General features: G+C 45.6%; 1 protein-coding gene across 1 annotated transcript; it reads right to left on the reverse strand.

The window, feature by feature from the left end:
* Window positions 1-6,168: 6,168 nt before the first annotated feature.
* On the reverse strand, window positions 6,169-38,840 carry LOC144169158 (uncharacterized). Its single transcript, XM_077698189.1, has 5 exons — window positions 38,621-38,840; window positions 23,682-23,851; window positions 20,863-20,957; window positions 13,733-13,831; window positions 6,169-6,350 (listed from the first exon to the last, which is right to left on the reverse strand). Exons 1-5 carry the CDS (start codon window positions 38,720-38,722, stop codon window positions 6,169-6,171), a joined length of 648 nt encoding a protein of 215 aa, XP_077554315.1. The 5' UTR covers window positions 38,723-38,840.
* Between the last annotated feature and the right edge of the window lie 33,249 nt (window positions 38,841-72,089).

The following is a 72,089-nucleotide window of genomic DNA, read 5'->3' on the forward strand; positions in this document are numbered from 1 at the left end:
GCATGCTAATATACCCACACCAGCACATGCGCACACATGTCCCCATATATATTTAGAGAACGCAGTTTAAATTCATATTCATTTTCATACAGATATGGATGGTTCACTTGCACACTGGTCACCATGCTTTAGAATAAAAAAGGCCTCGATTAATTCCCTTGCCACCTGTTCTATGCTTTTGCTCAGCACCTTTGTCTGAGTCAAATCTGGCTCGCATGGCTTTTTGCACAAGCCATGCAATGGTGTAGAAGGTTTGATCCAGTGTTTTTACGCATATTCAGCTGGTGTTCCCTTAAACGGTCGTTAAGACAGCGGCCCGTTTGTCCAATGTATACTCGCCTGCATGTGAGCCCGATCATGTACACTACGCCAATTGCGCACTTCACGTATGGCATCGCATGTCCTTTTAGGCAACGTGGTATCTGTTCTATTCTTTTCAGGATCTTGGGGCACAGGCCAGCCAACTTGTTAGGCGCAGAAAAAACGATCGGCGCTTTGTGCCTGTTAACCACATTTTTGAGGTTGTGTGCAACTCGATGGATGTATGGAACCACCACCAGTTTCTTGCGCCTAAGGCCGTCTGTCCTTTGGGGTAAGTTCCCTTTCAACTTCTGAAGCAAGGACTCGGCCACCGCTGTCACAACCATTAAGGGAAACCCTCAGCAATCAATCGGGCAACCTGTTCCTGAATCTTATGATGGCAAGATTTTTTGAGTGTTCCTTGAAAGCAAGAAGAAGCAACTGCCATTTTTACTGTCTTCGAGTGCGCAGACTGGTAAGGCAACAACCCTTTTCGTACCATGCCTCGATGACCGGAATGCAGAAGTGCCAGAACGTGAGATCGTGCAGAGCTTGTTATGATCACCCGCGATCCGAGTGTGAGACACTCGCGATGAGATGATCCCAGTGAGGCCGCTGTTCACCGGTATGGAGCGAACTCATCTCCGAGGAGTCTTTCCACTGTGCCATCTTGCACTGACTTGAACAGCCTCCGCAGGATGTTGTCTTGGTGCGTTAGACGGGATTTATCTGTAGCAGAAAACGGAGGTTGCGACAGCGCTTCGAACAGCAGCACGTCGCCTGCTGCCCATGGTTTATAGATGCATTCTGGCAGTGGTAGTCAGCTCAACGCGTATATGTTCTGGTGGTTCTTGCCATGCCTCTACACAATACTGTAGTCATATGCTGACAATTTCATGCACCATCTGGTCATGCGTAGCAAGAGGACTTGAGCCGTTGGTTTCCCTGGTCCCAGTATGCCAAGCAGCTGTTCATGATCCGTGACGAAAATTGCCTTTTCCTGCAATACATTTGTGGAACTTGTGAGCTGCAAACACTACAGTTAGGCGTTCTCTGTCCAACTGAGCATAATTTCGTTCTGCCGGCCCTAGTGTCCTTGGTTCAAAAGCGATTGGTGCCTCTCTATTCTGCTCGGCACTTCTTGACAAAACAGCTCCTATGCCGTATGGCGAAGCGACGCATGAGACAAGAAGCTCCTTCTTTTCTTCGTAGTGTGGCAGTACGGTGTGCCTCAGAAGCAATTTTTTATGTTGAACAAATGCTTCTTGGTGCTGTCGCCCATTTACACATAGCGTTCTTGTGAAGGATCTGGATGAGACAGCCGCAACTGTTGCTGGGTTCTTCAAGAATCTGCTGTAGAACGTCAGAATCCCGAGAAATGACTGAAGCACTTGGTTGCAGTCTGGCGCTGGCGGCTCGGTGAGTTCTGGAACTTGGTCTTCGCTGGTGTGAACGCCATTTTCGTCGATTGGGTGTCCCAGAAAAGAAACTTGACTCAGAGCAAAACAGCACTTCTTTTTGCGGAGGCGAAGGTTGTACTTGCGCAGCCTCTTGAGAACTCCTTCCAGTCTGGCGGCATGTTCCTCGGCGTCATTTCCACTGAAGATGACGTCATTTAAATACGCCCAAACGCCTGTGATACCAGACAGCATAGTCTCCATGAAGTGTTGAACAATGGCTGGAGCAGCTAAGATTCCAAAAGGCAACTGTTTCACTTTGAAAAAGCCCTGTCGGCGTGTTCAGAGTCAACAACTCGGCTGTCTCTAGCATTAGGTGAAGTTGCTGGAAAGCCTGTGCTAAATCCAGTGTGCTGAAAACCTTGCCTCCCCTCAAGTGGCTGAGAACCTCATCTGTTGTGGGAAAGGGATAATCTGCTTTTTTCGATAGCATTTTCACTGTACAGCGGTAGTCGCCGCATACTCGCAACGAGCCATCTTCCGCTGAGTACGAGAGGCGTTGCCCAGTCTGAATGATGCGTAGGCGATTATGCCTTGAGTTTGCAGTTAATCCACTTCAGCTTCTACGGGTGCCCGCAGCGCGAAAGGAACTGGCCGTGCCTTTAGAAACTTTTGCTTCGCTTCTTCCACAAGCTCGAGTTGCAAAGCAGGATCGACGTGTCCTGAGATTTCCTCATTGAACACTGACTGGTACTTTTCCAGGAGCTTGGAAACAAGTTCGTCTTCTGTTACGTCGTTGATGCCGGTTAGCTCTATGCCCAAATGAGAAAACTAGTTTCTCCCGAGGATGGCAGATGCTGATCCCTTGATTATAACAAGTGGTGATGTCAAAGTCTTGTCCTAGTGCGTTACTTCTACCGTTGCACAGCCGAGCACTCGAAGAGACTCACCTGACTGTGTGCGTAGGAGAATATTGTTCGTCTGAGAATATTTCGTCTCCTTACTAAACTATTGTAGCGTTACCATCTTCGCATGTAACCGGCGCTTTTTACGAAGACTTGTTACTAAGCTTCTTGTAATCCATGACTTGTGGGGACGTTTATGCCATTTCTTGCATAGAAACGTTTTTGTACTAGATGTTACAGACTTCAGAAAGAAAGGGCGAACTTCTGTAGCATAGCTTATGGGTCGAGGTCAGAATTATCCCGTGACCACTCATTTGCTCGAGCAGTGATAAATATGCATCATCTAGTATCGATGTATAACAACGTCGAACGACACGGGACCGTGTAGCATTAAATGCGAAGTGTAGGGGAAAGTGATCTGTAATGTACACGCGAAAAGCGCCAGCCCATACGGCGAACGAAAATTGCATGGGGTGATTTAAAAGAGGTTGTGAAATCTGGTGCCCATACATTGTTGGAGCAGTAATAGGCTATGAATATTCAAGACCACTGCAGCAGTTTGTATAGGCAGAGTAGACCCTATATTCAATATCCCATAAGTTTACGTTGATGCCCCTTATTTAGCACTACCTGCTTATTCTGAAGACATAACTTGTTAAGTGATTTATCAGGGTTTGACAAAAATTCCAAAACAGAAGATGAAGGAGAGTGATACATACTGCCAATGAATATTTTTCCCCTTGTCCAGTCCTGACTTGCCACATTCAAGCCTCAGGGTTTCTCAAAGTTGAACGTTTAAGTAAAGATGAAACCTACGCGTGCAAGGAACCCCACTATAAATAAAGATTGCAGACCCACCTAGCTCGTCGGATGATCGGTGACAATACTGAGCCTGATACCGAGGAAAAGAATACATGTTATGGTCTGCGTCGCAAATCCACGTTTTCGAAAGGCAGATAAAGAAAACTGGTGGTGCAGTACGGAGTGTCATTCAATAGCTTCTTTAGAGCGTCCTAATTGTATGCTATCTCTGTTCCCTGGAAATAAAGCATCCAGTTTGTATAAACTCCTGCGTCTTGTCTCTCACTGCCTTGTAGTTACGGTACCCCATTATGCGTGTTTCTGAGCCTTGCCCTATTGGACACATCGACTTGCGAAGGCTGCTGTTCACCTAGTATGGCTCTTTGCACTTTCACACTAAATGAGATGCACCTTACAGTGAAGTTAGTTTCCGTTTCAGTTACGCCGCATGGGCTTTTTTATGTAAAGTACCAAGTGCGCCGTTTAAAGAACAATGGGTTTAATACACTCAGATTTCTTTCAGCCGATAAAAGTTTCAATTACCTTCTGTATCCTCACTACTTGTTCCAATGTTTCCCACGGCCTGTTGGATCACTTGTTCTCACCTTCGTTTGCAGCGAAGTCATCCGTCACCATGTTTGTTCGTTTTGTTTTTTGTCCATTGCTGATTTAACGCTTGTTTGAAACCGTCGACCACTTCATATTGTAGGTAGAGGTTGGTAGCCAGGGTGGTATTCTCTTTAACGTCTACCGATTGTTTGGCTTGCCCAGAAGAGCGTTTATTTCACTCTCAACAAATTTCTAGACAGACCCCGCTCTTTGTCTACGAATCATAGATCAAACTCTTTTCGATTTAATTTGTCTATGTACTGGGTATTGCAGAATAATTCGAACTGCCTTGGCTTCTTCCTGTCCTTAGCAGCACAAAATATCCCACTATAGTGCTCTAAAACCTTCACTTCTTTTTCTAGCCTCTCTTATTGTACAAAATGTCCGCTTTTATCTGAGGCCTCATTTATTAGCACAGCTGATATTGCCTTCCAAGCCTGAGTTCTAATCTGGCAAAAAACGTTGCCAAATGGGAAACCCAGGGCAGGCGGTGCGCACTTCGTGCGCCCTAATAAAACAGTCGAATTTTTCCGCTAATGTGAAATGATATCATAACAGCTGTAGATGTAGGAGGGCAACTTATAAGATATAATTCGCGGTTTCCTCACGAAGACAACTATGTACTTGAGGAGCACCGAATTTGTTTTATAGTGTGTAGGTTTAGGGTTATTAGAGTGACTTAAATGTTGTACTTAGTCACCAAACAACGTTGACGCGGGAAGCGTTGTGTAAACTGCGTAACTAAAATTTACGCTTCATACATCACTTTCTTGGTAACTTGAGCGAGATATATACTCCGAGGCTTGTGGTACCGGGGTTTTTGCACCCGGCCGCTGTTTCCCAGAAAGACACTGAGCCCCCTCAATCCCACCTTTACTGGGAGTCCCGCTCCGCCATGGTCCATTGCTCAGCCGAACCGGGTGCACACACGTAGCTCAGCCGAGTCCGCCATGCTTTAATCCCGCTCATCTCGCGCAACATCTTCATCCACACCCAGCACATGTTCATCCCGTGGGATTGTCCCCAACCACTATTGCCGGGTTCCCACAGACTACAGAGCGCCATCTGTAAAAATAGCTGGGCTCACAAATTGATGTATCAAATTTACGCAGGCCGTTTTACAATATAGCTGTTTACCCAAACACACCCTGTGAGATACTCTGGCAAAAAAGGTGACATAGGCTTGAGTAGTAGTAACGTACGCCAGAGGATGACAGTGGTGTGCCTAAAATTCTGATATCCGACCTGTCAAAATACAATAAAAATTGGCCTGCACCAGTAATATGTAACGGTATCCGACTGCAAACATACCGAATAACAATATATAAATGAAATGAAAACGTCTGCCAACATACCTCTGTAAAAAATGTACCTGCATGGCGTCAGAGGGGCAGTAGTTCTGGTTGTTGACTTTTCTACAGAATTTCAAACTTTTTGTCGTTGGGTTGGCTGAGTTCATTCTGCAAATGTAGGAACCCCTATACCTTATAAATTGCAGGTAGGTGTAGTAGTGCATTCTGCAGCTCTGTTAACTTTATTTTAGCCCTGCTGTACTCTTCGTGATTTATAAAACACAACCCCAACATTTTGCTTTAATAATGGCAGGATCATGGGGAGAAAAGAATGCCTTAACGTGTTCTACCACTTAATAAGATGCTACAAATACCCAGGCTTACATTTACCGTAACGAGCTGAGTGATCTTTACTGTAAAAAAACGCAAGTGCCCTAAGCCGTTGTTCAAACATGACTTGATGACAGGCAGTGTTTCTGACACTGTCAAGTGGTATAAATTACAGCACAATTTAATGTTAAAACTTCTTTGTGCTTTCTTTACAATAAGCCGCCCGTGCTAATGAATATCTTCAAATCTTGAGGTATTTACTAAAGAACATGGCGAAGGACATGGTCTATAACTACATTACCGGTGGTTTGTGAAGTGGTGGCTCACGCTGCAATTCAGAAACCATATTGCCTCTACCCACCTTTTCCATACATACAAACTCCGTTGATGAATGGCAATAAGTATAGTGTCACTAAAATATGTAGCAAAAAAGAGACAGAAACTTCAGTTCATTGAACATTTATGAATTACCATAATGGCATGTTGCGACGCAAACAGCTTTTGTGTCTTTTTGTAGAGCAGAAACACGCAGTTTTAATCACTCCCGCACAGGTCAGGCCGGTGTGCATTATAGTTTATACTTAGGTTGCATTTGGTCTTAAAATACTCTTCGCAGCATGTCCCTTTAGGCAGACGTATTTTTGTATCATTTCTTCTTATTTGTCTTTTCCAGAGTTCGCACTTTTGAATGAGTCTATTGTTTCTTTTGTGTGAACCTGAAACCCCAAAACAGTGTTCCATATGTTACACAAACGAGCCTTTTTTATTTGTGCTGTAACAAAGGTATTGATACCACGTGGCGTGTTATAAATATTTGAATTTCTGCAATGTAATGAAATTACGTGTTTAATGTGCCGTTCAATTGCGTTACATGCGGGGAATTTTCCCGTTTTCAGAGAATTCGCGGCTGCAAAGTTTGCGAAAATAGAAAAAGGGAATCTTTATTAGACGCAGGGAATTTTAAAAGTCATGGAGTAAAAAGGCAAAACTAATAGCAGTAAATTGGACCTCGCATCCTCATAACTTTGTTTTGCTGTAAAAAGACACCTTAACCCTCCGGCGAATTATGTTCAAATACCCGCCGTAGTATTCGTGAAAGCCACAAGCATCCAAGAACACTTCCAATCAAGTTCATAAAACATTAGTGAGCAGAGGGGAACGAATGCTTCCTGAGAAAAATCTATAGTGAAGCGTGAAGTGGCGGCTGCTTAAGGGGCTGAAGCCTGCTCACATGTATTTCTGCGCAATATACAAAAATTTGTCCCCTAGCCATGCTGTGAAGGTGGCTAGAAAGCAAAGCTTTAAACGACCCCCACAGCAATTGCCCATGTGACGTCACTTGAATTCACACTCGTGGCTCTAGAAAGAGTAAAACCAGAAATTTTGCCAGCCGTTAACTCGAATTTGCGGGGGAGGCGCGTGCAGAACGCAGCAGCCTGGGCACGGCCGGGCTGGAGCGGTGGACTCCGCCGCTGTAGCCCGGTCGTTTGTTGGCAGAAAGAAAACGGAGAGCACTGTCTTTTGTAGGGTGAGACAACAGAACATAGCCATTGTGATGTGCTATCTCGGGGCTACACCACCGCGTGACAGAAGTGCAGACACCGACGGCACGTGTGTTCGGTGATTCCCATTTATACAACTGGTTAGTTTAGTAAGTTTGAGAATTGCGAGAACGGTTAGGGAACTTTTATAATCGCTCCATTCTCCTTTTCTAGCACTTCTGAAAACACAACAGAATTGGTATTCCGCAATTTAGAAAACGAAGTTTATTCGTGCGAAGCAGTGGGCAAAAGGTTGCGTTTCTTCAGCGGCCATACGTCTGTAGGTGGTCTCTACATTTTGTTTTACCCCTTTGGAAACCAATCCTTAAATTCCGTCGGGTCCGGGTTACCCAGGAGGTGCTGTCGAACACGTTAATCGAGCCGTGCGAAGGAAGCGCGCAATAGACGCCAAGCTGGGCCAAAACAGGTTCAAAACTACCGTCGCTAAATCATGCAAGAAAGCCGTCTCCCGACGCACCCGTTGAAGGGACGAGGCACCTGCGCACGGGGAACGCTGGGTAACCATTCGCCGCCCCATCTGCACTGTTCCGTGAGTGAAAAAAGCCCTCCCCCTCACCGGCCGCGATGGGAGTTTCTTGTCCCAAACGCCACGAAGTAACCGTTAGAGGTAGGAACTGGTTAGAGGAAGGAACTGGTAGAGGAAGGAACTGGTAGAGGAAGGAACTGGTAGAGGTTTGAAGCTTTGCTTTAAAATGTATTCCGGGTGCGCGTTAGTCCGCGTGCTGTCAACAACAGATGGCGCAAGAAGTTTCGGTGCTGAGCTAAAATTACCTTAATTACCCAACATTAGGTTTTTTTACGTGCACTATTAACAGCTTTAGCGTGCAAACGGAGCATGCGGTTTGCTACAGAGCGTAAAATAAACAGTGAAATGCTGCTCAGCGGCAATTTTAGTGGAATACTGTTAGCGCTCAAATTATAATTCTCTTACGCCTGAGAAAAACCAATAAATAAGTACTTTTATTTATTTTCCTCGAATACACCCACTGTTTTGTTTTCCTGAACAATGTCGACAAATAATGAGCATTCTAACGGTTGCGAAATGCTTTGCCAATATGAATGTCCCGTTAAGAAGTTTTCCAACTTTTCATCGGCCGGCGGAATTGATTTCGACAAAGCAATGTTGTACGCGTTCTCCAAAACAGGAACGAAAGCTCGTTCCTCGTTCCTGCCAAATTTTGGAATGATTTCCCGTTACAGGTTCATTTATTTCGAAATGTACGCGTTCCAGTTGAACATCCTGCATTGGAGCGTCTCGTTACATTAACGTTACATTACATTAAAAATCCGAAGATTTGTACACAAGCAATAGATCACGTGATCCACCTTCTCACTCTCACTTAAACTCCCAGGTACTCGTCACAGTAAAAGTATAACAGTTTGAAACCGACTAACTAAAGCAACTCTAAATGCTGGTCGCCGACCTTCGGGCGGCCTTTCCCAGGCGACGAAATTAAGCCCAACAATGACGAAATTCCTGTCCTGTGTCAACACGACACCTGCAATACAAAAGGACCTGGCACCCCCGTCGACCCATTCCAGGCAGATAGGCGACAGGCCGCGCCGTCACAAACTGCACGCGTACTCTGTAACTTGGAGCAGGACAAAATCCCCAGACACTGCAGTGCGCCCACCTCTATTGATAGCCGGTGACCCTCCGAATGACCTCACATCGGGCGCAACTCCCGCGACAACCACGCACCCGCGCCTCGCGCTCACTAATGCGGTAATTACTCCTGACAGTGTATAGATACGGTGGTATCACAAAGAACCGCGCCGCGCCGCTCGGACTTCAACCTTTCCCTGGCAGGGAACAATTTTATCGGCCAGACGCGCATCCTGGCCTCCCCAAACAAACAATGAAAGGTGAAAAGCATCCTCGCGGCGTCGCTATTCACACTTTCAAACGCCGCGTAAGCTCAACCGGCATAACACCAAGCACAAGCTGCGGCAGGCTGTGTGATAACTCTTCTTCCTTTGACCTTCGGAGAAGCACGCTCCGCTGAAAGGGGGGGGGGGGGGGCGGGGGGGCAACTTGGCCAGCTTATAGGAAGAGAAACACAGTAGCGACTCGTGGATTATTGTGCTCGAGCCTTCACATCAAAAACAGCCTCCTCCTAGCGATGTAACGTTTGCAGAAGGAACGCAGTTCCTGTCGTTCCTACATAAACATAACGAGTAACTGTTACAGTTCCACCGACCCTCCATGGAATAGTGGCGTTCGTCCCTTACTCCAAAAGAAGAGCTAGTTCCAGGAACCGCGTTCCTTGGAGCGCCGTTCTGTGCAACACTGGGCCTGTTCGATGTTCCACTTCTGGCTGCCCGGGGCTTGCCGCGGGCTGCCAGACGCGAGAGCCGGTCATTCGTTTTTCTCGGGCAGCCCGAAATGTCACTTCCGGCGGCGCCAGAACGTCTTCGATTTTTCTGGGTCGGCAACTTCTGGCTCCCCGCAAGCTGCCAGAGCCACCCGGGCGTTCGTGGTCTGGCAGCGAGCGGGCACGGATCTGGCAGATAGCAGACGACGATGCTAGGAGAGGACAAAAGGAGAGCGGCTCGGCCAGTTTTAAAATAAAATTGCGAATATTTTTTGTTATTTCGGATTTGATTGTTTGGAGGTTATTTATTTGATCTGAAAAATCACGTTCGCGCATATTTAAGTTGATTTTTCTCTTTGCAACACCCGTTTTTTTGAACGAGAAGTGAGGTGACATATGATTCGCCCCTAAACGGCTATTTACGGTGCGTCTTCTGGCAGACATGGAGGGCCTATTTCAGCTCGTGGGCGAGGACGGAGTCGCAATTCTAGATGAGGGCATGTCTTTGTTTATTACTTCATGTAAGGGGTTCTAAGCGAGTACATTGGTTGTCTGCGCGTCACGAATGAAAGTTTTTTTATTCCTTCGGAAATGAAAAAAACTCTCCCGCCGCACTCTGCGTAGTCGGCGCTGCCAGGAGAGCCGGCGAACACGTCGGTGAGCACTATATCCGCATTGCAGATACCCTGGAGTACGATGGAGTAAAACTTCTTGCGATTGTAGTAACTCCCTTCGGAATCCGAGGGTCTAGAAATGCGGCACCCATAAACCGCTCCGATCATGTCCGGCAGTCCTCCGCCTCCTCGACGAACGAGTGTGGAACGCCCGCTTGTTTAGCTCCAATACTGCTCAGTCCGGCCAGACTATTTCCCGTCGGCTGATAGAAATAAACAAATGAGATGGCTCGGTAGACTGTGGCGTGAACAGATGACTCGCTCACGTCGAATTCCCGATCATGTACGACAGGGCAATCAGGTCGGTCTTCTGGGCAGGCATTTCGGGGCGCCCTCGCAGGCCTTCGGGGTAGAATCAGGAGTGTAGAAATTCGGCCACCAGGGCTGCCACTGTACGTCGCGACAGGCGAAACAGTCTCATAAACTTGAACTCCAGGTAGGTCGGCACAACGTTCTCCGCGTCGAGGGCTACGCGGTGCCGTTCTTCCCGCTGAACCATCGCGAGGACGACGCACACATTGAAAACGTCGGCTTCGCAATCGTACTCTTCATCTTCAAGATGACGGTGGCACGCTAACAACGCGTCGGGGAGAGCAGCGAGCGTACTTCTTGCGTCGTCCGACATTGTGCCGCTGAAACTGTAGCAGACGACCGAAAAAAAGTTGCTCCGCAGCGCTCGGTCCCGGCTTCCGGTGTATCCCGAAGCGCTTGAACAACGTAATCATGACGCAACATCCCGCCCGAGAGCAAGCTTCTGGCAGCCCACGGGCTGGCAGAAAGCCCGTAAATCGAACAGGCCCACCGACGCAAAGGCAGCCAGGGATACAAACACAACAACATTTTCGGCTTCCAGTCGCCAAAAAAGACCAATGTCGTTTAACCTAGTTCGGAAGCACACAACAGTCGCATTCGCAGGTGCAACGCAAGCCGCTTGCAAGGTAAAGGTAGCGGCGGCGACACACATGTGACTTTTGTTCCCGCCTAGCGAGACAAACAAGCTTTTGATGGTAAAGTTCATTGTGCTTGTCAAGTAGCGACGGGAACGGCCGCAAAGTCCCCCAGCAACAAGCAGGAGGTCCAACTAGGCTTTCGGCTTCATATTCCTAGGAAAGGTTAAGCAGCCCCAAAAATTTGGTATAATAAATTTGGTATAAAAATTTGGTATAAGGGACGTGTCTCTTCAGTCGACTCTGAAATATGGGACTGCAAGGTAATATGTACCGGCTCATTAAAAGCTTCTACCCTTCGACGCCAAAGGCTTCAGCACTTCGACGCAAGTAGTTCTGAACTCTCCTTAAAGGCCAACTGCTCTCAAAATTTGGACCTTTTGAAAACCAATTTTCGTATAGTCTTCTTAAAAAGAAAGCAACATGCAGAATACAAAAGCTGAAATACGCGCGTGGACGCCGCAAGCAGCCAGCAAAATTCGGCGATTTTGAAACCGAAACGGAGGAGAGCGCGGCCTTTGTAGTGACGTTTCAACCGTCCAGACAGACGGTTGCAACCGGCCGGATGGTCACCAGCTTGGGAGAAAGCCTGCGGGCAAGCTCTACGCGTGCACGGGGCAGCGAATCGGTGAAGCGTGCGCAGCAGAGCTCGACCGGTTCTCCAGCTGCGTGGCTGGCCAAAAGAAGAAACCCGGTCGGATGGAACGTCACAGGTGCGTCATGGCTGTTTACGTGATTCGCCGGCAGGTGCAGCGGGATCTGCGGCGGAGCTTTCTTTAACGCTTCTGACTGAATAACGAGGCGTTTCACGGGGCTACCACATGTGTCCCAGCTGACTTGTGGGTACTTACAACGCATCGAAAATAAATTTGGTCGAGGTGAAATTTGAGTGCAGTAGGGCTTTAAAGAAAATCGCACAGAAAAAATTCCTAAGCTCTAAATGTTCTATTTAACGAAAGTAAGGTTCTGTAGAGAATACTACCAAGAAAACAGAAACAATTGTCCTTTGACGACGCGTCTTAAGAACCATGTACAGCGGTAATGCTTGAGCAGGGCAGTCCTTAAAATACCACAAAAATGAAATTCCAAAAACACGAAAAGAAATTCGAGCAGAAGCGACCGCATCGAGCATCCACTCTGTGGCAGTCGCACTGCCCTCGTTGACAGCAATACAGGTTATGCTCATAATGCTACTGCCATCAAACTTCCCCGTACGCAGGACAGAAAACTTATTATTAATGAAAACCTGAGCGCACTCCGTTTTGCTAACCTCCAGAATAGGATTCTCTCTTATTTGGAACACAGACGATGCCAAATGGTCTGCAAAATTTAATTGGTACGTTTTACGGCACAGGGCGCAAGTGATCAATAACAAAGCAAGCATGGCTTCAATGAATCCGCTTCCAAAGTTGTTTCCGCCCTCCTTGAAGTCTTAGTAGGACGGAGCCCAAGCATTTGAAGCCGTGCGCTTGAGCCCTTCGTTTTTGTCAACCCGTTTAAGTTCCGGAAAATTATGAGTACTTTTCAGATGAGTCGTTATCCAGGGTTTGTTTGAATCTCATATGAATTCTGAGACTGTCTGAATATATGTCAGTTATGAGTCGAACAGATTTCTCAGCCCACAAGAGTCGTTACAAAAAGGGAGTCTATGTGAGTCGTGAGCTTGAGATAAGGTCCAAGTTATTGCGGCTTGTGATTAAGGATGAGACGTATACTTGCTCAGAGCTCGCGTTTGATTAAAAAAACTTAAACGCGCGCAGTGATAAGATCGACATGTTGCAACACTAGGTGCACAGCTCAGCAGTCAGCCTAAGTTTAAGTGGCGGTTTATTACAAAGTAAATAAATTTGGGAAGGTTGAGTCCCTCGCTTATTAAGCATTCGCTGAGCTACGTGTGAGAATATTGCGCGACTCGCACGAAAAAAGATATGCGGAGTGTGGTTGCTGGTAATACCAATTTATACTTGTTCGAGCGCTTTTGTTTCGCTTGATATGTCGTAGCATTTTTGTTGAGCATACCGACGGGACAAGAAACGTCGGACTGATGACACTGCTTATGGCGGCTAGGTCCTAATGTGACTGCATATGCACATCGGTCAGTAAGATAAAGTCTTCGCATGAGTTGAGCACAAGCGCATCCAATCGCGCTGCTTTATCCCTACGGCTCTAATTTGGGATTAGGCCAAACACAAATGTTTTTTTCTTTCAGGAGCAACCTGGAAATCCTTATGATATATTTAGTTCTGCCACTTTGCAGAGGCGCGAGCACTCACCATCCTCAATCCGGTGTGAGCGATCAAACCGCTCTTATATCCACCCAAAGAATCTGCATTTTTTTGTACGGTTTAGCTTTAAAAGAATACACCGTGTGCCTGCTTTTTCTTAAGCGGAAGCTTAGACCTTAGACTCTCATTCTCGAACTACAATGTTTCGGCGAAAAGTTCCAGTCTGCCTGACTCCTCCCCGCGTAGGTGGCATGCACCGCCGGAAATACAAACCTACCAGCGCGAGCTCTCGTGATGATCACGTATAGTGAAAAGATAACTTCCACAAGTAACTGAAGCGAGAGGAGATTTCTTAATTAATATTGAAGTACTCACGAATTAGTTTGGTTTCATCGGTGAGTACTTGAATCACGGCGCAGTTCTTTCTCGTATAGACGAACTTCCACTTGGCAGCAGGAATGTGGTATCCCTCACCTAGTTACAGACAACATAGAAGTATTAACGTCAGCAAAGAGAAGAAATAAAGCATATAATTACTAGAACAAAAAGGAAAGGTTGAATAATGCAAACAACAATCTGCTTGCTTTCTCAAGGGATCCACTCTGTTACCCTTAATGACCAGCGGTTATCTTGCCTTCGCATTACATGACCTGCCCACGTCCATTTCTTCTTCTTAATTTCTACTAATATGTCTTTAACACCAGTTTGCTCCCTGACCCACTCCGCTCTCTTCTTGTCCCTTAATGTTACACCTATCATTTTCCGCTCCATTGCCCGCTGAGTCGTTCTCAATTTAAGTTGAACCCTCTTAGTGAGCGTCCAAGTTTCTGCCCCGTAGGTGAGTACCGGTAAGATGCAGCTGTCATACACTTTCTTCTTCAGCGACAATGGTAGGCTGCTATTCATTATCTGAGAATGTCTGCCATATGCACCCCACCCCACTCTGATCCTTCTAATTATCTCTGCCTCATGGTTGGGATCTAATGTCACAACTTGGCCTAAGTAGATATATTCGCTTACCACTTCCACTGCCTCGCCACCTATTTCAAACTGCTGTGCTGTCCCGAGGTTATTGATCATTACTTTAGTTTTCTGCATATTAATTTTCAGGCCCACGGTTCTACTCTGTTCGCCCAGTGCGGAAAGCATGCTTTGCAATTCGTCCCCCGAGTTACTTAGCAAGGCAACGTCATCAGCAAATCTGAGGTTACTGAGGTATTCTCCATTACCCTTACTCCAACCTGTTCCCAATCCAACGTTCTGAATACTTCTTGTAAACATGCTGTGAATAGCATTGGAGAGATTGTGTCTCCTTGTCTGACACCCTTCCTTATAGGTATTTTACTCCTCTCCCTATGAAGGATGATGATGGCTGTAGACCCATTGTAGATACCCTCTAGTATTCTTACATAATGCTCGTCTACCCCCTGGTTCCGTAATGCCTGAATGACTGCTAGGGTTTCGACCGAGTCAAATGCTTTCTCATAATCTATGAAGGCTATATATAGGGGTTCAGTATACTCAGCGCACTTCTCTATCACCTGATTGATCGTGTGAATATGGTCCATTGTTGAATAACCTTTACGGAACCCTGCTTGTTCTTTAGGTTGACTGAAATCTAAGGTTGCAGAAATTCGGTTAGCGATTACCTTGGTAAATACCTTGTAGACGACTGACAGTAAGCTGATCGGCCTGTAAATTTTCAAGTCCTTCATGTCGCCTTTCTTATGGATTAGGATAATGTTCGCGTTCTTCCAAGATTCCGGTACCATTGCGGTCATTAGGCATTGCGTATTCAGGTTTGCCAGTTTTTCAAGTACAATTTCTCGGCCATCCTTCAAGAGGTCTGCTGTTATCTGATCCTCACCAGGTGCTTTGCCCCCTTTCAATTCTTTCAAAGCCTTCCTTACTTCTTCAGTCGTTACTGGTCGGATGTCTATCTCCTGTGAGCTACTGTCTCGTTCGGCATTATCCTGTATGTCCTGGCTACTGTACAGATCCCTATAGAACTCCTCGGCCACTGTGACTATTTTATCCCTATTTGAGATGACATTGCCTTGCTTATCCTTAAGTGCGTACATCTGATTTTTCCCCACGCCAAGACGTCTCTTCACTGCTTTCAGGCTACTTCCGTTGTTTACAGCGTATTCGATCCTCTCCATATTATACTTCCGTATGTCAGCTGTCTTACGCTTATTGATTAACTTCGAGATTGATTGATTGATTGATTGTAGGGTTTAACGCGCCGACGCAACGCAGGCGATGAGGCGCGCCGTAGTGGAGGGCTCCGGATTAATTTTGACCGCCTGGGGATCTTTAACGTGCGCCGAAGTCTCGTACACACGGGCGTTTTTGCTTTTCGCCTCCATCAGAAAAGCCGCCGCCGCGGCCGGGAATCGAACCCGCGACCTTGTGCTCAGCAGCGCAACGCCTTAGCCACTGAGCCACCGCGGCGGGTGATTAACTTCGAGAGCTCCACTAGTTCTATTCTGTCAGCTGCGGTGGAGATTCTCATGGTTTGCCGTTTCCTGATTAGATCTTTCGTCTCCTGTGAAAGTTTACCAGTATCCTGTCTAGCCATAGTTTGCCCGACTTCTACTGCGCACTCCGTGATAATCCGTGTAAGGTTCTCACTGGCTTCCTGTGTTGTAAACTCGGCTTCCTCGTTAAGAGCGGAATATCGGTTCTGCAGCGCAATCCTGAATTCTTCTACTTTACGTCTTACTGTTAGATCATTTATCGGCTTCTTTCATAGTAGCTTGTTGCGGTCCCTCCTCAAATCTAGCCTAATTCGAGATCTTACCATACGGTGGTCACTACACCTTACCCTTCCGAGCACTTCCAGATCCTGCACGACGCCAGGGTTATCGCATAATATGAAGTCTATTTCATTTTTGTGGTAGCAATGGCGTAGAGGTAGAACACCCGCCTCGCGTGCAGAAGGACCGTGGTTCGAATCCTGGTGCCGGACAATTCCCACCGGATTAGAAAAAAAAAATCTGCGTATTGATGGAATTGCAAAAAGGGGTTTGGGGTGCGGCCTGACCCCGGCGACCATTGCCGGCAATGAACTCCCTCACCAGAGCCGGATTGGCCACCCTGGTGTAGTAATGGCCACAACCTCCCATGAATACGCCATTTCTATCGACCAAAAGGGCCTAAATAATGATTTAGGTCGTGTTTTCCCTTCAAAAAAGCGTAAATAAAATCATGCACCATCCATTTAACTACGACGATGGTTGACCACGAAGCTATCTCGTGACATATCATTTCGCTGTCGCCTGAGTTCTCGTGACATATCATTTCGCTGTCGCCTGAGTTGACCGCATTGACCATGTCAAAATTAATGTATACGATAGACGCCGGCTTGATAACGCGAGGGAGCCAGGCTCAATTTTGGCCACAGGAAGCGTTTTTTCTTTCACTTCACCCACGATTATTCATCGCCATCGTGGCGTTTCAGCGGGGCTTTTTTCGAGTCACAGATGCCATCAGTGACAACACTACAACACTAAAGCTTCACCACAGATAGTAACAGAGCGCAGACCCTAGTGTCCGTTTAGAGCACTTACGCACCCTTTCAAGCCATGGATGAACGGCCCTCAGCATCGCCGCGCGTCTGCGCGCTTCGCTAAAATACATTCCAAATCACCCGTCGGCATTCCATATGGCGATGTCTATCCTCGGCATAAATCAGCATCCACGCCAGCGAGCATCGCAGCGAGCATCGCAAAGCGGCCTGTAGCTTCGTAGTTTTCAGTCCCCCTTAAGCGCTTCGATGTTTGATAACGTGGTTCCGCAATGGTAAGCGCCGTTCCGTTCACCGAAAAATAACCAAATCTTTCTTCTTTAACAGCAGACGGCTGCCATCAGACCAATTCATTGCACGCTTTTTTTTGTTGGAAAGCTATTACCAAAGTTTAATGTAATTCTAATGGTGCATTCTTTTCATGACTAACTTGGCCTGCATCGTATAGATGGCGACTGTGCCGTAGCTTTTTAGGAGTAAACGAGGGAGCTCCAGCAAACTTTTAGATGCAACGCATCTCATGCTCGCCCCTCTATCCTTCCTGCGTCTGTCCGGCGTTGTCCGCACCGCTGCGCCTCTCCTCCTCTCCTCTCTCCGATAGCGAACACTATCTCCCAAACAGCTGCGGGTTGGTGCACCGCGCTCTCACTCCGTTGCTAGGCGCCGGTGGGCGGCGCTGCGCGTGCTGCGCATGTGCAGTACTATCTCTCTTCGCGCTCTCCTCTCCTTCGGGCGCTGTGAATATAAAGCGACATTCCGCGCTCCGACGGTCTCAGTCGACGGTCGTCCGCGTTACGCTTGCACTCTCTCGCAGTGCTCGACGATTGCTTGATGCAATCGTCGAGCCCCTAACTGTGCACTTTACTGACCACAAAGCAATTATTCTCGTCTGCAATAAAGACCGTACCTGAGCATACGTGTACTGCATGTGCATTGCATGGTGAAAATGGAAAATTACGCCCACCTCTCCTTCGCGTGAGAATCCCTGCTATAAGCGTAAACAATACGATGGAAAACGCCAATGGAACCCCCCATGAGATGCGTTGCATCACACCAGGGTACCTGCGAGGGGAGGTGGGCGTAATTTTTTTGTATTATTCTCATCACTAGGCTAATCTGAAAGATCGGTTCGTGGTAAACGGACGTTATCAGTGCCACAATTTCTAAATAATGACAGCAACTACGAACATATTCGTTGACGCCCAGGCATTATACGCCGCATTTTTAGCCTCATCCCGGTGCTGGATTGGCCGAGTGGTTAACAGAACGTACTCTTGTTTTGAAGATACGTGGTTGAACCTCGCTGTGGCTTCCTTTTTTGTGTGCGAGCGTTCCACGAGGTACATCGTGTTGTTGGGTGTGTTGCTGAATCATTCTAAGTATTGAAAAACTACGCATAAAGAACAATACAATGAGGAAAGGACAGGACGGGCGCAGATCTGCACCCATCCTGTCCTTTTTGTACGGTCTTGTCCTTTATGCGCAAGTTTTGAAACCAAAATTCTCAGGAGGTCTTTTTAATCAGGATACGCAACTGTTTCTCGACTTTCGGTGAACCCAAGAGTAGAATTCACGTCAAGCCTCAGTACCAAAACAGAGCGCACACTTCACACTCTGAATCGCTCGGGCATCACTTTAAGCCAAATTTCCTTATAAACAGCCGCCCTAGTAACCACAAAATAGCTTGAACGGTAAGCCAGCGTACAGAAAAAAATGGCCTGCAACACACATCAACGCAGCGACGGCCGGGTGTCTTCGGCGCCCCGTCTCCGCCTCCTGCTACTTATGGGCATCTAACGGCGAGGTTGTCGTGCTGCCGCCACACGACACCATCGATAAGCGTGGAGAGGAGCTTCCGAGGTCAATCAACCATGGGCGTAAAACTTCCGGAACACAGACGTTCCGCTGCCCTAATTGGTCCCGCGATGAGCCGTCATTGGAGAGAGTGGGCAGCGAGCGTCGGTTTTCGAGAGATGGAGCAACAGTCAATTTACATGTATTTTAGTATTTAAAATTTGAATAACTTTCAATTCTCTACTGATCGTAATTTTTTTTGTCTGTCTCTGAATGACACGTAGAATAGAAATATACCCCGAAAAGTACCATAAAGAAAACATTGAGGGCCCTTTAAGTATTGGATACCTCAACGTTGTGACTGACTTCATGCAAAGCATTGTCAAAATATTTGAAACGCCAAGCTACGTATGCACCTGAAATCGTTAAACTCCACGCGATGCGTGGGAGTTTTTGTAGTGACTAATCATAGCAGTGTTTACACTGTTCGCGCGCTTAATGCTGAGGTAGCGTTCTATGATCGCAAGGTTCTGTAAAGACCGCATCATTGAGCTATAACGTCGCTCTGGATTATAACCCCGTATTTTAACGAAAGCAGATTTAGGTAAATGTAGTATGGTACAGCCCTAATCTTTGCATTGAAATATATCTTCATCTACTGGCCGTTGGTGACCTCTGTTAACCCGAAGCCTCCCCAATGATTTCCAGCTACTCGGTAGCATGCCTTGGAAGTCGATTTTATGGACTGCAAGTTCTAAATTTTTTCCCTAAATTCGTCTTTAGACCTTTAATATTTCGTTGTATTGCTCCCCAGTCTCCACTCTTTTAAACAGGGTTAAGTAGCAGGCGTCTATTGTTCGATTCACCTAACGCGCTTTGCCGCTTTTTATGGTAATTACTGTTGCCGTATAAAGAAATCGTGTTTTTGAAATAATAATTTCAGTAAACACCTCAAAACGCAGTTTTGGAACGCCTAAATGATATCTTTAATATTATATGCATGGGTCTTAAGCTGGCTTAAGCTTAAACTTAAGCTTCTTAAGATGAAGTTGTTTGAAAGGAGGGGTAAGAAACACAAGTTCCACACCATCGCTTAGGGCCTTGAGTTTTGTTGTATACCAACCTTTTCAAGTACGGAGATACCTCACCGGTCACCACTACGGTATACCTTCCAAATACATCCCAGCCCATATAAATCCATCGCTTGAAGTTCTTTTGGTTTGCATCAGTACTGCTAACTTACCCGTGGTTGTTACATCCCTTCACTTATTCAAGGGGTCTGTAGGAATCGCACATGCAGACCTCAGAACATGTGTAAATACAAATCTACCACACAATAAATAAGGGCACATTTGTACAGGGTGTTCTTTGGGGCCTTACTGGAGTAGGGGATCCGCGCTACAGTAGCATTGCGGACAATCCCTCCTGGTACATCCACTCCTGTTCCTAATATGCTTACTCTTCAAATACATTAAATCAATTGACTGTTACCTTTTTCGCGCCATCGGCCAGTGTCACCTCTATTAGCAGTTGTTTTGCCGTTATATATGGGGATAGAGGCTTCTTACTCAATTGAGAACTGATTTATTGGCCTTCTACAAGGAAATGTTTGCGAAGAAACGCAAACATAAGTGTCTACAAATGTTATAGTTCTATTTTTACGGTTATTTACTGGCCGGGTGTTCATGAAGTATTTCCTGCTAAAACTGCCTAGTGAACCAATTCATCCGCGTTTCGACACATTTTACCGAGCAATATACAACAAAAGAGACGAGAGTTACAACCGAAGCTATAAAAATGTCAGGGAGCACCTAGTATCTTAGGCGTTAAAATGTTCACAAGAGAGTACCATCACGCGCAGGATTAAAGCGTTGCTTTTGAAAACTCAGCCCCCAAACACTGAACAATAATTAGGATACTGCGTTACGTATTGTAGCACAGGAGCTCTAGAATGGACCAAGGGGGGTGGGGGGGGTGGCTGCTGAAGACGACGAGAAGCCCATAGCGCCAAGCCAGCGGAAGACCCAACCAACATGCCTGTTCCCCAAACAGTACTCCCACCTGTTGTCTTCTATATACTGTAAACATAGTTAATTTAACCCCTTATCGTTTGTGTGGAGAGGTGAGGTGTTCCCCATACCTCTCGCCACACTTCTGCCGACTAATGGTAAGGATTACTCACCGCTGTCTTGCACAGCGTTCATCCTATTGCGCCTTCTCTTTCTTCTTTCCTTAAAGAATGTCATGTTTGCCCATGCATAGGGCCACCACTTGAGCCTGCCATTGCAAGTTATAAATTCACCTTTAACAATCAACAAGCATCTAGAAAAAATAACCTTCTCATTCATAAATGAATAAAATGAATTGGTATTCTTGCAGAACACCGCAAAAGCCCAATAACTGAAATAAAGACAATTTATTTGCGTTTTGGGCCCTCAGAAAAACCTTTTTTCAATGGTGCTATAGAGGTAACAAAATTTCTAAGTGAAGCTGGGCATCAGGTCATTGGCTAATATGGAAGACGGAGTTATTTGCTCGTTTCAAACGGTCGGTGATGTACATGTTTATGCCATTTCCCATACAACTTCTTTGATCTCTACAAATTCGGATTATGTCTCTCGCCACTCGCGTTCCTAGGGATTGGACGAACTGGCTTCTGCCACAGGAGTAGCACTTTCCTAAAAATTACGACATACCGCGGGTGTACGCACCCCTGGAGCTCTTACATTAGCAGCCATTTCATCACTCTGAAATGAAAAGCGCGCCATTATCTGTTGGTAGTTGTACCCTAGGTGTAGTCATTCGAGTTTTTGCGATCATCCCGTCATGCTTATAGGTGTTCTCGTCGATGCCGCCTTATATCCTAGGCTTAGAAGGATCACGATGTCACTCCTTCTACCATGAAAACGCCGCGTCATTGTGACAAATCACCTTCTAATTTATTACGGCTCAGCAATGCGATATTGCACCTTGTACTGCTCAATAGATTTGAAATCAGATTACCGTCGAATATGTCTTTGATGAGCAAGGTTGGGATCCCACACGCGCTACAAAAGAGCTGGTCGTAGGCATAAGCAAACAATTGTCGTTCGGAAGAATTCAGATACACTACCCTATTGTTAAATTCACGCAATTCATTACTTCACCTTCCGTTTTAACTACCCAAAATATTCCGCGAGTGAAACATTGAACGCAAGTGATTTTTTTATATGGTTTTTCCGTACATTAGCCCCGGCATAAAAACAAACCGAGATACCATCCAGAATGAATTACGTCGTGTTTTGGCGTCCCTTAAAAAGTAGCTTGCTTTATAAGTACGCCTGTCCCTATTTGAGCACAATCGACCGAAAACATTTCCTCTAGGTGAGGTTGCAGCTAAAAGCGAACATTTGAACATTGTTCGGTAACTACCTGTAAAACTGCGGAGCCCCAACATGCTTTGTACTGCAACTTGTTTTCTTGTAAATTTTATCGACGTAATTAAATGCAGCTTGTCCTGCATCCCATTTTTTCGCACACTTTTGCGCATGACCAGTATACATGACCTGTGTGTAAGAGGGTAATTACATCACAGTGACTGCCACCGTTGTCCAATGACTTATGTTGCTTTTGTCGTTTCGAACGTCCCGGCGTCGGCGTGGACTGTGTTTACATAGTTTCGGAGCTTTTCTTACCAGAATTTGATCCTAGCTCCTTGTGGAGGTTTGGGTTGCTTTTTCGGTAGTGAGAGGGCTTTTATGGGGAACCCCTGGACCGGTGACATATATCCATCCTGGCGTCCAGACGTTTTTGTCTGGAGGTGCGGCATGTATTCGACTGTATGGCCAGTCCCATTTTTTTTTCTCCAGAAACGCCCTTTGTACAAGGAGAGTAGGAGGATCACTGCCCCCTGATATATTCAGTTTTTATAAGACAGAATTCAGGACCCGGGCAGCGATCATGCGGGTAAGCTTCTGGTACGGCAGCCTCACCGATATCCGTGTCATGAGAAGTGCGGACCAAAGTGTCATCGTTTTCTATGTTTGCGCTCTTACCTGGTATTGGCATTTTACAATGTGGTCGCGAAGTTCAAATATTTCTGTATTTCGGCAATTGTGTGACCGACTCTCCCGCTTCACGGTAGGATCTTGCAATTATTCTTAAGTGGCTGTTTTCTGATATCCCATCCTGACCTGTTTTAACTTGTTTGATAAATTGACCACTTGGCGCCATTGACTTTTTTCCGGACAGATCTTGCGGTGGTCACCTGGCCACGAAAAATCATCTTAACACTCTTGTAATTTGAAGCCATACACTCGGTTTTATTTTTATTGGGACTCATTTGTTTCTGTGTTTATTACAGGTTTTCAAGGGTTTTAGAAAGCATGGCGTTAACCTTTTTGCACACTTGTGCCACAATACTGGCTAGCGCCGTCATTAGCATCGTGTAGGGAGGTGTTTTGGCGGTGGTGTAAGTTAGGGGCACGGCTCGCGACCGTGTAAGCCGAGCATCCGACTACCCATGGCGCGTGAACGTGAACTTCATTGGGCAGGCGGAGCGACTCCCTGAATCACGTATCTTTTCTTTCGTCTCGGCAGTACATTGTCCTGTCGTTTAAAATCTAGTTGCCGCTGCTCTGTCCTGATTCGGGCAAGCCCTCGTACCGGTCTGTCTTAGTTGTAGTTTCCTGTTAGGGTCGATGCCGTACTTCCGGGGACGCTTGATGAGCACGGCTAATAGAGGACGGCTAGCAGGCACAGAAAAACCGAGAAATGAGCATACAAACGCTATCGCGTTAAAAATGAGAATCTAAATACTTTGTGCGTCCCACGAAACCTGTAGTGACTAGGCGGGGCCACATGGGGGCGGGTGTGGCCCCATTTTTAAATTTTCTCTTGTGCACTTCTGAGGCTGCCACTTAGTTGGGACGTTTCCAACGAATGATAGCGTATTTTGGCACTGTATTAAAAAAAAAGAATTCTTAGTCGTTTTCCCCCTTTATGCCCCCGTAACATGCTTACTCTGTTTGGTCCTCGCTGAGATTTTTGTACTGGAAATTCCTCTCGATGACATAATTTCCGTGATAAAAAATTGTGTATCCCGTCTTCACACAGAGGGACTCGTTCAATCCGGCACCAGGTGTGTATGTTCGGTTCGTGAGGAAGAAGCGGGAGTTGTTCTGGGAGAAAAACTAAAAGAAAATAAAGCGAACTTTAGCAGAATTTAAGCTTCCAAGTAATACTAGATAAATGTGCAACATAAAAATATTATTCAGATAATTGGAAATGTACGGCACAAATGTGGAATACAGCTATGTGTATTTATCATCCAGAAATACTCAATCCACAATAACTATAGAAAACCCTTGCCGAAATTAGAGCTTTTGGCGTTATTCAAAGCAAGAAATTTTCATTTATTCAAATAATTCCTTTTCTTCGACAATCGCTCACCGTGCGCTACTTGCTAAAAAATGCAGTTAGGACCTTCTGTCTTACCACCTAAGTTCTGCCTAAACAAACTTGAAATATTTAATACAGAACTCTACGCGAAACATGGGTTTCAGGAAACTTTATAAAAGTATCGATGTACGCGCAAGTACTAATAATAATTTCTCTTCTCAGAAAACGTTGCGTATGCGGCACGAGATGACCAAAATATTTGCGGAGCCAAATATTGAAAAACACAAAGAAAGCTTTCGGCTCGATTTTGGGGTGTAATGGTTGCCCAATAAGCCGGAAAAACAAACCATCACCATAAGCCCTTCCACTTACTTTCTATCCTCTCCTTCTTTCTCTGTCTTGTTCTCTCTCTTTCTCTCTCTATATATATACATATGTATATATATATATATACATATATATATATATATATATATATATATATATATATATATATATATATATATATATATATATATATATATATATATATATATACAGAACGATAGGGCAGCAGTCTACAACGCCTCCTTTGGCATTGTAGACTGCTGCCCTATCGTTCTGTATTTTCCTCAACAAGCCCCTCATTTCCTTACTATATATATATATATATATATATATATATATATATATATATATATATATATATATATATATATATATATATATATATATATATATATATATATATATATATATATATACACACACACAAAGTAGAAGTACGCTCTTCGGAGACTTCATTTCCAACGTTTCGACCTGAGACAGGTCTTCCTCAGGAATGAAAGCTTTGGGTAAAATCGTACGGACTCAGAATGGGGGCGGCGCCCCGAAACACAAGCCATATGGGAAACAAACACACAAACGACCACAAACAGCATACAGAGCTTATTCTACCAAAAGCAGGCGAAAAAAAGCCTTAAAAAAAGGCGAAAGGAAGAGGGAGGAACAAGGTGGCAAGGAGGAGGCAAGAAAGAGGCAAGGAGGAACACACTGCATGAACGCGGGTTGTGGGGATAACAGAAAATGCGACGAGTTCACGGGTGGCGAAAGGCCCAAAAAAATCGGGTGTCTCCGGGAGGGAAAAACTACAAAGCACACGCCGCCACGCGAGGAGTGAGTTTACATGCGCGTCACCGATAACAAGGATTAACTACTGACCGTCTTCAGCGGCATGGTCAAGAATGCAAGCGGGGCCAATTACTGCATCTGAAGCGCAGGCAGCCTCCACGACTTTGGGGGGTCCCACAAAAGCCAATGGGGGAGCCCATTTGAGGCATCCCCTTCTCCGCCTAAGCCTCCATTTGTACACGGCGTCGCGTCGTGTCGCGCCAGGTCAATGTACGGCCTGTTAACTGTTAGTACTCGGCTGTCGCCGGCACGCGTGGAGCCCTGGGCCCAATCCACGAAAATATGTCGGAGCGCGGCAATTAAAAAAAAAACATGAAAACAAGAAGAGAGAGGCGACCGTCGGTATGTGCCGTGCCTCTGGGGCAACCAAAGAAAAAGAAAAAAAAAGAAAAAGAGGGAAACAATGAAAAAGAGAAACAAAGCAAAACATGAATGGAAAGACAGGAAGGACGCGTGCACTCCGTGAACACCAGCATTGGGGATCACAATGTGATTACAAAACACCCGAGGCATAAGCCACAACAGGCACCAAAATAAAATACTTCTTACACGCTCGGTTGGAACTAAAAGCTTCACCATTCCGTTTCACATTTCTCAAAGATAAAATGGGTATGACATATGGTGACATAAACAGGCAATGGGTACCATCTGGTTATTAACGAGGCATGTTATGCTTGCTGAGCGTTGAGACAAGAAAATGAGAGAAAAAAATATAAAAATAAAAATAGAAATATAGCGGGGACGGGAAGGGAAGTGTTGGTAGGGGGTCGGGAGCGGACGAGATAATTGTAGTGACTGCGGAACATAATGGTAGGTTGTTGGTGTTACAATGTACAACCTCACACCTGGAGCAACAGGCTGCCCGTAAACATCAGACCGTGCAATGCCCTGCGCGGGAAGGGCCGATAGCAAAAGGGCAACAAAACTACAAGGTCTCGTATGTCCCGGGGTCACTATGCTTCAACGGTCATGCAGCGTACGAATTACAGTCATAGTCCCAGGACTCTCATTAAGACCCCCCTTCAGGGTATTAAATTTGTAGATTAAGTAAGACTCACATTGTTCTCGCTCCCTACAGCTAGAAAAACTGCTCTGTAGAAGCGTGAATTTAATGTCATCGAAAGAGTGATTTTGCATCGCTAGGTGTCTTGACAAGGGAAGGTTTGGGAGTGCCTTGGTGTGATAGCGGTGATTGTTAAACCGCATTCGAAAAGGTCCATCCGTCTGTCCTATGTACTGCATATTACAGCCGCCACGCTCCAATAGGTAAACCAAATTTGACGAGTCACAATCGGATGACCCACGTATAGAATATCGGAAGTCCGAATGTGTGCTAATTGCCACCCTCGCGGTCTGCACGTGTTTACACAACAAACATCTGTTTTTGCCACATGGTCGGGAGCCTAATTGCTGGGCGTCCCTGTCTTTGGCGTGGACAAGATAGTCCCCCTGTGCTTTTTGCGCGCCTGTATATTACACGCGGAGGATCACTGAAAATTTTGGAAAGTCGTTCGCTCTGCTGAAGAATGTTGAAGTGCTTTTTTTAAATTTTATTCACGTTCGGTGGGCTACTAGTAAAAGTTAAGACCAAATTAGCGCGGGAATTATTCCCATCATTCACGTGTGACCCCTGTAGCAGTGTGTTACGATTTAAACTTGCCGCCCTAGAAATGGCATCGTCAACAAGGGCCGGCGGGTAACGCTGTTTGACAAGGACGCCCCGCATTCGGCTGGCGTTCGAACGAAAGTCTTCATTCCTGGAGCAAATTCTTCTAAATCTATGTGCCTGAGAATAAGGGATAGCCGTTCTGCAATGGCGTGGGTGGCAGCTGTTGAAGTGCAGGTACTGTTGGCGGTCTGTAGGTTTCCTGTACACACTCGTCTCCAGTGACCCCGCCCGCACATGAACCTGAACGTCCAAGAAACTAATTTCGGTGCGAGAGTACTCGTATGTGAATGAGATATTAGGATGAACTGTGTTGAATTCTTCTATAAAGGCAATAAGTCGTTGCTCAGTGTCTGTCCAGATCATGAAAATGTCGTCAAGGAATCGCTTGTACAGTGCAGGTGAACTGTCTGAATTAGAGAGGAATTTGGTTTCAATATTGTGCATGAATATGGTGGCATAATTAGGGGCCATTTTGGTTCCCATCGCAGTACCACTTGTTTGGAGAAAGTATTTGTTTTCAAATTCAAAACTGTTGAGTTCTAATACGAGACGCGTTAATACCTCAACAACCCTCGGGCTGGGAGAGTCTTCTTCGCGGTGTTCGTTGTACGACTGAATGAGGACACTGATGCCATCGCTGTGCGGAATGTTGGTATAAAGGGAGGTCACGTCCAATGTTACGAGAAATGCACCGTCCGGCAGAACCATTCCCTCGATTTCTTGGAGAAAATGGTTTGTGTCCCGTAAGTATGATGGAAATTGAGGGGGTATATCGCGAATGAGGTAATCTATATAACCTGAAATTGGCTCTGTGATGGTGCCTATTCCCGATATAATTGGGCGGCCGGGATTTCCAATTTTGTGTAATTTTGGAAGCATGTAAAAGCGGCCAACCACTGGGTGGGCCGATGTTAGTGCCCTGGCAAGTTTTCTATTAATTTCTCGGGCCCCCACAAGTTGCTCCAGCACGTTATTTACAATTTTTTGGTGTTCTTTAGTAGGGTCTGATAGAAGGGGCTTATAGAATTTCACGTCGCCTAATTGCCGATCCCCTTCTTTGACGTAATCATTCCGGTCGAGAATAACAATCCCCCCTCCCTTGTCAGCTGGTTTGATTACAATGATTAATGATTACAAAATCCCGGCCGCCCAATTATATCGGGAATAGGCACCATCACAGAGCCAATTTCAGGTTATATAGATTACCTCATTCGCGATATACCCCCTCAATTTCCATCATACTTACGGGACAAAAACCATTTTCTCCAAGAAATCGAGGGAATGGTTCTGCCGGACGGTGCATTTCTCGTAACATTGGACGTGACCTCCCTTTATACCAACATTCCGCACAGCGATGGCATCAGTGCCCTCATTCAGTCGTACAACGAACACCGCGAAGAAGACTCTCCCAGCCCGAGGGTTGTTGAGGTATTAACGCGTCTCGTACTAGAACTCAACAGTTTTGAATTTGAAAACAAAAACTTTCTCCAAACAAGTGGTACTGCGATGGGAACCAAAATGGCCCCTAATTATGCCACCATATTCATGCACAATATTGAAACCAAATTCCTCTCTAATTCAGACAGTTCACCTGCACTGTACAAGCGATTCCTTGACGACATTTTCATGATCTGGACAGACACTGAGCAACGACTTATTGCCTTTATAGAAGAATTCAACACAGTTCATCCTAATATCTCATTCACATACGAGTACTCTCGCACCGAAATTAGTTTCTTGGACGTTCAGGTTCATGTGCGGGCGGGGTCACTGGAGACGAGTGTGTACAGGAAACCTACAGACCGCCAACAGTACCTGCACTTCAACAGCTGCCACCCACGCCATTGCAGAACGGCTATCCCTTACTCCCAGGCACATAGATTTAGAAGAATTTGCTCCAGGGGTGAAGACTTTCGTTCGAACGCCAGCCGAATGCGGGGCGTCCTTGTCAAACAGCGTTACCCGCCGGCCCTTGTTGACGATGCCATTTCTAGGGCGGCAAGTTTAAATCGTAACACACTACAGGGGTCGCACGTGAATGATGGGAATAATTCCCGCGCTAATTTGGTCTTAACGTTTACTAGTAGCTCACCGAACGTGAATAAAATTTTAAAAAAGCACTTCAACATTCTTCAGCAGAGCGAACGACTTTCCAAAATTTTCAGTGATCCTCCGCGTGTAATATACAGGCGCGCAAAAAGCACAGGGGGACTATCTTGTCCACGCCAAAGACAGAGACGCCCAGCAATTAGGCTGCCGACCATGTGGCCAAAACAGATGTTTGGTGTGTAAACACGTGCAGACCGTGAGGGTGGCAATTAGCACACATTCGGACTTCCGATATTCTATACGTGGGTCATTCGATTGTGACTCGTCAAATTTGGTTTACCTATTGGAGTGTGGCGCATGTAATATGCAGTACATAGGACAGACGGATGGACCTTTTTGAATGCGGTTTAACAATCACCGCTATCACACCAAGGCACTCCCAAACCTTCCCTTGTCCAGACACCTAGCGATGCAAAATCACTCTTTCGATGACATTAAAGTCACGCTTCTACAGAGCAGTTTTTCTAGCTGTAGGGAGCGAGAACAATGTGAGTCTTACTTAATCTACAAATTTAATACCCCGAAGGGGGGTCTTAATGAGAGTCCTGGGACTATGACTGTTTTTCGTACGCTGCATGACCATTGAAGCATAGTGACCCCGGGACATACGAGACCTTCTAGTTTTGTTGCCCTTTTGCTATCGGCCCTTCCCGCGCAGGGCATTGCACGGTCTGATGTTTACGGGTGTAGGAACAAATGGTCCCGGAACAAATGGTCCCGGAACAAATGGCTCCGGAACTTATGGTCCCGGAACTTATGGTCCCGGAACAAATGGTCCCAACTCGAAAGTAGGAACAAATGGTCCCGGAACTTATGGCCCCGGAACAAATGGTCCCAGGCACCTGTTCAAGCAAAATTATTCTATAAAACCCCACGTGGGTTCTGTTTAAATTTGTTTTATTTTGCTGGAGCGCAGTTTCTAATTTCTTAGGTTTCTTTATTTTTGTTTTCTTTTTTTTTCAAATTTCGTTAAACTGGTTAGCTTAATTTGGGCGATTACAACGATTAAACGCGGTATTTCTGCCAACCACGCATTATTGTGAAAGTGCAGGGCATTCATTACACGATTGGCCCGTTTTCGGAATTTTTTTATGCGTATTTTATCCGGCCTTTTTATTTTAGTCGTCGCATTTTTTATACGTTCAAGACGAACATTCTTATTTATTACTTCCTTCTCTCTTTCGGTATTTGATTTTTGTAATATTTTCCTTTTTTTGGTTTTCCACGTTTTGATTGTTTGTGAGTCCGGCCGTGTTCCAGGAAGCCGCACGTGTCGCGAGACGCCGCTAGTAAGCGAGGGGGGTGACAGGCACAGTGTCGAGACATGCGGACGTCTGGTATGATAGCAAAAATCAGCTGAGGCGCTGGTCAAGCCAGGCTGTCGCGACGGTCAGCACTGTTAAGTTCGTGCTTCTTATTTAATTAATGAAAGCCGCCGGTGGCTCATGTATTGGCGTCGCCTCCGCTTCTAGCTGTATACGCTCAGTTCCTTTCATGCAGCCGCAAAGACGCGAAGTTGGGGGTCGCGGAGTGCAGGCTTTGTGCTCCTTCCTCTTTTGTGTGGCCAAAAGACTAGGGTGCTGAGCCCTAGTTCCTCTGTTGGTATGCGGTCGTTCGGTGACGAGCTGACGGGAAGCGAAAGGGTGCCGTCTCTAGTTTTTGACGCTTTGCGAAGCCGGCGTCGGCGCTGTTCGTTGACGGTCATTCGCCTTAGGAATTCGCCTCGGGTTGAAGGAGCTCTTCTCGGTAGTCCGGCGAGCGGCGGCCTCCCAAAAGGGATTAACCACGACTCCCTCACTGCGCCCGCGCGCGCGGTGACAAAGGCAGGGCGGGAAGGCGGCTACACCGTAAGGTGTTAGCCGCGCGAAGACCGCTCTAAACGTTCGGCTTTGGCTTTTGAGGAGATGCCGCCCGCCAGCAAAGTATTGCCTATTTTCGGAGAAAAACCAGTTTCTAAACTGCAAGCTGTAAAATTATCGAGGTGCAAAATCTCTATTAGTGTTGCTTCGCTTGATTCGAACTGCAGATATCGAAGCATTTCAGGTGGTGAGCACAGTAACTCAGCTTAGCCAACCCAATAAAACCCTAATCGAGTAAAGTTCCCTTTAGAAATAGCGACAAAACGGCGAGCGCAATGCACCAGTACAGCTCTATGTTGACTGGCGGTCAAGAGTACCGTCCCACTCACATTTTTGATACTTTAAATAACCTAAATAATACTGTCACTGTAAATAGGCTCAACGCACTGGATGAAGTCAGACTCACTTCTCAAGCATTAACAAAATTTTGTATTCTTGGGAATATTGCACGTCAGCCATGTTAATTTAAACAGTTGTGTTGCTCCACTTCATAAGAAAACTGCATTCACGAAGAAAATTACGGTAGCCCATTATTGTATTCACTTTAAACACCGGCCGAGGGCGGCCCAGTACACGCAGATTTTTGATTGAAAGGTTCACCACTGGTTTGCCTGGCACTCGGAATAACAAAAAAGTACGAACAAAGCAAGCACGGGAGATCGTACACGTGCGACAAAAAAAGTTTGTATACAGCATTGAGCTCAAGCAAATTCAGCATTAGCAAATATACTGTGTATGAACAGATGCAAAATACAGTGTGCACAGATAAACACATTGACCCCCCTCCTTGCCTCATGCAGGCGCTAAGGCGTAGTAGTGGTGGGACCATTTCTTCCTACTTTGAAGTTGGGACCATTAGTTCCGGGACCATTAGGTCCGGGACCATAAGTTCCGGGGCCATTTGTTCCGGGACCATTTATTCCGCGACCGGATGTTTACGGGCAGCCTGTTGCTCCAGGTGTGAGGTTGTACATTGTAACACCAACAACCTACCATTATGTTCCGCAGTCACTACAATTATCTCGTCCGCTCCCGACCCCCTACCAACACTTCCCTTCCCGTCCCCGCTATATTTCTATTTTTATTTTTATATTTTCCTTGTCTCAACGCTCAGCAAGCATAACATGCCTCATTAATAACCAGATGGTACCCATTGCCTGTTTATGTCACCATATGTCATGCCCATTTTATCCTTGAGAAATGTGAAACGGAATGTTGAAGCTTTTAGTTCCAACCGAGCGTGTAAGAAGTATTTTATTTTGGTGCCTGTTGTGGCTTATGCCTCGGGTGTTTTGTAATCACATTGTGATCCCCAATGCTGGTGTTCACGGAGTGCACGCGTCCTTCCTGTCTTTCCATTCATGTTTTGCTTTGTTTCTCTTTTTCATTGTTTCCCTATTTTTCTTTTTTTTCTTTTTCTTTGGTTGCCCCAGAGGCACGGCACATACCGACGGTCGCCTCTCTCTTCTTGTTTTCATGTTTTTTTTTTAATTGCCGCGCTCCGACATATTTTCGTGGATTGGGCCCAGGGCTCCACGCGTGCCGGCAACAGCCGAGTACTAACAGTTAACAGGCCGTACATTGACCTGGCGCGACACGACGCGACGCCGTGTACAAATGGAGGCTTAGGCGGAGAAGGGGATGCCTCAAATGGGCTCCCCCATTGGCTTTTGTGGGACCCCCCAAAGTCGTGGAGGCTGCCTGCGCTTCAGATGCAGTAATTGGCCCCGCTTGCATTCTTGACCATGCCGCTGAAGACGGTCAGTAGTTAATCCTTGTTACCGGTGACGCGCATGTAAACTCACTGCTCGCGTGGCGGCGTGTGCTTTGTAGTTTTTCCCTCCCGGAGACACCGGATTTTTTTGGGCCTTTCGCCACCCGTGAACTCGTCGCATTTTCTGTTATCCCCACAACCCGCGTTCATGCAGTGTGTTCCTCCTTGCCTCTTTCTTGCCTCCTCCTTGCCACCTTGTTCCTCCCTCTTCCTTTCGCCTTTTTTTTAAGGCTTTTTTTTGCCTGCTTTTGGTAGAATAAGCTCTGTATGCTGTTTGTGGTCGTTTGTGTGTTTGTTTCCCATGTGGCCTGTGTTTCGGGGCGCCGCCCCCACTCTGAGTCCGTACGATTTTACCCAAAGCTTTCATTCCTGAGGAAGACCTGTCTCAGGTCGAAACGTTGGAAATAAAGTCTCCGAAGAGCGTACTTCTACTTTGTGCGTATTCCTGCAGCAACTAAGGACTCCACTTCACGACTATATATATATATATATATATATATATATATATATATATATATATATATATATATATATATATATATATATATATATATATATATATATATATATATATATATATATATATATATATACATATACATATACATATATATATATATTTATATATATATATATATATATTTATGTTACACATATTTATATTCTGTCAGCGCTGGCTAGGGCCACGACGCCAGAAGAACATGCATTCGGACAATCCCCCGGTAGTTTTAGACAAACGCTATGTGTCAATTACTAGCAGAAGAGTATGCGCCAGTGGACTCGTACATCGCAGGTTTGGTCTTCTACACGCAATCACGCTTCATCATCGTCATTAGTTCACTATCATCATCAACGCCCGTCTTGGTGGTTGTTATCTGGGGCTCGCTCCCTGCCACGCAGGACAAGGCTCGCCTAATGAGGACGCCCTCCAAGACTCCTAGTACGTGCCTTACAAGTGGTGGAGGTAAGCTCCTTGGATGCCGTGTACCTCGACCCCCGGCTTGCCCCTGGAGCTCCGCTCAGGTCGGCGTGTCCAACGTTCGACCTTCAGTATGACGCAAGGCGGCTCCACCTATGTGAACAGCGCCATGGGTGCTTCTCCGACAAGTCCATCGGCGACATTCTGGACAATTACCTGTTATTTCTTTTTTCGGTTCAGTTCCGGTTTGGGTTCAGCGTGCTCAATAAATAACAGTTCGGGTTCAGTTCCGGCAAAAATACCGGTACAGTTCATATATATATATATATATATATATATATATATATATATATATATATATATATATATATATATATATATATATATATATATATATATATATATATATATTTATAAAGCACAAAAGATAACCTCATATAACGGCGCTCCCGCCGCCGGCATCATATAGCAGTGTCCTCGAATAGGCTGCTTCTCAGTTAGACACAATGCAATAAAGAAAAGAAAGAGAGACGACATCCCGACCGAGTTCGTGCCTTATCTACCACACGTACCGCGCGAACCTTGTTGTTGCGGCTCCTGCCATGCATGCTATTATCGACGTGATGCGCTGTCTTTTCGGGCGTGGCAAAGCAGTTGCTTTCAATCAGGTTATTCCTGGTCGCTGAGTTATGGAGGGGGTTGGTGCGTCGTCACGGGGTATTTTGCATATTTCGCGGGCGTCCTTTATCAGAGAGATTAAATGAGTACGCAATGAATACGTAGTTAGGATGGTGCAGTTAAATGCCTCTCATGGATACCTACAAGTGCCTCATTAAGGTTTTATTGATGAGGACAGTGCTTCTCGAGTCAGATAATTAATTACAACAAATTACAATCTCATAAACGAAAAGATTACTGGCCGCTACTCCACTGTACTGTAAACATTATGCACTAGGTCTTCTTTGAATAACGCCGTTGGTATTTTTTTTTAAATTATCATGCATCATAGCTGAGACACCGTGTGTATTGTTACCGTGTTGTAGAACAGCGTACCGACACGTCGTGTCATACGGCTACGTTGACTAGCAGCAACTCACTTGTGTAAGCAATGGGACTGTGTGAGCGGACGGATGGCGGGGGCAGATATGTAACCTGGCACGCAAAAGATACAGCAGAGGAAGGTGTTATTAACTCGGTATTGAAAGGCGTCCATTTACCGCTGCGCGACTGGCACTCCGCATGCCTTGTTACTAAAGCGTACGTCCATTTATCACGACCGTTGCATTTGGTGGAGCTGCTAGCCAACATCGGCCTGGAGGAGCCGAAACCACATCACTTGCGACGCAGGAGGCACCTTTCCGTTTTAACTCCGGGGTAGACAGCATGCCATCTCCGGAGCTCAAGGTTGCGAACTCATCCAGAAAAGTAAGTGCATAGTCTCATCAGAGAGCCCAGTGTACATTCATTGGAGCAACCGAAGAAGTTTTAGATGATTGGCTCAAGCGCCACCGGCGAGTCTGCATGTACAACCGATTGGACGCACCTTGCCTATTGCGAACGCGGTCTTGGCAGCTGCCGCACAACTGTGGTTTGAGAGCCATGAGGTGACACTTAGCTACGGGCATGATTTCGAAATATAATTTAGGGATTGGTGAGAGTTTCCCGTAGGAAGAACGCAGTGAAGGATCCTGCACAGAGAGCTTAACTCTCCAGCAAAGTTTGCACCATTGCACATTAGGGCAGTCATAAAATTGTGCGTGCTCCTTCATCCTCGATGTCAGTTGAAGACAAAGTGCGCCTCTTGCATACAAGTGTAGCTCAGGGCGTTTGTAACTTCTTCACAACTAGTGAAACTTATAAACTACGTGTAATGTAATTGTAAATTTTTGGATGCTCGAAACATTGCAGATACCATCTATAAACCCAAAGCTCGGACGGCTGGGGAGCATGAGAACTGTGTTCAGAATGGACTTCGCGACTACGCCTTCAAAAGCGCTGCTTTATTGGAGAGTCGGCTAATTAGGCAGAAGCTTGCGCAGCAACGTGTTTGCCTCGAGGAAAGGTTTCACCAGCGAGATTCCCCTCACCCAATATTTCACCAATGCGTATTGCAAACAATCCGGAATCACTTACGAATGCATTTTTTCCTGGTGACAGTGGGAATAAGCGCACCGCTTACAATGAAGATCATGCCAGACGTACAGCATTTAGCACCCTTTTGGGAGTATAAACATTACTCACACGAATCTACCTTACAGGCACCTTTTTGCTGCTCCCTACCACCCCGTTCGTTTAGTGAACCGGTTGCCTTGTCATATACCACAATACATATAACTTTCGCGTTCATAATCTTATTTCTCGATTTTCAGCCAAGCTGTATATTGCTTACCCCACCACGTTCCATTCCGGTGAGGGCTTTAATTTGGCCCTTTTATTTATTTTGTTGTTTCCCGGCCACAGCAGGCGTCCGTTTCACAAGTTTTATACCAGGCGCCACCACCAATGTCTATTTTAAAGGTTCCACAATTGGCTGATAACGACGCTATCACCGTTATCAGCAGTTCTACCTTTACTGGCATTGGGGCGGAGGGTTTCGTTAGCTTGGAGGAAGAAGTGTAGCAAACGAAGGAGCGTTGCATAGAAGCATAAATGGGCGAGAAAACAACAGCGACACGCTGCGGGATAATTTGCAGCCGCCGCCGTTGCCGCAAGAATTTCCAGCTAGTCGAAAATCTCCAAACCCCCTTAATGTTCTACCGTTTTCTATATTTCACAGCAGCCTTCATGTGAAACTCAAGTGGAATAAAGTCGTTAATCAACAACACATCCCGGGTGAAAATCAGCTTACCCGCTTGGAACACCGATGTAATGTTGTAATTCTTTTTCAGCAGGAAGGGCTTTCGAGCAACATGTTTGCCATTTGCTTTCGCGTCTGAGGGCACGCACATCACCTGCTGCCGTTTGTGCGTTCACGGATGATGGGGACGAGTTTGGAGGCACGCGGAGCTAGGCTTCATGCCCTCACCGATGACATTCGAGGTGCTTGGTTGGAGATGTAAACGTGGAGATCTCATGGCCCAATGAGACCTGGGGGCTGAAGTCCTTTGTCTGGGGTTTGGGAGGACGCCTTACACAGACAGTAAGAGGCCTATGACGCGGAAGGGAAGCGGACCGGCCTTTGTTGGTCCACCGCACTAAAAGACGAGCCCCTCCAATGTTTATTGATTTATTTGGATAAAAATTATGACCATTAGAAAATTTTCAACGTGTTTGACTAGTCATCCTTCTTAACAGATTTGGAGGACATTGATTATTTTTCATCGCGCACCGATACCAGGCCAAAGCGACATCTGGACGATATGGGTAGTTTATGCAAATACAACATGCAGCAGCGCACCGGCTTATGAAACCAGCTGAACTCCTTCCGCCACGCGGCGGCCGCATTATCCATCGCCAAGGTGCGGACTCATCTCACAACCGGTGAGACAGACAAGACTTTAGTCGCTGCTGTAGGATTAGCGGGTCGGGATGGCCGCATGCTCCAGCCTTGCGGTGACTAGCGTAGGCTGGTCAACCAGTGATAGTTGTGCCCCAGGTAAGAGCTCCGAGCGGCATCCAGAGGAAATTAAAGCGAGCGAGTCATTATGGCACCTTTACATGGAGTGGGATAAAGTGAAGCGTGTGCCCCACGAAGGGCAACAGAGACAGGGGTAAAAGAAGAGCTGGATACGGTGGAGTACCGCTCGGCAAGGGAGTCTGCTAGGCTATAAGAGACTCAATAGGCGTTCCTGCGCGTGCGTGAGTTGAGAATGCGCACAAAGATAGTTGCCGTGGGCGAGGCGGTCGTCGTACAATCGGCAATGTCGTCGTAAGTTATCAGTATGTACCTGGCAGATTTGGTCCCGTGGTAGGGAATGAGGCTGGCGGCCGCTCGGCTGGTAAGTCCGCGATTGACATCGTGGACTGCCTCATTGCCCCCGAGGTCATTTGAAGCTGTTCCTTGTGAAAAGGCAGCGGGGCATTTAAGACGCACTTGCACTTACAAGAGTAATGTGCATTGTCGGTAGTTGCGTCTGGCGTCAGAGTCAGGGCCCGAAGGGTAACGACAACGCGTTCATCACAACGCGGGACTTTGATTCCACGTTGTAGAAAAACGAGTAAATGGAAGTGTTCAGAGTTCAAACATGGCTTCACCCATGAATTACTTCATCTACCGCCCGAAGTATCATCCCATTTTTCTTAAATGCATTCGTAGTTTCCGCCTCAACTAAGATTTCGCAACTCCCCGGCGAAAGTTTTCGGGCCTAATTAAGAAAACACAGCCATCATTGTAGGTAGCATGGCATTTTTGATGACCGAAAACACGCAGTGGGAGTGATTGCGTCCTTCTTCGACGTAAAAAGACAGAGATTCGCTGCGTATTTTCTACCTATTCTGCAGTCTAACGTCACACAGTATTCCCCTAAAATGTTCGTCTACTATACCTTGAGAAGCGGCGTGAGTGAAAAAAAGTAGAATCCATGCGAAACTCTCTTTAAAAGTGAACTGTTGCTGAACAGATTCCAATCGGAGTTGTACGCTCGCCTTTGACTACAGGAAACCTAACTTACAGGTAAACATAACTAATCACAGGAAGCAACTTATGGTTCAAGACCAGTTTTGAACGCCAGGCTTATAACTAAAATCGAAGCACCCGTGACTATTATAGCTGCCGTCTATATACCATCCACAAAAAGTGGCTTTCGACATAATGACCGGAAATGACACTCGCAAAAACACCCGCCCGGGATCTAACTCTAATTGACCGCGGCATCAGGTTTCTAACCGCTTGTGTGTGAGACTATGTGCTCATCTCTTTTAAAGTAGTCTTTCTTAAACAATGTCCAACTTTCTTAAACAAGTCAGGCCCTCCCAGGAATAATTGCTGCGACATAAATTATTAATAGTGCACAATCTCAGCTAGCAACGTTTCCTCGACGTTCTAACCTTTTGCTGGCGCTAGAGCAACTACCGACTATTTACAAAATGGCCAATCGTCTCAGTGTAAGCAATGCAGCCTACCTTGTACCCAGACCGCTTGGTTTTCAGGGGGCACCTAGCTTGGCAATAAGCTTCCCACACAAGGAACACCCATGCCAGTATGGTGCCACGCAACTTCGACATTGTTTTGAGGTGCTCTGAGGAAAAAAGGTTCACTGTTGCGCGGTAAACTGCTTTCCGCGGGGCCTTTTATAAATCGAACGCTCAGAGCGGGGTGCGTTGCCACAAAACTTAGGTTTGAAATTCCTGCTTCCTTCTTGCACCTGGATGTCAATCCTCTTGAGGTTAAACTCCTTGAAAGAGTTGCTGTTTTTGCGTGTACAATTTCTGACCTCTTTGTTTATTCTAAGTCCGTTCTAAGAAAGCCGAAGTAAACTCGTTGATATTAGTCTAAACCGAGACAAGCGAATGAGATAAAAAAGAACACGAGCGCCTATTGTCCTAGCCTAGACAACATTTAGTCTGTTGACCTTTTCTGGGAGATAAAATACTTACTCACAAATTTTAGTTTCAATGTGTATAAAAATAACGTCTTTATGGCAAGCAGGTGACAATAACTTATGTATCACCCAATCCGAAGCCGCTTCGCACAGTGAAGTCAACAATGAAGATGGAGAGCAATAAAGGCGAAACTCCATATGCAGGGCATTGTCCATAGTTGTGAATAATACAACAATTGACAATTGCTTTCTGCTGCTACTACTCTAATTCTTTGTTCAGGTACACGAACACTTGACTCTGGCATCTACTTTGCCTGGTAGTGGTGAACCGTTTGTTGGATGGGTCCAAATACCAAAAGAATAATACCAAATTGATGGATGTTTTGGACACAAATTATAGCATACAAAAGGTCGCTTTTCTTTTCTCAGCAAAAAAATATCTCTTGCAGAAAAAAAATTCAACATGCATTACTAGAGGTTTCTGATTCAGAGGACAAAGAAAGTTTAGGCTTCGAAATTTCGAAACCGATATCTTGCCTGAGGTTGAAAGCAAGAAAGAGCGTGACACGAACGTAAATGAGCCCTGGTTTTGTGCACAGGTGTTTCAAAAGAATGAAAGCTTGCGGGTACGATTCTCGGCCGTGACGGCCGCTTTTCTTATGGAGGCGAAAAGTAAAAACGCCCGTGTGTACGAGATTTCGGCGCACGTAAAGATACCCAGATAGTCATAATTAATCCGGAGCCCTCCACTACGGCGTGCCTCATCGCCTGCGTTGCGTCGGCGCGTTAAACCCCACACTCAATCAAATCATAAGAATGAAAACGCTGTAATTTTGTTCAGTCACCTACGCCATATGATTGCTTCGAAATCTGACGTCACATTAAGTGACGGCGCTCCTTGTACTAATACAAAGATTTCGGTAAGAAAAAGAAGTGGCCAAATTATCGTTGCTGATCACTTATATAAAACTATTTTCTGGATCTCTAAAACAGCTCGGTTTAGGGGAAGGAAGACAGGCTTTTTTGTGTACTATTTTTGTTGGCACTCCTTTCATGAGAATCTGAGAAGCACAAACTGTGGCATATGCAAAGCAGGTTGCTTCGTAACTATGGAAAGAATTAAGCAATGCCGGAACAGAGGAACAAGTATCATGATTAAGGCCACACTGAATAGAACTTTGAAGTTGGCTCAAGACCATTTGGCACCAACCATTCACAGTGCGTCATACACGTATACTGCATTCTCTCTACACGTAAGGGTGGGGCGCCATGGTGATTGTTCAAATGTACGCAAAGGGCAATATTTTACGAAGTACAAAATTGCGGTTGTTTCAACCAAACGGTTTAGTTTTCGAGCACGTTTGTATTTTAAACACTGCTTTTGAATAACCTAAACCTGCTGATTCGAGTTGGCTGGCCGGAAATAAGGATCATTAAGGTATTTCCTCGGTGCTTTTACTGCGTTTAACTTAATGGCTGACAACAAGTTCAGCGGCGTCACGATATATTTTATTTATTTACAAAATACTGCAGGCCTTTTTGAGGCCCAAGCAGGAGTGGGGTACAGATACAATATTCTGATACACATTAACATTGCAAGCAAAATAGTAAAGAATAACTAATAAAAGCAGCGCAAGGAAAAAAAGCAAGGGTATAGTAAAGCCGAGGTTTGGCATACAAGGAATGCACGATGAAGAACTAGAAAAAAAGAAGACCATTTATAACGCCATACAACAAGCAACTGAAATGGGGAGAACACAAGACAGCTGAAATTTTACATGTTAAGAAAATTTTCAATTGATCGGGGTACATCATTTAAAAGAAATATGTGGCTGAGGAGGGCATTCCAATCTATTATGGTTCTCGGAAAGAAGGCATGTGCAAACTTCCCTGTACGTGCAAAAATTGGAGTTAACCTACAGGAATGGTGATGTCGTGAGGGTCTAGTGGTTGAAGGCTGAAGGTAGGTGGAGGAGTCGAGCTTTAGGTCCTGATGCCAGAGATGAAAAAGAAATTTTAGCCTAGCAAGGTTTCTCCGAGATTCTAAGGAGCTAATTCCATTTGCGTTCATTAGTTCGATAGGAAAATCAGACCTTTTAGAACGATTATACGTAAAACGAACTGCAAGTCTGTTAATCTGCTCAAGTTTATTAATATCTTTCTTTTAGAAGGTGTCCCAAACAATACATGCATATTCTAGTCTAGACCTAATTAACGAGTTGTAAGCGAACAGTTTAACATGCGGGGGCGAGTATTTGGGTCTGTGTCTAACGAGACAAGTTTGCGACGAGCAGATGCGCAGACAGTATCGATATGTTTGGACCATGTTAGGTGACTAGTAAGTGTTACGCCCAGGTACTTAAAGCTTTCAGCTTGAGCAATTACAACGTCATTAATGCGGTATTGAAATTTAGCGGGACATTTTGTGTTGGTAATGCGCATAAACACTCTTTTCTCGAGATTAAGTTTCATGTGCCACTTATCGCACCAGTCAGAAATAGCCCTTATACTACCATTTAAAACAACCTGGTCATTTTTATTTTTAATTTCCTTGTAAACTAAGCAATCATCGGCAAATAATCTAATAGTAGCGCTCTCATCAATACAGGCTGTTAGATCAATAATGTAAATTAAAAAAAAGCAATGCGCCTAGGACACTTTTTTGCGGGACCCCAGAATTAACGGGAAGGAAATCAGAGTAGTGGCCATCTACATCGACGAACTGACGGCGCGTGTTTAAGTAGGCCGATATCGATTTAACTACGTTGGAACGGAAGTATAATCGGTTAAGTTTCAATATCAGACCAGAATGATAAACCCGATCAAATGCTTTGCTGAAGTCCATAAATATTATATCCGTTTGACCAGATTTATCGAGAATGGACGCGAGTGTATGAACGGTAGAAATGAGTTGGGAGGTGGTCGAGAAGTCTTTACGAAAGCCGTGTTGAAACGGAGTTAGAAGATTATTGTCTTCTAGAAATGTAATCATAAAATTTGCAATACAGTGCTCTAACAGTGCTCTTGGTCGTAATAGGGCGAACTTGCTGACCTTCAACATATTTAACTCTGTGTAAGGCAGCCTACGCGTCAGAAAATAGTCGAAGTTTGTTTCGAGTCATGAAATGCGCGACCTTTATTGAGCAGATCCGGAGGTGCTCGCCTAAAGGAGGAGGCCAGCCACGATGCATCAAATTATTATCCTTCAACGAAGTGGCAATAAAAACATTCTGCCTTTCCTACTTCTATGTTTAAAAGGCATCCGTAATACATGCTATGCCAGTATTTTTTGTTACGAAAACCGGAACTTCAAAACCTTCGCGCAGTTCAGAACTATTACGGTCTGATTTTGTTTCTGGTTTCAAGCCTACCTATAGATCTACGTATTTTCTGTATAATACCTCTATGCACCCGACACATCACTAAAACAATAGAAATTCTAGGGCATTTTAGAATTCCTATGACGAAGTGAATGCAACAACATCAGTTCTGAATTGAGGAAAGAATATGCTGGTGTTGTGTGCCTACCATGTTTCACATCGGATGTTGCCGTAAACTGTTCGGAGCCCACCACCCTATATCCCGCCAGTTTGAAATTTGTAAAAGAAATGTCGCGTGAGAGGCAGCTTGTTGATTCTTTGCAGGATAATGACGTGATCACGCAGAGACTCCATTGGGGTGTCTGGAGGGGTACTCTTGCGCCTATTCACTATAGGCATCCTTTATTCTTTGCCATGTTATATTTCAATTTTAGTTACCATGACCTAGATGTTGGGCCAAATATTCTTGTTAGCACTCCACGTACGCTGTAGCAACAACGTGCTTTGGCGCTCATCTAGAAGTGACAAATATAATTATATGCTCCAATTTTTATGGTAGTTCTGAGTACGTTGCAACAATGAACGCTTATAAGTTGAGGGGGACCACCAATTCGCAAGCTTAAAATAAAGTCAGCTTAAATCATCGAGTAGCTGTGCTGGTCGAAAGGTTCGAAGCTCACCTAAATTTCCGGAGGTTGGTGGTTGCCACCTCACCCCGAGCCCAATTTCCTTCATTTTTCTATTCACTTTGTTGCTTTTTGCAGAGAAGGGTCCCTCTGAAAAGTGCCACCATTCTCGATATAAATTACCTTTTTGATTTGTTCTGCTGTGTGGTATTTGTGTGCCTGCGTTCAGATGCTTTCTGCACCATTTGTGGATACTTTGGTGTGTCATTAACCATGATTTGTAACTTTGAAATAATACGTAATTCATTAATAAACAGCACGCACTGGTACTTGAAAACACGCCTAAATAACTTTGAAGACCACTAATCCGTGATAATAGGAATCTGGATGGCAAATTATATAGTTTGTTGGGCCAATGCGAAAAACGGGTATGCTTAGTGGCACACCCTTCTATAAAAATCATGCTCAAATTCCATTTTATTGCTAGAATTTGCGATCAACAATATTACCAAGAGTATTAAACATGGTAACTTTGGGGACTAATGCGAAGCATAATATGAAAAGGTTTCTTGTTCAATCACAAAGACTTGAATACAACGCTGTGCTTACAATGAGCATAGCCGTGAAATGCCTCTTTTTGAAAACTAAGTTTCTTGCCCAGTTAAGTTCAGGATAGCCTTTGAGTCAATTGTATTGCTGAAACATTTCGTGACTTAGCAGGTAAACCACCGGTACCGCTTCTACATAAATTGTCCGACCTCGCAAAAAGCATACGTGCAGTGTCATTGACTTGAAAAAACAAATATGTATGAATTTCGGAGGTAGTGCCACCCTTTTTTAAAAAGGTCTTAGTCAGGAGAGGTCAGAACAAAGAAAATAATTCGAAAAAATACACATCATAAAGGCGCACATCGGATCAACATCCTCAAAGCGATTAGAACAATAGGCGGAAAAGAATACGGGATTGCGCCGCCAACAAACTGAACAGCAGGTACTATCAGTACATGCAAAACAAAACAATCGGCAGTTCTAACAAAAAAAAACAACAACAAACCATTGTCGGGAACCGCGGGGTCGCAGCGCAGCGCAAAAGAGAAAGTACCAGCGTGGCAGGCTTTCGGAATCGAACTGCCCGTGCAGTGCTGGCGCACCAAGCACGCGCCACTCGTTTCTTTATTCTCGTCTTGATTGATTGTAGGGTTTAACGCGCCGACGCAACGCAGGCGATGAGGCGCGCCGTAGTGGAGGGCTCCGGATTAATTTTGACCACCTGGGGATCTTTAACGTGCGCCGAAATCTCGTACACACGGGCGTTTTTGCTTTTCGCCTCCATCAGAAAAGCGGCCGCCGCGGCCGGGAATCGAACCCGCGACCTTATTCTCGTCTTTCATAGCCGGTGCCAAGGCGCCGGCTAAGAGCGCCAACCAGAGGGGCCTACACCATGTGGTCCCGAGCGAGACGAATACTGATAGCATAATTAATAATATTTAAGACGTGAATGGAATGAGAAGGAACAAGGCTAAGTGTACAATGAGGGCATTGTTATTAATAAGAGAGCACAAGACTGTATTACATAAAAATATCCATATCAGGCCAACATTATTGATTAACAATGATATCCACCACGGTGGCTCAGTGGCTAAGGCGTTGTGCTACTGAGTACGAGGACGCGGGTTCGATTCCTGGTCGCGGAGGCCGCTTTTTTATTTGGGCGAAAAGCAAAAACGCCCGTGTGTACGATATTTAGGGACACATTGAAGATCCCCGGGTGATCAAAATGAATCCGGAGCCCTCCACTACGGCGCGCCTCATCGCCTGCGTTGCGTCGGCGCGTTAAACCCTGCAATCAATTCAACAATGACATGTCGGTTACTGCTGTCACACAATGAAGAAAACGGATCGACGAAGAAGGTTAAAAATGAAGCATAATCTGACAACGCCTTGGCGAAAGATTCTAATGTGCCGCAATCAATGATATTAGCTGAAAGGCTATTTTATTTGCAAGTTGTTCTCTGGAAAAAAAGTTTCTAAGGTGTCTGTCTTACGGCTGAAATCCTTTATCTTTTTTTCGTGGTGTACTCACCTCGAGTGCTTGCGCACCAGGTCTATAAAAATGTAATTGTCAATTACCAGCTTATCGCGGTAAAGGGAGTACAAAAACTTGAGCTGTTCACGTTGACGTCTTTATTGCAATGTACCTGGCTCTGATTTATTCAAAAGCGAAGTTAGATTCTCGCCAGCGATAGCAAATATGAACAAATTTGATGGCTTTCCTTTGAAGAAGTTCTACCTTATCAATATTGTTTCTTTTACTTATCCGAGATAACTGACGCATAGTCGAGGGTGGGCCTAATAAAATTTTGGAAGCTATTACCTTTGTTCCGTGTTTATATAATTTTTCAAATGACCTTCGACGGTATCCAAGTTTACGCATGGCATAATTTTGGAATGTACCTAATGTGTCCATTCCACCTTAGGTCTGAAGTAATGATTACGCCTATATATTAGTACCTTCCTACAAAGGAACGAGTGTGATTATCTATAGCATACGGAAAGTTAAGTGGATGCCGTTTACGCGTAATCAACATAACTACCATTTCATTCTTGTTAACACTGATTTGCCGAGTTGAGCATCAAGCTTGAATTTCCCATAATGAAGAATTCCGAAGAACTTCGTCGCAGGGGCTGTTAACTTCATCATAGAGGATGCTGTCATCTGCGAATAGTGTAATTTTCACTCGAATATACAGTGCTATGTCATTATTAACACAAAAAAAGTGGTCCAAGCAGCGAACCTTGAAGAATACCGGATATAACGGTATCGGATCGCTGGAGAGCACGTACCATCAATTGTTACACTTTGTCTTCTTAGGTTTATATATTACTATATCCATCTCAGAAGTGCGGAGCCCTTTAGTGTGGGTTGTAGCTGTAAAAGTAGCTTTTGGGGTGGCACTCGATCGTAAAACTTTCCAAATCCGAGAAAATAATGTCGCGTTGACCCTGCCTATTAATTGCTTTGACAAAATCATGCACTGCTTCAAATAGTTGTGTTATTATAGGTAGCCCTTTCTGGAAGCCTTGTTTCCCGGGGTCAATAAGTGTGTTTTTATCTAGAAACGTTTATAAGTGCTCAAAAATGACATTGTAATGTGGCGACACAGCAGATGACACAAACCATGAAGAAGGCGAACAATGTATTCACAGTATTTACATCGCGGCCATCAGATAGCCAGCGCATGGTACGCCCACACCTCCCTCGTCCATGTCGTCGCTGGTCCTTTGGAATGGCGCTGTGGGGTATTTCTCAAGGCTATGCCCGTGTTCCAATATTTTCCAATGTTCTCATTTTCTATGTTCCAATAATTTCGCGCATGCACACAAGAGGGTGATAGGTCTATATTAACCAAATATGAAGTATCCCATTTGGGTATTGGCGTAACGTTACCGAATTTCGAGTTTTCTGGGATCCCGGATTGGGAGGAAGATTTCCCAATATAAGATGCAGGTATTGCGAGAAACATTCAGTGATTACAAAAAGTGATTACAAATATAATCGATTCCGAGAGTTTTCTTTAGGTCGATTTGAAGCAAAAGAGAAAATACAGCTGCCTGGGGTATCGAGATGTTGCTTATTGGGGGATGGTCTTGTACTGATTGACAAAAGACGTATTAGTGTCATTTTGGGTGACTAATGAACAGAAGAATTCATTAAAAGACGTTGCATTATTGAATCGATCAGTGATAGTTTTGCTAATAACTAGAATGCTAGACATTTGCTTCTTTTTTGAAGTGAATTACGGTAAACATTTTCAGGCTACGGAAGAAGAAAGAGTTTTATGGTTACGTTGAGGTAAGAGGGTTTAGCTATTTTTAATGCTATCTGGAAGGCGTATGCGCATTGTCACAAGTTTTTTATATTAGCTGCTGATGGAGATTGCGGATGTTGTTTTCTTATGTTTTTCGTCCTTCGTCCCATCCGCAATATTTCCCTAGTTGTTCATGAAATAACCCGATGGCTGAGAACTTCTCTGAACGGAACAAATCGTTCAATGCACAAAAAAATAACTAATTAAAAAACTGACACATGTACTCCACTGGACACTCGTTTGACTCGTAAAGGGAACTGAACGTACGAAAGGATGCACCTAGAGCGCCAATTATGTCCACGTCTTGACCGTGAGGAAAAACTGGAACCGATCGCCTGTTTTTGTTCGGTGTTGGGGATATGATTTCCAGGGATAGACAAGAAAACTACGTGATGATCTAAAATTCCTTTCATTATTTGTATGTCAAGGTATCGACTTCAATTCTCTAGCAACAAGAAAAATTTTCATGACCGAGATCTTGTTTTTCTGGATGCGTGCGGGCTGTTTAACTAACTCCGTTGAATTATGAAATGGCATAAGGTCTACAATCGGTTCCGCCGCAGGGACTAGTGCCTCTGGGAAACCATCAGACCAGTCAGTCGAGGGAACATTAGTCTCCGGCTAACAAAACATCCCTTCTGTCACAATTTCTGGAACACAAGAACTCATTAGGGTTTATAAAAGGTTTTCAAGAATGTATTATCGCTGTTAGGAGGGCGATAGATTGCGGCTACAGCCGAACTTATCTCGTGTAAATGCAGTTTCAAAGAATACATTCAATGCCCCCCCCCCCGCCTCCGCCCATATCGGTTCGCCTGACACATGCATTGATTCCTGAACCCTAATGGCAATGCTCCCACCACATCATTGCCTATGTCACAATTTAACCAGGTTAGTGTGGTTATCAGGACATGGAGCTGTGTCTCATTACAGTGCTCTCTAAATTTTCCAATGTATTCCTGACGCTACGAGAATTTATATTCAGGCATACGGGAGGCTTCTCAGCTTCAAACTTATTTCATTTCTTTCGTATTTGGTTACCCCAGCCCTTCATTAGGGGGATTCTTTCGTTTCGGGCGTCGTGCCATTCGAACAGCTCGAAATCAATTTTAAGTTGTTTGTATTTCAGTGTAACCTATCCTCCGGCCTCTTAATTTATTTAACTCCAGAAGTGCTGTCCCGCATTTACTTTACTTTTTCTGTTGTGGCTAGGGAAAAATGCGGAAACTGTTGTATCAGTACTTTTAGCTTAAAACAATATTTCAATGCTTCCCCTTTTTCACAGTTATCAAACAATTTTATTATAACCGGTCGGTGGTGATTTTCTTGCATGCGCCCAAGGCTCTGCATTCGTTCCACCGAGCTTAGCTGTAGGTCCAGCATTTTCTTAAACACACCTTCAAAAACAGTCCTTGTTAAGGCCTTCACAGTTTCTGTTTTTTCCTGAGGTATACCTTGCAGTAAGATATTATTCGTATGATGCAGTATGATGCATTTGTCTAAGTCAACCTCTTTCTTTTCCAAATTGCGGACAGTTCTTTTGAGGCTTGACACTGTCACAATTACCTTTCTAGTGACTGAGGCCGAAGCTTTTATCTGCTTTAGTTTTGTTTCTATGGCGTCGAGCCTTGTTTGAAAGTTCTTCTGGCCTGCGAGGAGTTCATGAAGAAGTTACGAAATAGTATTGCTCGGCTTACACCCAATATCCCCACATAGCATCAATAACGACACTGAAAATTCTGAACCACGAAACAAGTCAAAAAGACACTTTGTGGACACATCACTGAATCAAACAACGATTACGGGTTTATGCAGAGGAATACTTGTTCGTTGCGCTGCTGAGCACAAGGTCGCGGGTTCGATTCCCGGCCGCAGAGGACGCTTTTCTGATGGATGCGAAAAGCAAAAACGCCCGTGTGTACGAGATTTCGGCGCACGTTAAAGATCCCCAGGTGGTAAAAATTAATCCGGAGCCCTCCACTAGGGCGCGCCTCATCGCCTGCGTTGCGTCGGCGCGTTAAACCCCACAATCAATAAATCAGGAATACTTGTTACTGACCTGCCCAAAAAAGATAAACGGATTTGGAATGTTGCTCGCAGACCAGCCGACGTGCCGACAGAAGCGCTAGGCTGTGGGCGGTCTTCTTATATGCTGCTCTGTTGATGCCGATCGCCTAGGAAGCGATGTCCACCACCGGCTGCTGGTCAGTCTGCGCATGCGTCTTCAGTCCTCGCTGCCGCGATGACTAAACTGGGCGCGTCTTGCTTGGCGCGGGCCTCCGATGATATGACGCGAAGTAGGAACTGTACAACAAAAAGAAACGAATTTAGTATGTTGCTCGCAGACCAGCCGACGTGCCCAGTGTTTTGTAGTTTATAGTTCATTGGTTAATTGTAGTTCGAAAGGTCAATCTCTGACAATGCGTGAGCACTTTCTTTCAGTGTCTCTATCTATGTCGACCGTGACACTCGCCTCGATGCGAAAACTTGCTTGTGCTTTACATATCCTGAACGTCGTGTTTCACAGATGCTTCTGGCCACTGCCAACTGTGCTTCTCGCACTCTGACCATTATAAAGTCTCTCCCAAATATCTTCACCGAATACAAATGTTGTAAATGTTGGTCCGTATGAGACACTAACAGAGCTTTGGATTGCGAACAAAGCACGCATCAACCGAGACATGACGTCATTTTTTGCCCGGTGGGTATGAGCCCTGAATCTCAAGTATCACCTGCGTGTACATACCCACGTGGAATCAAATGTTTTAACATCCAAAAGTTATTCTCATTTCTCTGCACGAAACTCCGCTTACGTGTTTTTAAGGTGAAATACCAGTATTTTGATCAACAATTTCTCCACTTTAACATCACACATGCACCTCTTAACTTCATTTCTTTGTATTTTGGCGTAACATAATTCAAGAGGCTTTCTGACTGCTACTTCGCTGCACCTCGTCTTTTCACCTGCAGTCACGGTCAGGCACGTGTCACGGGGGACGCATTGTACTGCAGCTTTACGTTCCACTTCACCGTTTTGTGAAATTTTCAACCAGACATAATAGGGTGATTCCAAGATAGAATAAACATGCATGTACGCGAATATTTGTTGTACTTTCTGATTTTTTATGATAGATGCGCTCTTTATAGGATACCCTGAAGATGAAGTTTGTTTTCGCCTAGGGTGTGTAATTCCGGAGAAAAAATGTTTAAATGTGCCCGAGCGTAGCGCTGGATCCGGAAACTGCAGATTTTAGGTTTTCTTCCTTGTGTACGTCAAAGAGTAAGACCGGTGTCTGTCAAATGTTTTAACCAAGAAAACAGACCTGAATGATATTCAGCGTAAAGCATATTTGGCGTGCAATGGATAACAAACTGTTTAGAAAAATTGCGACATCGACTCAGACAATTGGTATTGTGTTTGACGACCACTGTATAAATATCTTCACTTTCGATAAACTTGTAAGGGACAGGTATTGTTGGCCAGAGGCTTCTAAACACATTACCCAAAGATGGAATTTCTAAAAATAACAAAAGTACTTCAACAATTGAATAACTTCGGTCATTTTTCATAAATTGCGTGAAATCAAAACTGGGTATAAAAAATTAGCACCCTTTTATTCTGCGAAGAAGTATGACCTGCGAAGCGCGACGCAGTACACGAAATGCACAAAACAGATCACGTTTGCTAGTAATTTGCGATCGAGCGATAAGCACAGGCCAATAAAACTTTGAAAGGACTCGATCTTTATTCTAGTGGACAAACATGAAGCTGTCTGTTTCCCTCCCGCATCTGGGCACTCTTTACGGGTGCCGAGCATGTTGTTCAGGAGCCTTTTTGCCAGGCTTTTACACCTTCGAAGGGCCACAGAACTCAGGCTACGGCGAGTATTCAGGGACTGATAGTTTCAAATATGATAGTATTCAAAGAGTATTCAGGGACTGATAGTTTCAAAGATGATAGTATTCAAAGAGTATTCAAAGATGATAGTTTTTCTTGGGTTACTTAAATGCAGAAATTTTGGTCTGTCTGTCTGTCTGTCTGTCTGTCTGTCTGTCTGTCTGTCTGTCTGTCTGTCTGTCTGTCTGTCTGTCTGTCTGTCTGTCTGTCTGTCTGTCTGTCTTTCTGTCTGTGACTCGATTCAGCTAACCGGCCAAAGTAAAACAAAAGCTGCGCAATACTATTATGTACCCACAGCCAAGAATAAACATCTAAGTCCGCGGTCAATGTTCATTCTTGTCAACATTGTTGTAAAAGAACAAGGCATTACGGAAATATAAGGCAGAAAATCAATACATTAGTGATATTTGCACTGTTTCCGCAGCCGTTGGCGTGCAGTTGGCGTGTTCACGCAGCCAGTCATTCACACCAAAGAAGTTGTTTACGACATTCCCCTTCGTTGCGGTCGCTCGTACATCGGGTAGACTGGAAGATGCGTGAATGGCCGGCTGCGTGAACACGCCAACTCGATGAAGACTCGCACGGGAAGCAATCTTGCTCTTCATTGCACATCATGCGGCTGTGTGCCCTTTCTGGATGACTGCGCCATTGTGAAGCGGTACAGAGATACAGACACGAGGGAGATACACGAAGCGTTCGAGATTGCGGTGAAGAAAGAAAAATGCGTCAGTAAGCCGTCGGTGGCTTTAACACAAAAAGAGATAAATTACCTTAATGGGTAAACGTGTGGTTGTAGATACGACAAGACGTGATTACGTTTTCTCATGGTTGTGTAAATCTTCTGTTTTTTGTGTATTTTATGTGTGACAAGCGTATTTATAAGCGAGCCGCAATACATTACGCTCAGTTGTTCGTCAGCGCTTGTCTGTGCTTCTTTCCTAGTCCCTGTGTTTTGCGCTGTTGTTTAAGTTCAGAAGTCCTAGTCATTTGTAATGAGCTGTGGATGTGAAAGCATCATTCCTTACAGTTGTTTGCTCCCCCTAACAGTGGGTGTTGGCCGGTCGGACAGCTCAGCGGGGAGCGTGCTTGATAATCCATGACTCACTGCACTCGCAGCCACGGCTACAGCTCCCCGTTTCCACGTGGGTCTTCCTTGCAAAGCAGTGCGGTACTTAACTTGTGGTTTTATTTTATTAAAGCGTAAGCTTTCTTGGTGGGTCCGATGCCATTCTGTCACAAAACTGATGGTTTTCTCTATAGACCGGTTGGCAGACCGAAATGCTCTGCCATTTTCTTGCACCGTTTTCTTCCACATGAACGCCGTTTTCTTGCACGTGAACACTTGAGAGTGCGCTACCAACTCTCACACGAAATGGTCTTTCGGACGAATAACTAGCAAGAGTGTTCATCATATTGCCTGAGACACCAAATGACTCCAGGTCACTGAGGATCCCGTTACGCCAAGCGGTGTCATAGGCCTTCTCAAGGTCAAAAAACACCGTTTCTCAATGAAAGCGTCCTTGATGTATGATTGAAGGGCGGCAAGACAGTCATTAGTGGATCGCACCGCCATGAAGCCTACCTGGCAGCCCTCCAGAAGGCAATTGTACTCAGGAAAGTGCACAAGTATTCTGTTTATCATCTTCTCGAGGAGCTTGCACAGGCAGCTTAAAAAGGCTTTGGGCCGATAGCTAGGTGGAGAGGAAGAGTCCTTCTCTTCCTTCAGGAATGCAACTACTATAGCCTTCCTTCAAAAGCGAGGAATTTGCCCCGAAAGCCATTTGTTGTTGTATAAATGTAGGAGTGTTTCAAGAGTGTCTGAGTGTAGGAGTTTTACCATGGTGTATGTGATTTTGTCTGCAACTGGAGCTGGAGGCTTACATGTGGTCAGGGCTGCCTTCAGCTCATGAATTAAAAAGAGGAATTGTAGGAAGTGCGCGACTTGTTAATATCATACAGGGACTTCTTTTCTGCAGATGTTTTGTGTTTCATGAAAGTGTTTGTGTAGTGTGCTGAACTGGACACGTGTTCAAAGTGTTGTGCGAGTGTGTTAGCCCGTTCTTAGAGTGTGTCCCCTGTTGTGTTATCCAGGGGCAGGCTGTGCGTCTGTTGTCCTTTAAGCTTACGTATATGTGTCCAGACTTTGTGTGTGTGTGTCTCCGTGTATAAATAATGGATGTCAAGAAGGTGCGCCAACTCTCTTGTTTTGCCTCACGGCGCACACGTTTTCCTAACGCCTTGGCCTGTTTGAACAAAATGATGTTACCCGACCGGGGGTACCGATGGAAGATACCCCCGCCTTGTTCTAGGCCTCTCGCACACGCCTGCAGTCCTCATTTCACCACGGCCTCCTCTGGTTGCGCAGGGCACCTGATGCGTGGGGAATGGACTTTTCGGCGGAGTAGAGGATGTGCGCCGTGAGGAGTTCGGTAGCTCCTTCAGTATGTAGGTGTCTTGTGGTTGTGTAGTATAGTTTGGATGTCTCTGTAAATGTATTCCAGTTAGCACTTGCTTGATTGAACCCGTTCTGAGAAGATGTACTGCATGGGACTTTACCTATATATGTAGGTAAGGTAGGGAAGTAGTCACTACCTAATAAATCAGTGCCCACACCCCACTCGAGAAGAGGAAAGAGAACGGCGGAGCGAATAACCAAGTCAAGATATGAGTGTGTGTTGTGTCCTATGTTATGGTATGTAGGCTGTTTCTTGTTGAAAAGACATGCTCCAGAGGATGTTAAAAACTTCTCTATCAGGCGACCTCGGCCATCCGTGCGAGAAGAGCCCCAAAGAGAGTTGCACGCATTAAGGTCGCCTGTTCGGATGTATGGTTCCGGCAGCTGGTCGAGCAGCATCTCGAAGTCAATGATCGAAAGTGCAAAATCCGGACGATTGTAAATGGAGCATGCCGTTACCAACCTATTAAAAATTATTGTGCGTATTTCCACAGTCTCAAGGACGGTGTTCAGAGTGATAGGGTGGCATACTAGGGATTTCCGGGCTATTTTGGCCACACCGCCCGAAGAGTGTGTGCAGCCAACCCTATCCTTTTTGAACACCATGTAGCTATTTAGAAAATTTGATTTATTCGAATGTGTCTTTATTATTAGTGTCTTTATTAGTGTCTATTCATTAGTGTCTATACATTAGTGTCTATTATTAGTGTCTTTATTAATGTGTGTCTTCGACACATATTAAACTTTGTTGATTAGCATGCAGAATCTCCTACACGTCGTCAAGGTTATTCAGAAGGCCTCTGCAGTTCCATTGAACAATATTGTCTCTTAACATTATGATGTGTTAGAGCTACTGGACTGTGACTATTTACATCAGGTCTTACGGGCTTGCACTGTTGGAGGGTTTTTTTTTACCTTCTTTGGAGGTTTAGATCGAGGGACCCGTTCTTTCCGCTGAGAAGCAGACAGGAAAAGTCCCACATCCATCTCATCATTAGATTTGGAAGGGGTACCAGGCGTACCGGACTCCCCGAACTTGGCACCCTTTACGGTGTCCTTCATTTTGGCCCCGACAGCCGAGGGCGTCTGGAGCGGCCCGGGTGGCACAGGCAGTGCGGCGGGGGTGGGAACTGCTGTGGTTTCCTTCGTCTCCATATCTTCCGTGCCGTCGCGTGTGCTTCGGGCCGGTGGAGAGGAAACAGTGGATGCAGCAGCATTCCCAAAGGACATGGTTGCCACCACAGACACTGATGACTGAGTAGGCGGTGTGGTGACGGATTGGGTGGCCGGAGGCAACTCGAGGGGGGCCCGGAGGCTGGACCAGGTCCGACTCGCGGTACTGGATCCGCGCCGAAACCAGACGCTGCTCCGCTCCCCGGCGAGCTGCGTCGGCGTACCTCCCCAGGGGGAAAGAGGCGAACCTCTTTCGTGCCTCCGGGAAGGTGATGTTTTCCGTGACTTCGATGTTGATGATTTTCGTTTCGAGTTTGAATGACTCGCAGGCTCGCGAATACGCGCCGTGAGGTCCTTGGCAATTCACTCAAAGCAATTGATTAGAGGCACAATTATCAGAGGGATGACCTTGTTGCGTACACCTGGCGAGTGTTAGTTGGCCCCGACACGAGTTTGAACCATGCCCGAACCACTTGCACTTGGAACAGCGCCGCGGATTCGGGATGTGCGCTCGGACGAGCACCAGATGAAACCTGCATTGATATGGTCCGGAAGATCTGAACGTTCGAATGTGAGGATAATGTGCCTAGTAGGTATTTTCTTATTATCTCGTGTTTTGGATGTCCGCCTGACTGCCGTCACACCCTGATTTCTAAGGACTTCTAGAAGATCGGCTTCCGTCTCATTTCCAGATCTGGCTCCACGATCATGCCTAGCGAGCTTGAGGCTGCGGTGGGCGTGACTTTAATGCCCATACCCGCCGCGGTGGCACAGTGGCTAAGGTGTTGCGCTGCTGAGCACAAGGTCGCGGGTTCCATTCCCGGCCGCGGCGGCCGCTTTTCTGATGGAGGCGAAAAGCAAAAACGCCCGTGTGTACGAGATTTCGGCGCACGTTAAAGATCCTCAGGTGGTCAAAATTAATCCGGAGCCCTCCACTACGGCGCGCCTCATCGCCTGCGCTGCGTCGGCGCGTTAAACCCTACAATCAATCACTTTAATGCCCAGATAGGCAATTAAAGTCTGGCTCAGGAGATTTGTGTCCTGTTCCTGGGTCGTGACTTCTACCAGCAGCTCTCCAGTTCTTGGCTTTTTGGCTTTGTAGTGTTCTCCTATTATTCCTTCTATGAATTTGGAAATCAGAACAGGCTTGCCTTTTCCAGGGGATCCGATAATCAAGAATCGGGGATAATTATCAGGTTTCCGGAGAGTGAATTTGGAAGGGGTGGGAACGCAACATCGCTGCGGCCCCTTTTCAGACCAATCAGGTTTACGCAGGGGTTTTGGTTTATCCATGAGGCATTGGAGAAATGCTGGCGATGGGGGTACATCCTTCTGAAACCTTACCCTGATAGCTTGAGAGGTCTCGGAGCTTCCTGCCTGGTAAACAGACAGGGCGCCCATCCGCCGGAGCTTTACCTGGGCTCCGACGGCCACCGTTTGATGTTTCTACCCTTCACCTTCAAGCTCAATACCACGGTCGGTTACGGCGTGAGTATGGGGGCTCGGGGTCCGCGGTGTCGCCAACACCGTCCCCAAGATTGGTCAAGATGCCCAATGTGGGGGCTCTTGAAAGAGCCGTTTTACTCTATCAGACGCAACGGCGACGCCGTACGTTGGCCATTTTGCACAATGGAATGTTGAACGCTTTGCCAAAGAAACATCTCAACCACGCGACGAAGAACGTGAGAAGACATGGGCTTTCAACCAGCAACCAGTTTATTTCACTGGATGTAGATATGTACAGGTGCCGTCAGAAGTAACTGAAGCACAGGAGCTGTGGCGGAACCACGTAGGAGTGCTGTATAGCTGAACTGGCGGTAAACCACAGGAGCAGACCACGCATGCGTGCGTGCCGACGCCGATGGCCCGTCTTTACTTCTCAACCCACTTTATTAAACGCGGCTTCTAGCGTTATTCGCAGTATACTGGTCTCGGCGGTGGTGTTGATAGCAGACCCACCAAAAAATATTAGAAAAGAAAAATTGTCACTTCAGATCCCTGCTACTGCGACGCTTCCCCAGCAGCTCACATGCGCTGAAAATGTGTGGGAGACGCTGCCAGATACCGCCTCTGCTATCAGCGCCATCGCTGAGACAAGTATGCTGATACTCAAGCCAGTTAAAAGAAGTGGGCTGAGAAGTCTAGATGGGCTATCACCGTCGACAGGCGCGCATGCGTGTTCTGGTCCTTTCTTTTACTGTCGGTGTAGCTACTACAGTTTCATACTTATATTATACTGCAGGGAAATCTTTCGCTGAAGTCGCGGGCCGCCTTGGGCGGCACCATTGCCGCCAGCGACGTTCCCCGCCGACTTGGTTAAGCTAGCCATATGGCTTCTTTTTTGTCTCGAAGACAAAATCAACAAAAATAGTAAAACTTTTTTCTTGTTCATTGTACATGTAGCTTTTGCATAATCACAGACAGATTAATGTTTTTGGATGCTCAATTTTATGATAACAAAACAAAGTTGATGAACTTCTGCTGTAATATTGTTGCTTTTTTGCAGCCATAGCTTACTTTTCAGCCATTTCTTGAGCCATGCCAAGGACAAGTGTAATGTGCTGGGCAGTGCCTTGCCGGCACATGACGGAACGCTCTCCGAAGCGTGGCTCCCCTAGACAGTGGCGCCAGATTTCCCTCTAGTATATGGTAGTATGAAACTGTGTGCTACCTACGCGGCCCTCTTATGTGGGTCAGCCACAGCTCCGGTGCTCCAATTACTTCTGACGGTACCTGCACACTAAAAAAACAAAAATATTATAAAATATAAAGAAAAACAGGTGATTTGTTCTTACACGTACACGCGCGAAGACTGCAATCAATCATCCGGATATTGGTGGTATCCGTTCAGGGAGGCAATGGACATCATGCTGACGAACGACATTAGGTGGGTTTCGAAACGTTTCTTGCCACGTTGGCGGCGTCGGTTTTTGGATCTTTTAACAGCTCCACCTCATCTAGGCTCGACATGCATCCACACTTTTCACAGTGAATAGTAAGATGACTGCCATTTTAGGCACTATTGGTGTCGTGTGTTGTGGTGCTCGCATTCAGTGGGCCAAACCGTCGCCGCCAACACCGAAGGGTGCGTAGCCCTAGTTGCGACGTGAAATTTGGGCCGGTATGTACACCTAGCTTGTCAGCCTGGCAGCCCAGCTGGTTCTTGCTTCTGGAGTTGCCGACGGTGCGTTGCCGCGAGGTCTCCTTCCAGGATCACTGCCTAGAGCATGTGTTGGTAGGCCGGAGGCGTAGTCAGGCCCAAATGACGCTGGGATCAGTTCCAGGAATGTAGCCTGGTCTCTAACTTCCTCCCCATTCTCCAACGCTTTCCGCTTTTCTATTCCTCGTCCCCTTTCGCTGTGCATTTCCCTGTTTGCACAGTTCGTACCTTAACTAGCACATACTCCTTGTGAGGGTTTCGGCGCATACACCTTCGGAGGTCGCGACACATACCCGTTAGGGGGGTTAGGAACGCTAGGAACGGCTCACTCCCTCCACCAAGGTTGTCCGCCGGGTTTATCCTGCAGAATCCACTAGCTTCACTCTCACAGTCGTTTCTCACACTCAAGGTTTCACCACAAAGTCCTAATAGACTGTAAAAAACACAGTTCACAAACACTTTACCTTAACGTTCCGAAGTTCGCAAGTGTGCATAGGTTCTAGTCTCTAACTAATGCAACTAATCGCTGCACTAACTGTCCATAAAGCACATTGAACTTCTTCAATCGTTTTCGTCCACAGTTTTTCCTTCTCGTAAACAAGTGCTTTTTGCGCTCCGTATGCTCCACTGTTTTCACGCCGGCTGAACCTAAATGGCTGCCTAGGGAATTCCTCTCGTGCTTCGTTACTCCGTTTCGGTGAAACAGTGTCTGCGACCGCTCTTTGGAGCGGTAACAATGCATTCGGCTCTGCTCAAAGTAGTTGATTGCCAGAGGTGTCCTTATGTAAAGCTGGCCTGCCAACTTGTTAAGACTGTACATACGCATTGTATCGCTCTGCATGTTAGGCGAAAAGAACTGTTCGGTGATTCTCTTAAGTGTTTGATTTAACCTTTGGTGACCTGCCACCACATTTTCATGTGCTGTTGCCAAAATTGCATCTCGTAGCTCTCGCGGCACAACCAGCTCCATGGCATCTCTACCATAAATGAATTGGCACCTTCTGTGGAGTAGTCTATTTACTATTTGGAACTTGTACAGTATACGATTTCGTCTCCACTGATTCCCTACTTGCTTATAGCCGCCCCGTAGCGATGGATCTTGCTTTTGCTGTTCTTCCATTTTGATAGGAGTTAGTGCTAATTGCCGGAAGGACGGAATCCGGAGCATCGACTTTTCCTGCTGCAGTTGCTCAATCACTGATCAAACTACTCCTGCTTCAGGTTCATCTCGTTCTCTTCCCTAATAGTTTCCCTGCTGGCCACAAAATACTCCCCACCTCGTCTTTCGACCTAAAACTGTGGTCTTCAGTGCATGGTCCCCTCTTGTAGTAAACGTTGCACATAAGGTCTGCTTTGCCACCTGCATTATTATGGCGGTAATCTTCTGGCAGATGTCCGACGCAATCAGACTAGAAACATTTTCTAGGTGTTTGTCTACGCAGGTAGGAACCTGTTGGACAATCTCTTGTTTCTGGAGGAGTGTTTGCATTAGGTTCCAGCTTCTTGCCTGGCTTGACTTTCATTTCAGCAAAATTTTCCAAACCCTGCTCTTCGATGTATGCGTCTGTCGACTCGGCCAAAATACTCGAGAGCCTGAAGTCGCCTCTTTTTTAAACACTTCATTAAATCTGTATTACAGAAATCCAGAAATTGCTCCACAATGACCCTATTTCGGATTGCCTCGTCGGTGCTTTCTGTGCAGAGAGCTCCATTCATCTATCGAAGCAGTTGCTAAGCCGGGCAGCAAACGGCCTGTGTGTGCATCTTCTGGCTCGCACAGTCTGAACGTTTGTCTGAACTCTCTTGCACTAAGCCGAAATCTTTGGAGGAGAGATATATGTGTCGTAGTCGGTAGAGTCTGACGCTGGCATTCGCCCGAAGATATTCAGTACCTCTCCTTCCAAGAGCAAGCTCAAGGCTGTAGCCCATTCTGACCTTTCCTGCACTGGCATGTGGCTATCTATGAAAATCGTCGAAGGTACGCTTCCATATTGTCCCGGCTGTCGTGGATCGGTGAGATCAAAGTCTTTGGACTGATCTTAAGTGCTTGGGGTGACACAGAACCTGACCTCTCACTTCTCTCTGTTATCTTTCCCTGAGAAGCGTATTGAGCAAGCTGCCCTCTCAATCCCAGTGGTTTTTGCTTTTAAGTGCAATGCACTTTTTAAGCGACCCTGAACTTGCGTCCACCAGCGATGTCCGGGCACGTGGAGATGGGCGCGCGCAGCCTGGCCGCTGACATGGCACATACCCACGTGGGGGATTGGCCAGGAATCTCCTCGTCTTCCTTGGCAACGGGGGGACATGGGCGCGCGCTGCCTGGCCGCTGACATGGCACATACCCACGTGGGGGATTGGCCAAGAATCGGGCGTGAGAAGGGCTAATGCACCTGCTTAAAGGAGTACTGACACGAAATATCAAAGCTGAGATCCGCTCTAGCAATCAAGTACAACGACAACACAAATAGGTGTCTGTGAATAAATGCATCTTTCTTTCTTTGTAGTTGTGTGTGTGTGTGTGATCGCTCTTTCGCGAAAATTACCGAACCGCGCAAATTCAACTCGTGCATTCGCACTTCCACATTCTTCCCCTCGGGGAAAAGCGGAGAATTTTTCTTTCCTTTCTCGCGTTCAGGTTCTTCTCTCTTCTGATTCTCCCGGGCTGCTCTTTAAGACATAGCCAACGCCTCCTCTTTTGTCTGTCTAAGTGCCTCGATAAGGAATAACAGTTGTTATGTATCCATAGTCCACCTGACTGAATCGACAGTCACAATAAAAAATAACGGATCCTGGTAGGCTCGCCAGAATTGCCACGTCAATTCATGAAATAGACAGGACACACAGAAAAAAACGTTTAATTGAAGAGGACGATATTTCGGAGCACACGTCAAGTAACGCTAAAGAGTCAAAAAGTGTTCTCGCGGTTTGAGTTTGCGCAAACGTCTCAGTATTGTTCCGCCCTCGTTACGGGCGATGTCTTCCTATTTGATGTGTGGGTCAAGGTGCCCGTTGTGTGTCGCAGTGTTTGCACAAAGTGGTACCAACCGTTGCCGATAAAAGCCAAGGAAGCGTAACCCTAGTTGCGATGTGGTGCCGGTGCGCAGACATGGCGTGTTAGCCTGGCAGTCCAGCTGGTTCTTGTGTATGGAGTTGCCGACGGTTCGTTGCCGCGGAGTCCCCTTCCAGGATCACTGCCTGAAACATGTGTTGGTACGCCTGAGGCGTAGGCAGGCCCAAATGACGCTGGGGTCATTCCAGGAGCGTAGCCTGGTCTCCCGCGTGTTCCTCCTTCTGCAATGCTTTCCTCTTTCCTCTTCCTCCTCACCTCTCCCTGTGCATTTCCCTGTTTGCACACTTCGTACCTTCTTGACAGGCACATACCCCTTGTGAGGGTTTCGGCGCATACACCCCAGGTAGTCTCGACAGATACCTGTTAGGGGGGTTGTTCATGACATTGCTGCAGTTTGTCCTTCAGCGGTGGCCTTTTATGAGCGAAGATCTTTAGGGAATCGTAATTTTTTTGTGTCCGCAGTTAAAAATACCAAGAGACTGCCGAGTGCGCGCATGCAAGCGGGGGACTCGCAGCAACAGCCCAGCGTCCCCTGCGCACGTCTGTCCAGCCAAGGACACCCATTCAGAGAAATTGGCCAAGATTTCGGTGACCATCCCGCAGTTACAAACAACAAAAAAATGCCGAGCGCTCGCGTGTGCGTGCCTTGCGGTGACTGCCCAGTGCCAACGGCGCACGTTTGCAAGCCAAGCGTACGTACTCGGGAGAGTGGCCAAGATTTGCCAAAGAACCTCCAGCTTTCACTGTTATCGTGGCTACACTTGCTCGGAATGAGAAAGACTGGTCATAACGTTCGCCTCTGCAAGGTGAAGTCCGCTGACTATCATTTCCAAAAAAAATAAGGAAGCTCGCACTTAAAGCAACAATGACTGAGTAAAGGTCGCTGCAGTAGCAGCGAAGCAGCAAACGTTCTGCAATTGTGAATTTAAACCTTCGTGATGGTCGCGAAGGTTGCGCACAGCTTCGCTACCTTCAATACTTGCGTGTTAGTGTGAGCTTCCTTCATATTTTGGCCCGCATATGACTAGCCACAAAAAGTGGAATTGTATATTCTGGTCGACGGACCATGTTGCATATTTTGTTGAGCAGGTTGTCGCAAGATTTTTTTCGCGTTCACGATGCCCCGCAAACCGCTTAGTTCGTTAAGCGTACTAGATGCCATAGCCACTGTCACCCGAGAAGCAACATTTTTCTGCCTGCGAGGCACAGCGTGAATGTACAGAATGAGTGAAACCTGGGCCCGTTTGCCTGTACGCATAAGATCCCGATTAAGTTCCCGCTTACGAATAAGACACCAATAAGCCGAAGTCGGCCACAGCAAATACGACGATTGCCAGAAAACCTGACGGTAATCCTACATTATCCGAGCGTTTGTATCAGTTTTGGGCAAACGACTTATTACCTAGACAGCGCTGAAGTCGTAGTTGAGGACTTATTCCCACACTTATCGCGTTCGGGCAAACGGGCCCAGATTTCGATCTTCAGACAGCGTTGTTTCTCAAGGTTGCGACAGCGTAGCTCCTTCGGCGGCAGTTTTTCAGGGAAAACTGAAGAGTTTATTCATCCTCTCAGGTGCGTAGGGAGTGACATCTACTAGGTCACGGGATATTGTCTCTTGTGCTGCGGAATATACACAAGTTATGTGCTTGAAAGCATGGAAATGAAGTTAAGCTACAAAGAGTAAAGTTTTTCTGATAAGAAAAACAAAATTAGCCCATTTCGCTGATTTAGCACCGCCAACGCCTGTATTAACAGAAAAGCCGCCTGGCATTCCCTAATCGCAAGGCTAAGCTTCACAAAACTTTTCAAAGCCAGCACACTGATTCCCGTTCACGCCAGTTCATTTGTGCTGTGTTCTACGGCTCGCGCGATCTACTGTTACCTTTGTTTACTTTTGAACTCGGAAAATGGCTACGAGGGGCGCCGCGAACGCTTTTACTTTTCACGGCTAATTTTTTATTTTGTATCGTAAATATCAAACAGCCTATTATGTTTAAATAAACGAACAATGTAAATTTGACCTATGATTTCCTATCTGGCCTCAAATAGCCTAACATTTCCTCTTTGCTGAGCCATTTTAGTAGTTTAGAAAAGCTTTGCCTGTATAAGCATGTCCTTCAAGCATTCTTTTTCTAATTTGCTGCACGTCTGCTTGGCACTTGCTGTCTTCCTTGCTAGGCTATGCCTTACCCATCACTACTACCACGTTATCACATTTCGTCCCATGAAAGCCGAAGCCAAAAACAGCTTCGCTGTTAAAATGTGTGCTGTAACGTGAGCTGTCAATGTTTTTGCATCGGGGACTTACTGTCAGAGTTCGATGGCAGGCGTGTGTGGGGACGTTATGTTGGCTAATATTAGGACGCGCGTGCCGCGAGCGCACACCTGGAAAAGAAATGCTCTCGCTAATATTCAAACTCTGGGAATAAAATCCCGTCCCTCTTTTAAGGTGCGATCAATTAATTTTTCGTGAATATTTGCGAAACCCTGGTACACCAGCGGGATTTCTTAAGGTTACATTCTGTTTAGGTCAAGGGGGTTAAGAAAATCATTGTGGCGTGTAATTTCGTCATAACTTGGAATAAAAACAAAAACACTAATGCCATTTATGGTCAATCATATAAGCACGCCGGCATACCCACGGACGGGTTGATCAAAGTTGGCTAGGTCAATAGCAAACTACGTCTACCTGGGGGCCATCTGACTCTACCTTGACGCTTCTTTATGGGGGATTCCCACGACGGACATGTCCGGAGCCGGAATGGTGGCGTGGCATGACGGCAGCAGATGGTTGGACGGAAGGAAGAATTCACACGAACAACAAAGCGAGCGGACGACAGCACGGACGGACAGAACCTACTCTCGACGCATGGACTGCCTGCGCGCGGCGAAAAGCGCAACCGGTTTGACTGGCCCGGCGTACCGGCTTAGATGGACGCCGGCCGCAAGTGTCGTTGCGTGGCGATGGCCGTAGCGTTGGCCACAGTATGAGCCGCGTAAGGCCACGTACGTGCTGAGTGAGTACGCATATATGCAGGAAAGATGTAGCCACCCCGCCCCCCGCCTTCTGGTCCTGCAATCCTGAACTACTGCTTCCTTTGCTGTCGCTTCAACCGCTCTACCTTTCTCGGCTCTCCGACGCAGCTCACGATATAGCTCACGTGGGAACTTGATGAACGCTGCGATCAGTGTGTTTCTCACTAGTGCTTGAGCCTGACAAGTCAAAAGCCCGTGGCGCTAAGCCCTGTACCAACGTGCAACCACGCCGAAGAACGCACTCGATTTCGATAAAGCGGCGGCCTCGGTAATAACCGGACCATGAAGCGTGCGTCGCTGTAGTCGCCAACTCCCGAGGAGACTCTGTTGCTTCGTACCCGGTCTCCACGCCTTACTCTGAAATTGGTAAAGAAGTCGCCGTTGCCCTGGCAAATACGCTACGTCGGCCACCGCAATAATCCCCAACTGGCAGACGGTGCTTCGAAACTTTGCGACGGGTCGTGTATCCCACCCTCTGCGCACGTATCCTGCAGACATCAGCGAATGCGCCTGCATATTGCCCACTCCTGATATGGACACCGCCCATTCGACCATTCCGGGTAACAAGCTGGCTAACGAGGTTGGCCGAGGTTTCTGCTGCCGGGATGCCGCTGATGCTGCCTCTCCACCTCGGTCGGGAGGGTGGGATCGCTTGGTGATCTTTCGTGACATAACGCAGCACTACCGCCTTATTCGGATGCACTTCTCCGGCCCCGATCTCATCTTAAAGCGCAGGCAGTCTGTTCAGTGGCATCGACTGCAGACGAACACTTTTCCGCATCCCGCATTGGGCCACTTCCACTTTCTCAAACGATACTGCCACACGTGCATGTGGTGCGGCCAGCCTTTTGCTTACCTTACCACATAGTGAGCGCGTGCCCCTCCAAACCCCCCTGTATGCTATTTTTTGTCCCTGCCCCGTACCAGGCAAAAGCAATGGGAGGCTACGCTGTTCAGCTCCGATCCAGAAGTGCCAGTGTGTGTTATCCAGCTGGCCGAATTCGCCGCTAGGGTCCACGTTCTCCTCGCCGTCGACTAGGGTACTGTAGGGTGCCGGTGCTCCCTTTTACCACCACCACCACCACCATCACTACACCCCCGCTCCTCGGAGCAGAAAGAAATGGTTGCTAGACCATCCAACGCTGTGTGTCCAAAGCGCAGTATTTTGCTTTATTCCCCCGCCAGAATCGTGAACGGAAAGGACGCCTTGCATTATCATCCCCTGTCGTCCATGGTCCGTTCACTAAGGTCACTAATAGGTGACGTCGTATCACGTGGTGCGGATTCCACGGCCCGAATCAGTGATTTCGTGAGCCGTGTGAAGCGGCCTTTACGCTCACATTGCGTTGCACATGTCCAGAATATTTCTTCCGTGTCAAAGAACAAAGTTCGGGCGGGCCGCATTCCATCTCCCCTTTAAAAGTCACCATAATCCTGACATGATACCTTTTCCGTGAAAGTTCATGAGTTTTTAGTGACCCCTTGAATCCTGTGCCGACCTATCTTTTGAAGCCTATTTGCTGTTTTAGATGTGGCTACTCCTGCACTACTACAAACCATACAGGGTACATTGAGGGAGTACACATTAATAACAAGCGTGAATATTTGCTAGTACGCACACCTGCAAACATTCCCATTTCCCTTTGGTGTGCTTTTTAGCATTTCCTCGCCTAGTTGGATAATGTTGCTCTACCGCAGAACGGATGCTTAGACGGAAAACATGTCTCCAGCCCGGCTTTACAGTTTGAGATAAGAAAGCGCTATGTATCCTGGTTAAAAACAAAAATACCTTTAATGACATTTCAAAGTGACAGATTGCGGTCGCATGCCTACAATACTTTCTGTGAGAGCCAACTATACTGCACTGCCTAAAGTGATCTCAATTGGAGGAGCTTGTGATCGAATTAGGAATATTCTTTCCCGGTATTCACACCACTATATGGGCCAACTCACCAATGGCTCCACCTTTTAACGTTGAATGACGGTTTTGTTTCTCGGAGCTGTATTGTCCTGCTGCCTCCAAAAATGGATGCGTCGCCCAGTCAGTCAGTCAGTGAAAACTTTATTACACACCAGTCAAAAAGGGAGCGTTAGGTGCTCCCTCCCCCCATCAGTCAGCCGGTATCCCTTGGGACTTGGCGGCTTCTAGGGCGAGACCGATGATCTTGCGCTGCAAGCGGAGCATTGCTGCACTAATAACGAGTCGACAGAGCCCTATTGCGCTGTAGTAATCGCATATTGTTTGCTTCATCAATTTCACAATTCATGAAATCAGAATATTTTATGGAACTGTGGTGTAATGAGTGGAATCGGGAAATAAACTACTCCCGGGGATACGTAAGCGGTCAATATGGTTTTACACGCAATAAACGGCACCAGTAAAGCTCGCATTCTACTGTCCCAAGAGACTGAACGAGCAGTTGTCAAAGTAGAGCTTTTCGGGCTTGGCGATATTATTTCGAATGCTTGTTTATGCAAACTTTAAAGTGGACGTTTACGTTTGTAAGCTGCAAGTGGTGAGAACTTCCTGAATTTATGGATGTAATAAACCATATCAACTTCACTTCGTAATTTTTCTGCCTACATTGAACTAGTCTTGGGGTAGACTTGGGCTAGCCTTGGCTAGTCTTGGACATTTCACACAATGATCATAAGAGTGGGATTCACTAAAAATCACCAGAATGCAAGGAACCTTGTGCCAGGCCACAGATCTCATCTAAAAAGAGAAAACAGCGCTTGATGCTGATGCGGAAGAAAGACGAAGTTATAAATATTTTTATTTTCCTAAGGCAGTTGAAAGGATGAATTTCGCGTTCTTAAGAACAGCGCCATTATCATGACCGCCGCGATTTTAATAAGTACAGTTTTCGGCTTACGCACAAAGGAGATGTATGGAAAGTTTCACTTTAATAAGTATAATTAGGCATTTCACCTAATGGTTACTATGAAAACATTACAGCATGAACTGCTTGTGATTTAGCACAATTTAAACTCGAATTTCTCAGGTGCTGTCCCGTTGAACTTTGGTCAGGCTTTTATAGAAAATTATAGAGAGACGAAGGTGCACGGGCTGTGCAACGTAGACACTCAAGCTGGATACAAGAAAGATATATCCCCACGAATGATGTCAGTTCTGGTCCGCGTAGGCATTCGAGGTCTGGTACACAGCGAACAGGATAGAAAGCTGTAAAATAAAAATTACACTGAGAATGGCGTGATAAATGCTCTTCCCAGAGGAGAGGTGGTGGTGTGCCCACTACCCAAAAGTCACGTTGCTTACGGGTTACATTGTCACATTGTCACAAAAGTTACATTGCTTACCCGAAATAATTTTCCTAATTTTGACTGCCTCGACATAAGCACGTTACGTAGCACTTGGGGTCTTAGTAAATTGCACAATGGATTGATTTTTAGGATCGACACTTACAAAATAAATTAGTGAATAAAAACACGTTCATTGCAAATGATTTCCGCTCTCGTTCTTTGGCAAATGTGGGGCGCATTCAGGTTGGTGAACGACTGTTTTCAAACAATGACAATCTTTTTTTTTTGCAAAGCGGCGTGGCGACAGTAAAGGTCGGTTATTCGCAGCTCAAAAGAACAAAAACCGGCCAAAATGCAGCCGACACCTTTGTGTAACTTATCCGGGAGCACACATGTACCATTGACGAAGGGGTGTGTAAAGAAAAAAAATGGAAATGCCTGAAAATAGGCACCACCGCACGATAACTGAAACCTGAGGCGAGGCCTTACTAATTATTGTAACCGTGTGGAATTGGTGAAGCTTCATTAGAGGTTGTTTAGAAAACCAGGCGCGAAATTAATCATACTCATAAAGATAAACCCTTTGTCAAGATTTCTTTAGCCACTCGGAATGTGCGCTGGCCGTAAAAAAATTCAATGTGGAAGCTTACGTCCGGAGCAAGGCTAAAACGTTTTATTCCGGAAAGCTAGGCAAAACGTTTTTCTTTCTCATTGTGATAAGATAATTTTGTCACATTGAAAGGCGATGTTTATCCTTTGAATTCTTTGTGGTCCAGAATGCTTCGTATTGGCCTAGAAAAGTTTCACGAAAAGTGTACCTTTCTTGAACGCATTGTGACAAGATGCAAACTTGATCTCCGAAAGAGTGGCAAACAATATCCGAACTGGTGTAATAAGTATGACTTAGCCGTACAAAGGCAGGTACATACACATGAATTCACAAGCATACATAGAGAAATTGGTGAAACAAGTTAACGGATATAAAGATGTGAAGAGGTGAAGTGAATTATTGGTGCATTTGTAAACGAAATGGCACCAAATGTAATTGCGCTTTATGCAATGTATCGTTTTCCATTACCGGTTACCCTAGCTTTATTTGAACTAGAATGGCAGTAAGGCACTCCCTAAAAAAGTCGTGCTTTAGGAGATTTCGTGCGCGAAACATCGTGGCTGTGCAGTCCCTCCTGCACCCACCCGTCACCTGTACCTTTCACATGAATGTCACGGTAGCAGTCGCAGGTTCCCGTGGCTAATGTTCGGTTGTCGAAGCGCCCCTTTTTGTTTACTTTTATTCATTTGTTAGTCCCTCACTGGCAGCCATGTGCTCGCAGCCTGGTTAGCCTTAAACGCCTTTGCACCTTTCCTTAGAAAGCCTTTTTTTGCGCGCACGTACGAACCCAGAACGAGCTGTCGAAAGAGAAAGAATAACAACGTGCTGCGCGAGACAGCATAGCCGCTCGCCAAGCAGAAAGCTGAGGGGCGCCCTTTTGTTTACTTTGCCGGAGGCCCACGACAAGAATGGCGGGCCGGCGGAATGGTGGACCCGCAGCCCGCGCATGCCCACGTCAGTACTGCAAAAAGGTCCATTCTCATCATCCTAAGGTCTCACGGTTACTAGAGCATATTTAATTTGAAGAAGCTGTGAGTTACTTACACGCATCAAGTTTACGGTGACAGTAAACATTGGCGTTGAAGCCCAGGCTGTATTGGCATTGTACTGAAAAATGCGTAAAATGAGCATACTTAAAAACTGATAATGGAATGAATAAATTCTTGAAAAAGAAATAAATTATAAATAATTCAATGCATCAAACGGTCAACCAAGTGAAATGGCAGAAAGGAGCACCAGTTTGTCGTGTGTCGGGTATTAAGCAAAAGATGTTCCGGTCGCAGTCGCAGATCAAAACATGGCTATTGAGGAAGCTATTAACCTACATGCATACAACTAGAAAATGCAGGTTTATCAGGCACCAAGAGTTCAGCAAAAAAGAAACAGGGACAGATATAGTGGTAATAACATCGGAGTAAAGAGCAAACAAGACAACGTGCTTTGTAAACAGAACGCTTTAAGTGTATCAATCAGGTTTTTGTATTGCTGCTGTTCGGTTGCTGCGGTCACATATCGCGATGTCCGATATATAAGAGCGTGGACAGGTGGCATGGAGGGCTTGGAAAAAAACTTTCATTACTACTATTCTGCGTGTGCTGTACTAGGATTCCAAGAGATAAATACAGTCACACAGCCAGAACTTTTGTTTTGTTTGTGGTAAGGTTTTCAAGTTTTCGCCAAACTGTATAATGTTTCGCTCGCCTTGCAAGGACTAAGCCAATGGTTTCGAGTCTTTATAAACTGATTGGACAACAAACGGTAGGCAGAAGTGTGAAATGTGTGGGGAATATTTGAAGGCTTGCAAACAAGACCATATTTTTATTGCAGAAAAGACGGATTGCAAAGAAGGGCTTTTCTCCAAAGACCAGACCACACTGCAAACAAGACCTCACGTGTGCTAGAAATTTCTGCTGAGTTAGACTTCATGAACTGTACTAAGGCGCTTTTGAAGCGATATAGCTCAAGTAGGTAGGCCGAAAATCCATGGTTACGGCAAGGGACGGCTGCAAAACTGCTGGCCGATGCCATTGAACCTACCGGCGCCTCAAAAAGTAAAAACAGCTGCTGAAATTCAGGAAATATTCTACTAATGCGAAGAATTCTTATACCGCTTATATAGAGTGGGAGTTTTTTGCACCCAGATATGGCCATGAGTAGCAAAATACGTTGTAATAGTTTTTTCTTATAAGTTATCTTTTGTTTGTTTTCTCCATGACGTAAATTTATGCCATTATTCTGATGAAGTGCTTTTCTTTGCGGGTTATGTTTTGTTTTCGGGAACGCAGGACGTACTGCAGGGTTGGTCAGGTTTGAATATATTTTATCCGTATTTCAAACGTGCCTATGTAGGTTTTGTTCTTTAGTCTTTGGTTTTTGGGGAAGATGTATAAAATGCATATTTCCGATTTTTTACATTTTTGAGGACATTATGTTGTTTCTATTTTACTTGTTTCGGTGTTCCAACCCTCTGTTCTAGCAATTCTCTATTTGCGTTTATATACCAATTAAGGGTGTTAATTACTCTCGCCAAATCAGCATTTTTGTGGAAATGCAGGCGTTAGATAGTTTCTCACGTTCCCTATTTTTTTATTCGTATTTCAAACGTTGTTTTCCGGCCGTTTTATTCTTCGAATGTTTCGGGAAGATTTATAAAATTCATATCTCTCATCTGGCCGGATCATTTTGGTGAACGTTTTACACTTTTGTTTCCCTTATTTTGTGGTTTTCAAAAAGCTAATCAAGCAATTATATCTATATAGCTGTTATAAAGTGAAAGTGGTACTCCCGCCAAATCTGCATTTCTTTGGAAATGCAGGACACTGTCCGGGTTAATCATTTTCGCTATTCTTTATTCGTATTTTGAATGTCCTTTTAAGGACCTTTTTTGTTTAGTATTCGGTTCTGGGGGGAGGTGTATCTAAGGAGCTTTTTTTATTTTCATTATTACTTTGCATTGTAAGTGAAGGCTGGATGTACTTTTACCTTTTGAGCTTCTCTCAACTTTCCTTAGGAAGGAACAATACGTTTTTAAAGACAATATGTTAACCTGGAACTAGCAATGTTGTCATTTCTTCTCTTAGAATAATCTATGATGTTCTCATCTCAACATGACATCAGCGTAGCTAAAAGCACTTTCCTGGTTGTACGAAGTAATTTCTTTGAGTGTAATGTGTTTTTGGAAAATTGGTTCCCGCTTTATTTGTAAGCACAAGAAATCCAGCCTGTGGAATAGCAGTTCTTTGTGCCGTTCAGAAGAAAAATATTGCAGCTTTTTTAAAAAAATGCGATTAATTAGAAAACAATTTTCTCGCACCCTTTCATTTGCGCAAATATGTAATTTTTTGAATATCTTTCTAATATTACGCGACAACTCCGATGCCTGTTACCCCCAACCCTAACACAAACGTCGTCATTAGGCACATTTACACCAGGTAAAGGGCATTTATGACAAGTCAAAAGAAACTACAGTTGGTAGCCTGAGCCCTAACGTTCGCGCATTTCTAATTCTTATCGTCTATCCACTACAATAACCAATAATATAGGAATTGTTTAATGAGGTATGCGTTGGTCATTGTCGTCTATTAACTTTACGTTTTTTGGCAATGCAAAGCACAGTGAGACCCGAAAGTCCTCGAAAGATCAAAAGGTTCTGTTCCGACCTTGACTACCCTTTGAGTCATTGAGTTTAAAAACTACATGTACCTTTCAAATACTGCCCACCTGCCCTTTCAAGCATATACTGCCAGACTACGTTTTAGACAAAACTGCTCAAGTAGCCACTAAACCTAAAGAGCGCATTAGCGCCAATTATAGGGGGCATGCTGTGCTATGCTCCTACGCCAGCCACTTCCCTTTCAAAGAACCAAGGCAGACGTTACTGCAACCTGTCATCTTCTGTCTGTGGTGCTCCTTGTCTGGCATCCCACTCCAGTTATTCTGACACAAAGGGGAACTTTTAGGGAAGAAGCACCTTAGGGGCTCCGTATGCCGGCGTCTCATGTCATCGTCGTCGTTCGTCGTCGTATTCTAATGCGCTAACGGTGCTAAAACATCAGAACACTCGTTTTCCAACGCCTCGCGCTAGAAGGTTTCACCTTCATGAGCAAAACGTGTAATGAAAGAACACACCGGGACACTCGTTTTTCGTTCGCACTTGCTTGCTTGCTCTCATTTCGCTCCGTACTCGCTTTAACTTTAAAATTTGCTGTTCTCTGTTTTGAATTTTACTTCTGCTCCGTCGTCGTAATTGGGATGTCGTGTATATCAGCGCACGCCGTGTAGCAAGGGAGAGACAATCTTTGAATACACTTATACCCTGCATGCTTCGCCCCTCCTCAGGTTTAACGTCAGTGGAGATGGCCTGGATTTTGTAGCTCTGACGGTACACCTCCCACAAATAAGGACCGAATCATCTTCATGTCGAAAACAGCCTTTATGAAGTACGATCTAAAACTTAGAAAATTTGTCTTCACGACCTTCCTGTAAGAACCAGTAATCACTAGCGTACGCAGGAGGAAGGAGTGAGGTAGGGAACACAGAAGGTACTACCATGGCTTATGAAATAATAAC

The sequence above is a fragment of the Haemaphysalis longicornis genome, unplaced genomic scaffold (genome assembly GCF_048455015.1).
Source record: "Haemaphysalis longicornis isolate Haplotype H1 unplaced genomic scaffold, Haemaphysalis longicornis Haplotype H1 scaffold_2, whole genome shotgun sequence".
In the NCBI taxonomy this organism is placed as follows: Eukaryota; Metazoa; Arthropoda; class Arachnida; order Ixodida; family Ixodidae; genus Haemaphysalis; species Haemaphysalis longicornis.

Excerpts from the sequence above, each read along its gene's own strand:
- LOC144169158 (XM_077698189.1), bottom strand. The coding sequence starts at position 38,722 with ATGTCGAAGTTGCGTGGCACCATACTGGCATGGGTGTTCCTTGTGTGG. Across the intron at positions 20,958-23,681 it reads CTCAGCGAGGACCAAACAGA|GCTCAAGTGGTGGCCCTATG; the intron begins GTAAGCATGTTA and ends TTGCAATGGCAG. Across the intron at positions 6,351-13,732 it reads CGATGAAACCAAACTAATTC|GTTCACACAAAAGAAACAAT; the intron begins GTGAGTACTTCA and ends TTGGGGTTTCAG.